This window comes from Humulus lupulus, chromosome 9 (assembly GCF_963169125.1).
Source record: "Humulus lupulus chromosome 9, drHumLupu1.1, whole genome shotgun sequence".
Taxonomy (NCBI): domain Eukaryota; kingdom Viridiplantae; phylum Streptophyta; class Magnoliopsida; order Rosales; family Cannabaceae; genus Humulus; species Humulus lupulus.
The window spans coordinates 54,403,251-54,475,339 of record NC_084801.1 but is presented as its reverse complement, the minus strand read 5'-3'; the positions used below and the strand labels follow the sequence as shown (position 1 = coordinate 54,475,339).

The 72,089-nt window shown below is 41.0% G+C and overlaps 2 protein-coding genes across 4 annotated transcripts in view; both read right to left on the bottom strand.

The window, feature by feature from the left end:
* Positions 1-12,879: 12,879 nt before the first annotated feature.
* On the bottom strand, positions 12,880-45,834 carry LOC133801710 (exocyst complex component EXO84C). Of its 3 annotated transcripts, XM_062239965.1 has the most exons (8): positions 45,576-45,834; positions 25,702-25,848; positions 17,846-17,940; positions 16,360-17,398; positions 15,169-15,690; positions 14,523-14,711; positions 13,532-13,668; positions 12,880-13,428 (listed from the first exon to the last, which is right to left on the bottom strand). In XM_062239965.1, exons 1-8 carry the CDS (start codon positions 45,669-45,671, stop codon positions 13,179-13,181), a joined length of 2,475 nt encoding a protein of 824 aa, XP_062095949.1. In that variant the 5' UTR covers positions 45,672-45,834; the 3' UTR covers positions 12,880-13,178. The 3 variants fall into 3 exon arrangements, with proteins under 3 accessions (XP_062095949.1, XP_062095951.1, XP_062095950.1); XM_062239967.1 differs by lacking the exon at positions 25,702-25,848 and having other exon boundaries at positions 45,576-45,833; XM_062239966.1 differs by lacking the exons at positions 25,702-25,848; positions 45,576-45,834 and adding an exon at positions 39,368-39,535.
* Positions 45,835-61,295: 15,461 nt separating this feature from the next.
* LOC133799728 (zinc finger BED domain-containing protein RICESLEEPER 2-like) overlaps positions 61,296-72,089 on the bottom strand; it is an 18,710-nt gene continuing 7,916 nt past the window's right edge. Inside the window, exon 4 of the mRNA XM_062237731.1 lies at positions 61,296-61,754. Within this exon, the coding sequence (XP_062093715.1) occupies positions 61,296-61,754 (459 nt within the window). The remainder of the gene's footprint in view (positions 61,755-72,089) is intronic.

Here is a 72,089-nt window from a genome sequence, read left to right as displayed (position 1 = left end):
CTCTCTCTCTCTCTCTCTCTCTCTCTCTCTCTCTCTCTCTCTCTCTCTCTCTCTCTCTCTCTTTCCTCTAAGCCATACCAAGGAGAAGTGTGAAGGTTAAGCAAGGATTTTGGCCCTAGACTTGGGGATTAGCTCAGCTTCACTTTGTGGATTCAAGCAGAGGTTAAGGTAAGATTTTAACTTGTTAAATTGTGTTGAATTGTTGCTGGTATTTCAAGGCTGTGCATGTGAGCTAAGTTGAGAATTTGCTCTTGGTTATTTGGGTGAGTTTTGGGGTTAGTTTATGTTGGGTTTTGCTGCTAGGATCACTCTAGTACTGTTGTGATGATTGAGTTGGATTGTTAGGTTGATTTTGGGGTAAATTGGCTGGGTTTTTGTGGTAAAAATGGAGGATTTTTCTGGGTTCTAAGGTTCGGTCCGCGACATTGTTCTTGCTGAGATGTGGCCCTCTAGAACAGTTTGGAGGCCAGGATGAAAGGCAGGCCGCGGCACACCCTAGCTTGGGTCACGGCGCGCATGCCCTGTTTTGGGCCTAGGGTTTCTGGTTGAGGCGGGCCACGGCATGGGTTCATGGGGTCACGCACTTAGTGTGATTTTTTGGCTTCAAGGATGTTTTAGGCTCGAGAATCCAAAAGTTAAGGCTCGGGATGGATTTTATCACCCGGATTGATAGAATTCAAGGTCTCGGAGACTAGAATTATGACCCAAAGTTATTTAATGGATTAGAACTTGATGGATGGATGTTGTTGATACGTTGTGACTAGGTTTTCAGCAGGCTCGGACTAGGGGACTATGCTCGGGACATCGGTGCTTGGAAAGCTCGGGACACAGGTAAGAAAATTTTTGTACCCATAGAGCAGGGCGAGGCCCTATAGCTTGTTTTGCAGGGCACGGCCCTATATGATTGTATTACAGGGCGTAGCCCCATTGATTATGTTTATATATGTTTAAGTATTTATTTAATTATGCTATGTGTGCATATATTTGAATGAACGGCAAGAGCCGGGAAGGGCAAAGGCCGAGAACAGCGAGGGTCAGGAACGGCGAAGGCCGAGTATGGCAAGGGGCCGGGAGCAGCATTGAGCACGCGGAGTGCGAGTTGCCAGGGCGAGACCCTATAGGATACCTGGGATATCCTCACGGTGTAGACCACGAACCAAGGGCCCGGTTAAGCACCTGGGACGGCATGGTCGTATGTGTTTAGCCTATTGGCAGATTTATTGAATGCTAATTGGTAGCAATGCATATGTTATTTGCTTGTGTGATGTTTTCTTGCTAGGCTTCGACTCACGGGTGCTCTATGGTGCAGGTAAGGGCAAGGGGAAAGTTGACCTACCATGAGTACGGAGAGCATGAAGTGACGCGTACATGTTTGGCCTGCCTGGTTGCCACAGCCAGAGGTATTTTTGGGAGACGCTTGTATTAACCTAATTTTGTCATTTAGTCGACTTTAATTATATTTTTGAGTTGTAAATATTTCTAAACAGTATTTTGGGATCCCAAATGTCAAATGCTTTATAATTTTCAATGAATGGGTATATTTTTAAATTATGTGACTTTTTTTATGGTTTAGCTACACTTTTGTCTTAAAACCTCGATTAGCGAGTTAATTGCATGTTTTAAACTCACTTGGTAACGACTCTAAGGAAGTAGGGCGTTACAGTCTTTTAGAGCTAGAGAGACACATAGAGAGGTTAGAGAGAGAGAGAGAGAGTTGAAAAGTGTGATCAAGACTTTTCAACTCTAATAACCCTTATTTTTAGTGTAGGTATCGTCATTAAGTCTAACCAATAAGATAAGAGTGTTTAAACACATAATTTGGAGCTAAGTAACGCATTTGTACGATCCAGTGCAGACCTCCCAGGCGATGCGTCACCTGCTATGTGGCAATTCATCGCCTGCCAGGCGATGTGTTGCCACCCAGCAGGCGATGCATCGCCTGTTGGGGTTTTTCCTCCTAGGCACTTTTAGGCGATGCGTCACCTCCCACAGGCGACGCAACACATATGTCTCTATTTGAATGCCCTGAGCATGACCCCAAAATGTCTCCAAATCCCTCAAAATGTTTTGAGAATGTTTAGATATCTCATCGTATCACTTTAGACTCATAAAAGTCACTTTTAGATGTCTACTACACAATCTAATGTTTTTACTTCAACTTAAGTGAAAATTGTTAAGTATTTTGCTCCTCATCGTGTAAACATCTTAATCATTATATTTCCCCAATCTCAACATATTGAAGCTTAGTATTATAGGTCTATGGCTCCTGAGTCGCCCATGTAGTACACTATAAAGGGTAAAGGTGTCATAGGCAAGATTAATAGAGAAAATGACTAAATTGCAAAGGAATTAATTTTCCAGGACTAAGTGATATGTGTTAATTATTTAAGTAATTAGTTTTTATTTTAAAAACTTTATATTAGTTGAAATTAATATTAATCAGTTTTTGGATTAATAGTAAAGATAGTTTAAAATTATCTTAGTATAAGATAATATAAGATAAAGTTAATTTTAACCTATATTTATTTTTATTATTTTAAATGAATAAATATATTATCTTAATTTTAATTAAACAAACAAATGAGAAAATTGGGGGCAGTGAAGTGTGTCACACGCCACTCACTATGTTTGGCACCACACATGTGCTACTCTTGGGCATGCAGGATTCTATAGGAGGTTCATACAAAACTTTTCGACAATTGCTCGCCCTTTGTCAAACCTCCTAGCAAAAGATGTTGTGTTCAGTTGGACACCTGAGTGTGAGGAATCTTTCCGAACACTCGTTGCAAAACTCACTTCCACCCCTATCATTCAGCCACCAGATTGGAACTTACCGTTCGAAATCATGTGTGATGCTAGCAATTATGCTATAGGGGCTGTCTTAGGTCAAAGAAGGGAAGGGAAGCCCTTCGTTGTCTATTACGCAAGTAGAACTCTTAACAGTGCTCAAATGAACTATTCTACCACTGAAAAAGAGTTACTTGCTGTAGTATTCGCACTTGACAAGTTTCGTTCCTACCTGATTGGTTCACCTATCACAGTCTTCACGGACCATTCCGCCTTAAAATACCTCCTTTCCAAAAAGGATGCTTCTGTTACAGGAATTTGATCTGACCATAAAAGACAAGAAAGGAGTTGAAAACGTGGTAGCGGACCACTTATCTCGTCTTGAATTTTCTGATTCCGCTGATGGCCCAGCCATTCGAGATGACTTCCGTGATGAACATCTCTTCGCAGTCACTAAGTTGCCATGGTACGCTCATATCGTCAATTACTTAGTGACTGGCGAACTTCCAACTGCATGGAGTACACAAGATAAACGTAAATTTTTGGTCGAGGTTCGTAACTTCTATTGGGATGACCCATATCTTTTCAAGTATTGCCCCGACCAAATTATGAGACGTTGCATTCCAGATGATGAAATTTTTAGTGTTTTGAACTTTTGTCATAATGAAGCTTGTGGTGGTCATTTTTCTATGAAAAAGGCTGCTGCAAAAATCTTACAGTGTGGTCTTTATTGGCCCACTTTGTTCAAAGACACTAACAATTTCTGTCGATCATGTGAAAGGTGTCAGAAATTAGGTGACCTGTCCCGACGACATATGATGCCATTGAACCCAATTCTTGTAATAGAAATATTCGATTGTTGGGGGATAGACTTTATGGGACCATTTCCACCTTCTTCTGGCTACCTTTACATTCTCCTCGCCATAGACTATGTCTCAAAATGGGTGGAAGCTGTGCCTTGTCGAAATAATGATAACACAACTGTTGTGAAATTCTTAAAAGAAAATGTGTTATCTAGGTTTGGCACACCACGCGCTATCATAAGTGATCAAGGCACCCATTTTTGCAACTATTCTTTCGAGACCTTAATGCAAAAATATGGTGTAATTCACAAGGTTGCATTGCCTTATCACCCACAGACAAATGGCCAAGCTGAGTTAGCCAACCGAGAAATTAAGCAAATTTTAGAAAAGACGGTTAATCCTGACCGCAAAGATTGGTCCTCAAGACTTCTCGATGCTCTCTGGGCGTACCGCACTGCTTACAAAACTCAGCTTGGTATGTCTCCTTATAGGCTAATCTATGGTAAAGCCTGCCACCTTCCTGTTGAGCTGGAACACAAAGCTTATTGGGCAGTGAAAAGCCTAAATTTTGATCTCAAGGCGGCAGGACTCAATCGTAAGCTTCAGTTGTCAGAAATTGAAGAATTAAGAAATGATGCTTACGACAACTCTAGGATCTACAAGGCTAAAATGAAAGCGACCCATGACAAGCAGATCCTAAGAAAAGAATTTGAGCCAAACCAACGAGTGCATCTTTATGACTCTCGTCTGCATATCCACCCTGGCAAGCTGAGATCAAGGTGGACTGGTCCATATGTTGTGAAAACCGTCTTTCCCAACGGTGCTGTTGAGGTCATAGACCCAACTGATGGGAGAGAATTCAAAGTAAATGGCCAGCGACTGAAACACTACATAGAGAGGGTGATCCAGCCTGAAGAAATCACTCTCGTGGAACCGGTTTACCAAGTCTGAGTAGTGTTCCAAATTGTTTGTACATAGGTTTGTTTTCTGTTTATTTCCCTTTTGTCATTTTATTTTATTTGTTATCATTTTGTGTTTTCAGTTTTTCATGTTTTAGAGAATCAATATTCGCTCTACCACTCGACGCTCGCTATCCAGGTGTTCTCTTTCCCTGCTCTTTTACATTTATTATCTTTTGAGACATTGAGGACACTGTCAGATTTTGGTTGGGGGTGGTGAGCATATTCATGCACGTTCATGTTGATTTTTGTCATACTAATATTTTCATGGTCAAATTTTTTGAAAATTACTTATTTATTTTTGCAAAATGTTACTTTTGAGTCAATTTTTGTTATCTATATTACTAAGAGTTTCTCTAGAGTTACCTAATGCACATGCCAATTGTTGTGGTAAGATGGTTGTTAGCACATATTTGCTTAGAAATTTGCCATGTTTAAGTAATTCATTCTTTTGTGTGAGAAGTGAGACTTGAGAAAACAACTTTTAAATTTTTATTGATTCTTAGAAATGGTTATAATTATTTGGACAAGGTATTGTGGTATGAATGGATGATGTTTTAGGGATAATATTTTCTATAGACAAATCTTATTAGAGAGCCTTTTATTATGTTGTTCATAAAAAAAATAAAAAATTAAATAAAATGAAAAAAAAAAAGAAGAAAATAGAAAGAAAAAAAAAAGAAGAAAAAAAGAAGAAAAAGAAGAAGAAGAAAAATATATATATATAGAAAAAAAAAAAAAAAAAAAGGAGAAAGACACAAGAACAATATTTCTATCATGTTCAATTATGTTGTCTCTTGTGTCCAAAAAAAAAATGTGTTTATTAATTTTTTATTGTTATTTTATGGCTCTTAAAATAAATGTAAAGATTGTCTATTTAACTTAAAATCCCGAAAAACTGGTTTTGTGGTACTCTTTATGGTGGTTGTCCAACTAGTTTATATCCTATCTTCGTTTCAATAATTATTTATGAGTTTGTCCTAAATATATACCAATTTGATGAGTGCTTACTTCTTTTCCAACTCCATGAGTGAAACCCTTGAACTTTAAATATTTTCAATTACATGAGAGGTTAATGGAGTTGAGACTTTTACTTGGCATAATTTCAAAGGTTTTATGTGCTATGGTTTGCGGTAAGAAGGTTTAAGTTTGGTGCACACACTCACAGCTCTAGATTTATTCGAAGTAATTTTGATAACTCTTGTTGACTTGTTACTAACATTTTGTGTTAATACTTAAGTTCTTTTTATAATTTTTGACCGGAAATATATCATGTTGACATTTCTTATTTCGCTTAAATTGCTAGAGACTAGCAATAAGCTGGTTGGGGGTTACCAAAAATTGATATCGCCCAATATTTCCTAAGCGGTCGCAGTAGTAATCGGGCTATGTCGTATCCACAGAGAGGTAAAGTACAAAATTAAAAGAAAGATTAGTAAATTAAAAATAATAAACTTTGGAAAAATGTGAATTTGAAAAAGAATATAAACATTAAATGAATAAAATCGAGGGATTAGAATCAGAAAGAAAGTATGGAAGGCATAAGTTTCATTCATGCAAACATATATATATTTTAATAAAATTGATTCATTATACTCAACTATAATTCTACACCATTAATTATAGTTGGAAAATATATATATTAAAGCTCACCTTAAAATATGTTCTTTAATTAAATTATACTAACTTCTAATTTTAAAACCTATCATATTATATACTTTAGAGCGACAAAATACCAATGGCAGAATGCAGTAAAAAGCATATAATATAACAAATATTCTAAATTAAATTAAAAACCTAAATTACATAAGAAGAGCATGACTAGACTTATGTAAAAGATAATAATAAATTTAGAACAAAAATTAGAAGAAAATAAATTTAATTGTAACAAATATATAGAAATGAAGAACAAAATAAAGAATCAATATATTAAAAATATAATATTAAACATGAACTCCACTCTAGCCTTTCCACAAGAAAATTTAGCCTAAAATAGGCATTGTTTTCACTCAAGAAAATGTAAAAGAAAAATAGGAAAAGTAAGTGTTTTTCTCTCCAATACTCTCTACTATTCCCCTTTGCACAATCTGATGTGATTTTACACCATTTGGTACTCTATTTATAGTGTAAATAGGACTCAAAATCGTGTAAAACCGTGTATAAAATAGTGGGAAAGTGGCTTAAAAAGCTGATGAAAATGGGAGACACGGACTGGTCGTGGTCGGGTGCTAGGGAGCATGGGCTGACGAGTGGGACGCGTGGCGGGCTACGGTTCGCTGCTGGGCTGGAGGCGTCAGTCACGGTCGGGTCGTGGGAGACAAAGCAGGCGCGTCAGGCTGGCGTGTCAGGTGCAGTCCGTCAGAACGTGGCAGGTGGGGGCAGTGGCGGCTTGGCGGCTGGGACAGGTGGCAGGTGCGGCTGTCAGAGGCTCAGCTGGAATGCGGCTCGGCGGTTTCGTCAGGCTGCTGGTGGGACACGTGTCACAATCTGGTGGAACGGCTCGGCTCGGCTCGGCTGGCGTCAGCTAGCGTGGACGAATGGCAGATTGACACGTGGCAGCGAGAGGGAGTAGCTGAAACTTGGGTTTGGGCTCCTTTTGGGGCCTATTTCTTCTTCAAAAATACCACTTTATCATCATTTTTTTTCAATTTTAATTCTTTCTTTCTCATTTCTTTTTCTTTGTGTCAAAAATATATTTTATTTCCTGAAAATTAAACACAAATTAAATTAAAATTAATATTTTCAAATATAAAATATATGACAATAAATCCATGAAAATATTAATTAAAACTTAATTAATTTTATACTTTAAGATTAATAAAATGATATTTTTGAGCACTAATCAGCTACCATGTGCTTAGGATTTGAATTTGAATTGTTTAAATTTAAATATGTCTAAATATGGTAACTTGTTTATATAATTATTGTTTCAATTTAATTAAAATAAATCATTAAATAAAATACCTTTAACTGGTCAGTTTTGAATTAGAGATATAAATTGTTTAATCATCTCTAGGTTAAAAGAAGCAAGTCAGACGTAGAATTTTCTAAGCTTGAAAATTGAAAAAACTCTCTAAGCCTTCTCTTCTCCATCTCTCTAGATCTCATGTGTTTAGAATATCTAGAGAGTCTAAAAATCAAACAATTGCATCTCACGTGCCCACACACGTCCTTGTGTGTTTGAGGATCGCCTTGGAAGACTTTGGTGTGAGTCTCAATCAGATCTACACGTAGATAGGAAGATCGTTTAATAATACAAAAAGATACTAGGATACTTGATAGGCTTCGAGATGTATTCTTCTATTATTTTATGTGTAACGACCCAAATTCACTAATAAGGCTTAAGAGCCTTGATTAGTGTGCCAGGAGGGCATGATGGGAATTATGTGTGATTATTATGACTTAAGCATGTTATATGATTACTTGAGTACTTGAGATGCATGACTATGTGTGTTAGTGTGCATATAGGCCCAGATTAAGTTAGAAGGGCATAATCGTAATTTTTGGCCATTATGGGCATAACTGCTTTGATATATGTGATAATTGTTGAGACCACATTATTATGTGGATATATCTGTAATCTGTGACTCGAGACGATCCTAGTGAGCAAAGTAGCGTAAAAGTCATAGCGGGGATTTATACCCGGCTCGGGGTGAGCTCAGGGGTGTAAATGGGAATTTAGTGGATAAGCTGGAGATTATTATGATATTGAGGAAGGCTATTGGTGATTAGTAAGGTATTGGGAACTAAGCGGGAAATAATAGGGACACTCGAGGAAGTAGCGGGAATTGGGCAAAATGACTAGAATACCCTTAAGAGGACTAAAGGATTAAAGTTAGCTGTGAGGGCATAAAGGTCATTTGACTTTTAAGGAAGGGTATTACTGAGGTTTTAAGATAGTGGGATTTATAGAATATCAAAAGGGTCTAAAAAGAAGGGAAAAGAAGGAGGGAAAACAGAGAGAGTTTCTTGAGTCGGTTTACACTTTCCTTCACCTATTTCTGGAGAATTTCTGGAGTAAAGCTTAGAGGAGAGCTGGGATAACTAAACCTCAAGGACTTTGATCTAAGGCTAAGGAATTGACAGAGGTTTAACAGGGTTTCACCAATACTTGAGGTAAGATTCTAGAGTTCATCCATTTCTGTTTCTGATTTTTAAGTTGTGGTACTTGTGTTGAATTGAATGGAATTGAATGGAACTTTAGGAAATTCAGGCTTAGGGCTGAGGAGCAGCAAGCCAAGGGAGCCTAGGGTTAGCTTGTGGACGAAATTCTATCAAAGGTATGAATTCTAAGCTTTAGTTTTGATGTTCAGCTGGTTTATGTTGGGTTCTGAAGTTTGGAGGTGGCTATGGTGAATTTTGAGTTTGTGATTGCATGTGCTTGGAGTTTAGATGTTTAGGGTGCTTGGGATGAGTGGAGTGTGGTCATGAGGTTGTTTTTAAGTTTGGGTAAGAGTTGGAAGAGGTTTGGTTAAGGTTGGCTCGAGAGAAATCGCACAAAGGAAATTTTGGTGTTGGGCTGCCTGTGACTAGCGCTACAGCGCTAGCCTTTGGGCGCTGTAGCGCTAGGCCCATATGCTGGAAGGGTTTTGGTTCTGTCTGTAGCGCTATAGCGCCCTCCCAAGAGCGTTGTAGCGCTACCCTGCCTTCTGAAGGGGATTTTGGGGTATTTTGCAAGGGTTTTTGACCTAAGGTTTGGGGTTTGGTTCCACCACCTTGTTTGGTGGAACTAGGACATCCCGGGGGGCTCGGGATTAGCCCCGGGGCTAGGTTTTGAACTTGAGGATTGATGTTGACTTTGACCATGATTGTGTTTAGGTAAGCGCTAGGGCTCGAGTGGGATCGTGCTCAAGGTGTCGTGACATCGAAAACTAGTGAATTGAAAGGTAAGAACACTGCACCCGAATGTATGATTGTGATGGGACTAAGTGCTCCCGAGAATTGTTTTGTGTCATCGTTGGTATTATGCCAAGGGACACGTATAAGCGGTCTAAGAGTACCGTTCATGAATTTAGCGCATGGGACGCGATTTGGCCACTGGGAGCCAGAAATGAAAGGATAACAGAGGGAGCAGCTTGTGAGCGCTAGCCCTGGTTATCATCTGTGCATTGTGTTATATGAGCTGATATGCTTTGTAAATGAAATACTTGATTATTGATTATATGAGATACTTGACTATTGATATGTTTGAGTTTATGAGATGCTATATGAGAAATGGATTTGACAGCGAAATGTGCGTGCTCTATTATTAATGTGTGTTCTTGCTGGGCCTTGGCTCACGGGTGCTTCGTGGTGCAGGTAAGGGCAAGGGCAAGCTGGACCAGGCCTGAGGTGGAGAGCTCCGAAGTGTAATGTACATAGCCAGCCGTTCGATCACCACGGTCGAGGAATGTGTCAGGACAGAGAATACCTAACAGCTCACTTTTGCCTTAGTATGGCCAGTCGATGTATCTAAACGTTGTAACTTTTGTAAATGGCTTTCAAACTGTCAATTTTGGGATCCCATGTTCGTAAACAATGTTTGGTAATGAAAACGTACTTTTGAGACCAAAACACTTTTAATCCTAGTTCCTTTACTATTTCAGTACACGCTTTTACTTTAATGACTTGATTAGCAAGTCTGGCACTTTATAAACACACAGTGTAGCGGTCCTGGCTATCCAGGGCATTACATTATGTGCATTGATTTAATGTATATATATATGTGTATTGATCCTCGGTATTAATAATTTTTAAAACCCCCCCTTCCGCTGCGACCTTGTTTTTCTTTTTTAATACCGACAGTTGTCGAGCATCAGTCTATGGAGCACCACTCGTCAATCCCTATGACTCAATATAACGCTTGACATCTTGTCATGTTCCGAGCTTTATTATACCTATCATGGTCAATCCATGTCTCGAGCGTCGACCTCACAAATTCACAAGAGGTCCCTTCCCATATCAAACACTTGACATATGGCTAACCACCAACATAATGTAACCTAGAACATTCAAATCAATGCAAGGGACAAAACCCTTAAGCCATTCCTTGCAACATGTGACTCTACCTAGCATTGAGTGTAGAGTTTATCACTCATCTACGAGTCGTGTCCTTAGGTAATGGAGGTACTAAGAAATTCAAGCATGCACCACACTCGACACATGGTTGAGTGCTGAATTAGGTCACACTAAGTGGCATCTTCCCATAAGCCCGGCCTATCATTCAACAATCAATCCATTGCCCAAGGATTTTCGAGTGACATCAACTTTCAAAAAATGGCACTCAACATAAAAATAAGGTACCTAATTACACTAAGGGCACGACAAACCTAATTTTCCAGCCTTAGGATTTGATTTTTGACGCCACATTTGACAAGACTAATCTACAAGCCAATATATTCTTGACTTAAAGAGCAAGGAAAAAATTGTAATGGTTAAAAATTGCACTAGGCCCAAAACACAACACCACTGTCCAAATAGTCATAATAACCGATGAAGGTACACATCCCACTAAGACAAGCAATAAGCAGCTAAGCACTATAACAAATTGGGCCATAACCCGATCACTAAAGACTAAATTAGGGCTTTGACTTGTTCTCCAGCCCAAAAGATAACCTTACTCAATTACGAAGTTGAAGGACTATTCAAACACATGGGCTAAAATGCCACGTGCTGGAACAAGTCTCCAGCTTGCTCAACAGAGTCAATCTTCCTTCTAAATAAGAATAAGACCACTTCCCATACTCTCCCACCAAGAGTTGAGTAACGGTGTAATCAAGACATTATAAATACCAAGGCTTAGGCCTCATTCATATTCTAAGATCTCAACTTACTAAGAAACTGATCACTTAGATCAGCCCTTTGCCACCACACTACAACGACGATATTTTCTTTCTTTACTTATTTATATTCTATTCTTTACTTGTTTTGGTTATTGACTTGATTGTTAGATTCCCTTCAATCGGCATCACTCCGCATCCCAAGGCTCGCATTTTGTTTTAATTTGTTCTATAGATTATTGGTGTTCGTAAATGATCATTCTCGACAATTGTAGATTTTGTCTTCTACAGTACTTAAGTACAACTATTAGCAAAGATTTCGTGTTATTATCGTCAAAAAAATAAAATTGATACTTAAGTGTAACTATTAGCAAATATTTAAGGCTTATTAGGATTTTTCCCCTCGAATGGTGATGTGCCAGTTTGGGCGCCAATGTGGTATTGTCATGTCAATCCCTCGTTTTTAATTCAATGAATAAATAGGATTCTTGCCCCCCGTACTATAACCATTACCAAATCGTGCCCCCTAAATTTTAAAATTAAACAATCTTCTGTATATTAAAAAAATGAAGAAAAAAAAAACCATTAAACTAAAAATCAATTGAAATTAAAAAAAATTTACGGTGACAAAAAATTAGCTTAGGTGTTGGGCATCCATCTGAGTGGGCTCGAAGTTGGCTAGGTAGCAACATAGTTGACAGGTTGGGCTCATGCGGGTTCCCCTGCGACATTCAGCTTTGGTGTCGCCTGTGTTGTTCTTCTGCATCTCTCCCTTTCCTTGCCCATCTCATATCTCTTCTCTCTCTCATTTGTTGAGTGTTCTAGGGTATTTGGATAGTGCAAAAGTGTGAGAAAAAGAATAGAAAATCTGGGTTGTGTTATGTTGTTAATGTCATATTAAAATGTGTATGAATTTGAGAGATTGAAATTTTGATTTGTATATGTTGTGATAATTTCTTTTGGTTGAGTTTTTGTTGTGATAAATTGATAATTGTTGTTGAGATTGTTTAGTTGTTGCAAAAGTGAGGGAAAATGAAAGAAAATAAGAGAAAATTTTAATATAGTTTTATTTTTATCTATTTGATTTTTTAAATTTTGTATGATTTAATTTAATTTAAATTAATTTTTAATTTAATGTTTTTTATGTTTTCATTTTAATATTCAAAATATTGTTTAAATTTTATAATTTTGAATTTGAGTAATTTGATAGTAGTAATAGTTTGAAGAGTTAAATTCTATTTATTATTTAACAGAATGGTGATATCGCCACACCACCATTCTATTAGTAAATTTGACCGAAGTTCCACATTTCAGTAACATAAATAGTTCGAGAGAAATTTTTAACAGACTAAAAAAATGAGCATAATTTGGTAGTATAGTGGTAATAGTTCGCTGGGAAAAAGCTTAATAAACCAATATATAATATTATTGACTTAAATACCTCTTATGATTATGACATGATCCAATTTGAAAAACTCTACCACTTTATAATTCCTCCCTCATCACCATTATGATGATGGTTGTTGACGACTTATTATTGTTAGTATCAATCACTATTGCTATTGCCGACACTAAAAGAACAAGGTTCTAAGACTGAACCGTAGATGCATTTCAGTGAACTTTGACTAAAGATTCCCTTAAGAAGTGAGTTGGAATGTACTGAAATCATAATATTATTAATGGTAATTATTATAAACTACGGTTAAACATACTTTCTCTAACAAATTGGCATTGCCTTTGAGAGAAAATCACCAAATGTGCATTTGACGTGATTTTCTTTTTTCTTCTTGAAGAATCTGAAATGATTTCACTCTCTCTTGAAAGGACAACATCTCAGTTATCTGTTATACTGCTTTTCAATTGCTTTAATACTAGCTCTCAGGGTCAGTGAGATCTGAGGGACTATCAAGCTCACCCATACTTGCAGAAACAAAGGACTCGAAAGACTCTTCTGATGACAGGGAAGAAACAGTGTCATCTGAATCAGAGATTACATCGTCATCATGGTGAATCATGTCGTCTTCATCAATTTCAGATGTCTCAGATCCTTCTGCTCCTAAGAGCAGTTTGTTTATAGCTAATTTCGCAGCTTCGACAAACCATTCATCCTCGGGGAGGGCACTAACAGCAAATACAGTGCTCGATATTAGTTTGGAAGGGAGACAGCAGAACAAAGAAACAGAAACTGGTAAACAAACTTGAGTTGCACACAAACATAACTTACTTGTTTGCAACCATGCCTTTAGAAGAAAATGCCCTGATGGCGCGAGCAATTATAGCTGATGCAATCTGGTGCACTTGCCGCGATGGGTAACCCGCAAACCGTGCAATTTCCACGGTGAAGTGCATATCAAGAATTAGCTGAGAGAGGAATCACTTATGAGCTTGATAAAGCAGGAGCATACAAATTAAATATCAGATTATTTAAGGAGTGCAGCATGAAAACAAGAATGTGAGTTACCAAAGGTCCTCATAGTAGTGCCTAATGTGCTAGTTATTTTTTAACTACTAGCAACATCATATGTAAGAACATGGACAAAATATTATTTTATAAATAATAATGATATGATCACATGTTTCCATTTCATGCCAAGGAGGAATGTGAGTTTATGAGATGAGAGCTTTTCTATCATTTTGGCTTAAAATTACAGCTCATACTTTCTCAAAAACACCAATGTTGACAAAGAAAGCACTGATCTCAAGCTAAAGTTCAACTTTGAGAGTCGCAGAACTCTGACTTAATTAGAGGGAGGCAGGAGGCTTTTTGAGATCCCGGGTGGGCGCCAGGATTCTTTCTTAGTTATTTCCTATTCTTATAAAGTGGCCAGATGGTTACTTTATAATTTCCAGACACTGCGTAAACACAGCTACACGAATTACAGATCATATAAATGCTTTCCCTCCAGTCTTATTGTCCTTGTCTTATGGAACCAATAAATTCAGGAATATACATTGTAGTGACACAACAAATACACCATGTTACAAACTAAGTTGCTCAGAAATAAAGAGAGTCAGATTAAGTGAATAACTTCTCTGTTTCTTTAGAGTATCCACCATGCAGGCATAAATCGGTTCTACTGATTTTCAGGCTTTAAGGTCAATGACCATTCAAGAAAGAATGAGCAGAACCAAAGCCACCTCTTGTAAAATAGCCAATTCCAATCAAGAGAAGATAGCTACAAGGGAAAATGAAGAGGACAATTTAAAGAACACACCTGCTGCAATCCAAGTGGTTCAAGAGGACCTGAATCATCTTCAAACACATCCCAAAACTCTTGTTCATTAGATAACCACATTACAACAGTCTCTGTTAATCTAGCAAGCAAATTTTTCTGTATTTTTTCTTTTCCAAGTAATACATCTCCAGCCACAGTTGCTAATTGCTGTAATTTTGCAAATAAAGCCTACAAAGATAGCAGCGTATCAGTTACCAGAGACAGAAGCTGGCAGTGTCAGCTTACGTGCATCATCTTAAAAAGAATATGGCCAGCTATCAGTAACATGGAATATATTCAAAGCTCTGAAGAAAACTATGATAATAGAGAGGAAAAACAATAGTTCTCCAGGTGGAAACAGTAGAATTTATATGAAATGCATGGCGACAAATCTGCCATTGAATGTCCTTAGTTTAACAAAACAATCTTTTGCATCAAGTAATAAACAAATAACTGAAAAACATACAAAACATTAGAGATATCGAATTCAGCGAATCCATATCTCTTCATTTAAAAAATAGAACTAGATTCCTAAAAATAAGACACAATAAAGAAAATAAATTGGAAGAAACGTGACACTGATTGCAGACATTAATTATTTAGTACACTATCAAAGAATGATCAAGTAATAAGAAATAAGAATGACCTGAAATGGAAGTGAAGGCAGAGGATCAGAGTCCCAATGTAAATCATCTCCATTTCCATTGAAGTATATTTGTGCATTTAATCGAGTTTTGCCTTCTCTGGAGTAAATGAAAGCCAAAACATATTGCCGACAAAAATGATCTCTAAGCTTATCATATGAATGCTGAATATGGCGCTTCCATTCCTTCAGTGTATTGGTGCTAGGAGAAGACTTCATATTTTCACCAGGCCCATCTTTTGATTCCTGACTTCCATTTTGTTGCTTCCAAACAGTTATAACAGCATTTGGTAACAGTTCATCCATAATTGTGAATGCTATTCCAAGAATTGAAAGCTGTTCTGAATCTGTCTCTGCTCGAAAGAGTACAACATCTTTGAGCTCTGTAATATTGTCATCATCTGACGGGCCTGGTAGGGCTTTGATTAGAGAGTCCATGTATTTATCAAATAGTTGTCCAATTCTACTCAAAATGTTGCCTCCAAAATGCAATACTGTCAACAGGGTAAGCTGTTCCAATATATCCTGCAAAGATATTTTGAACTTGAGTTAAATGAAAATGAACACATAAATCATCAACAAGAAAATAATTATGAAGTAATGTAAGAATAAAGGAAATAAATACTACGAAAAAAACATGCATACACATATGCACAAACACTAAAGTAACAAATAGAGATGATGGCAGAGAAGTCTGTAACCACTTGGAAATCTTTGCACCTAAGAGCCCAAAATGGTGTGGTATAGTTCACTGACAAAATGTGAACATATCAGATGTCTGGGAGTGTTTTTTCTAAACATATATAAGTCGCAACATGCACAAGGAACACAAAAGCACAGGTATGAGGACCACAAGTCCACAAAAGACCACTTCTGAAATGTTATTTTTATTTAATAGGTCCCAGGAAACCAAAAAAATGACTTTAACAAGGATCAGTACCTTGTTAGATCATCTTGAGGTAGCATAACTTCCCTCAAGAAATTTCCTGTTTCACCATAATTAATATTTAATAACTATTTCCTTTTCTACTAAAAAAGGGTTCCATAGTCATATTAAAGAAGTTGACTTCAAAGAATTAGCCGAGTTATTCTATGTGTGCATATATTAATTTGATGGTCATAATAGTTTGAGATCATGTATATAAAGCTTTATAAATTCTCTACTACCTGATCAACAAATAGACATCAACTTACTTCTACAATTGACATGAATCTAATTCCACTATTAACGAGCACACTATCAGGCGATGGTGTAATTGTAGACAATAGAGATGCGAAGCGAGGTGAAAAAGGAATGAATTCTTCTGGTTCCACTGAGCCAAGAACAACCTTCCTAGCCCTTCTAAAGTTCAGTTCTAAAACTTCTTCAATGAAAGGGCGTAAGAGAACCAAAACTAATTTTGACAGCTTCAAGCCTTGAGATTCAAGTGCCAAACAGTAGTTGAGACTAGCCTGAACACATACGCTGGCTGCTCGTAATGCAGAGACTGTCTCAGAAATGGGTGCATTCTCTTTTATCAGCCGCACAAAAGCCTCAATTTCCCACTCTGCCCATTGAACAATTCTGTTTGTATAAACAGGATCATCACCAAATATCAAACCCGATTCCTTTCTTGTATGTGAGATTATTGAAAATACAATCTTAGATAATGTTGCTGGATATGTCCGCGGGCAGAAAGAACAAGAAGGAATAAAAACTTCAATGTTTTTCTGAATACGAGAACCATAAAATTTCAACAGTAACTGATGTGCCAAAGGACCTTTCCCAAGTTTAATTAAAGCATATAACGTCTTCTTCAGCTCTACAACACTAATAGAAGGTTGTTCAGCAATCTCAACTAGCTGATCTTCAAGCATTGCCTTTCTTCTTAAAAAAGCAGCTTTATATGAGGACTCATCAGTAGACAGCACATCTGAGCTTTTTAGCTCCAAAGAGTTTTTCTCCTTGGCATCTAAAGCTTCCAATGCTTCTTCTACTTTATGTTCAGCCAAGAGCACATCAATATTCTCCAAAAAAATACTGTGAGCGTTGACTTCGTTAGGTGCAAGATCTTTAAGCTCATCAATCTCGGAATCTTCCTTAGCTTCATGGGGTTCACCACCAGATTTGTTCCACTCTTCCAATTCACGAGAGACTCCAGTCATCAAATCTTGAACAAGAATTCCTTGCGCTGAAATATGCTTTCGCAGTTCAATCGATTCATGCTGCATTTCTTTAGCCTCTTCAGATATCCTGCAATCATCAATAATCAAACCTCTATATCAGATGAAGCTGAAAAAGAATACAGGAAGCACAGAAAGAAAATGAAATCATGTTGCTGATATGTAATCAAAACACCAAGGAAAAAAATTCTGAGATTAATAAGAAAAACTTATTTTACACCAATCAAACAAAAAAAAAAAAGAAGGAAAATTCTAATTAAAGAAGCACTGCTAGCAACATTTTATTTTCTGTGACAAATTGTATTGGTAACCAAGCAAATGCAAAACTAAATTAAGATCAGATAAATGGAGCATTAGATCAATTGTTTGCAAAGGCAGCACTACTAAGTACTATTCTCAATTGAACTAATGATATTTATTTCATAAACATCAGAGTGACAAGGACAGAAACGGAGGTAGGAACAAGAAACACCAACCTAAGTCATTTTACATATTTCTTTTGATTTAGAGCTAATACCTTAAAAAAGCCAAGTACTTTGTTTCCATATTCCCACATAAGTTTTCCACAGCATCTTTCAAGTCCAGGAGTTCACAGCAAAGTTTTCTGATTCCCTGCACAAGTGATTAGTGTCAGTAAAACTTTATGCAAAAGTGCACATACCTTGATTAAACAACTTGAAGACCTCTCAAAAATGTAATATAAATCATTACTAATTGTAGAAATGTTAGATAGGTATATGTTTTATTCTTATTATAAATATCTAGAGTATATTGTCCAGCTAAGTTTAGGTTGTAATGAACAACTAAGTTTAGGTTGTAATTTTTTCCGTATTTTTCGTTGTCTAGTTCTTTGTATTCAGCCTATATATAGGTCATTCTATTCATCAATAAAACCAGATTAGAAGTATTATTCACACAAAAACTACATGGTATCAGAGCATTAGTAGTCCGAAAATTGGAAAATCTTTATAATTTTTTTTCTACCCTTTCTCAAAACAAAAAAAAAATTAGGGTTTTGCACTCTTGAGCTCAACCTTAGAAAACCAATTTAGGGTGATCTTCTACTCTCACCGGCCGACAAAACCCCGAAGTCTGACGCCCAGCAGAGCCGCGCGTGAACCCCACGCGCCGCCTCCATCTCCGGCCATTCTCCCACACGCGCGGCGTGTCACGGGCTGACATTTTGATAGCGGAAATGCCCGTGCGGCACCTTGACTCCTCTGAGCCAAGGTCAGCCTTCCAACCATTTGAATAACAATGGGCAGATTTTTCGCGCGACCGTGTGCCTCTGCACATTTCCGTCTCTCGAACAACTCTCGCTGAGTCATGCTCTCAAGCATCTATGAGTGCAACCATGCATCAAGACTATCTATCCAAGACACTCACATTGTCCATAGGTTCTCACTATGGCAAGGAAAAACCCAACACTGATGCTCACCCAGACATTTGCAAGCCAAGGTAGCATGTATGGCCAAGAGCCAACACCAAGCAGGCGTGCCAACACCTCTCATCATGCCCCATTCGATACTATCTGAATAGCTCACGTCACAGACCAAGAACTCCCATACGTCCATGGTCCAATCCTCAAGGCACCATGCCTTCACACATGTCGGCAGGCCCTCGAGACTAGCTGCCAGACTAGTAGCACACACTGGACCTCTGTCCTACTCAAGCATAATGCACCCTCCAACGCTTGCATGCTACCAAGTCCCACGAATGACTTCCCGTGCCATCTCGTGTCGAGACTCGTGGTCATGGCACACCATGACGTCTCTCGGAGGTTTGGGCCACGTTCCATGCAAGTGGCATCTCGGCAAGCCAAGGGAACCGTACCCATAAACCTCTGGCAGCACACTTCGACGCACTACCGGGGCGGCCCGGTAATGTCCATGAGTACTCCTACTCATGGAGACATATGAGTCCTCTCGTGGTCCTCATATGTCCGCCCTACTAGTCCTCCCAACTAGTAGTAGCTCACTTGACGCACCTGCACCAGGGGGTGGTGGAGAGCTGACACCAGGTGCTCCCCCTACAAAGAGCCTTCTGAGCTTTTAGCCTTCTACTAGGAACATATATGATTTTTGCTTAGGAGACACTTGGCTCTCAGCTCGTCAATTCTCCAAATCTCTCAAATCCGATTGCACCATAGCGTTCATTGACCCTTCAAGATGGAACCTACCAACTCTCGTCCATTTTCGAGCAATATTGAAGATATTTACGAAAATGCCACTGTCGTACAAACTAGGTATTAGCATGCTCACTAGCCTGCTCCCTCGCGCGCGCATCTGACCGAGCATCATCCTAGCTTGTAACATGCCCTCAAGGCTGGCATGTTACACTTCCCCACTTCAATTGTCGATGCCCTCATCAACAGACCGCTGGCCAATCTTCCTGCCTCGACTCCTAAGCTCACTCCATGCTCCTTTTGAATCTTAAGTCTGCACTAGTCCCTCTACCATTGTAGAACCACCCACTTGGTGATGATCTCCCACGTCAACCCTTGGACTCGATCAAAGATCCCATGCCACTATTGCTATTCAGAATTCTCATATGAAGTAGTGCATCTACACTCAAATACTCCTTGCACACATGAACTCCTCTGAGTCCATCACGATGTCCCTCCAGTCAACCAAGTAGCCGTTGCAACACTGACCCCAAAGCAAACACATCCTTTGTTTGAAGCTTCCCCGCCAACTGTCCAATGCATACTCCTATTGACAAGGATGAAATTAAGGTGCGCCCCTCAGGGTGAGGTTCGCAAACCAACCGTTCGCAATGACACCTACGAAACATCCTTCCATTGAAGGCATGTCTCTCCTCAACGCGGCACTCGTGCCAACTGTAGCATTTATGCAGTATCTAGGGCACTCTTGCACACAAACTTCGCGAAGTAGTCTCTCAGACTTTTGGCCCTCCGGCCTTACAGCATAACCATGACCACTCCTGACCATAAGCATAACTGATCCTCTAAGCTTCTACAATGTGGTCAATGATCTGACATCATTCGAAACCACTACACTGCCTTCTGGCTCATACTCATGCTGACTCTCAGCATCGTGCCTCAAGTTTTGCCCCCAAATCAACCTTACCTAACTCTAGACAGCCTGTTGAATCTTGACCAACTTGACTGCACTCTACCTCACCCTTGAGGTCTGAAGTTGTCCCAATCCGCTATCTCCCTTCGACATATGTTCCCTGAATCATCCGGCTTGTGTTCTCATAAACACGTGTCCCCATAAAACACTAAGCATGTCCCATAACATGCTGCAAAACCTGCCCAATCTTGGTCTCAGCCTACGTCCATGCATACTGTTTATCTGTAGCTTTACTTGGTCACCAGACCCACTCGCATCAGTTGTGCATGTCTTCACACTGTACAACACGTCTGTTGTGTTTCCCCGTAGATTCACACACCAAAACTGAACAAGTACCCTGACCCTTCGAACATATGAATTAGTGGGCTCCCCCACTTCAACTTGGGAATAACTTCTCTTCTCGAGGTGTACCTCTCAAGGTATAGCTCGCAAGCTAACCGCTTTCTCTCGTGCAGTCCCTCGTTCCATTTATCACTTTTGAAGATGGTGTTGAACTAATGCCTCGGTCATTCTGACTCTTTGCCCCTCGACATCTCTACGTTGCCTTAGTACTTGAGTCTTGCTGACTTTCACCTTAGGCAAACGTTGCACTGATGTTACCTTAGTACCTGAGTCCTGACAACTATCACCATAGGTAACTGGCTCTATCTTTGTCTTTGAGTCTCATTGACTTTACATTCTTAACAACTAACGATCTCCATGATAACTCATCTCGCTGCTTTTGAAATTGAACATTGGTTTGCTATTTGAATGTTTGAACCGTGAAGGTCTCTCCCCCACTTCAACTGTTGGCGTCCTCGACAACTTGCCCACACGCAAGAACGTTTGACCATCCCAACTCTTCCTGCACACAACAAATCTAGAAGTGCACTTTGCAGGATTTGACTCTCGAGTCAACTACTTCGTGTAGCACCACTGTCGATTCCCTTATGCGTGCATTATCCACAGCTATCCATCTACTCTATACTAGCATCTCATGCCTCCGGGCAGCTTCTCTAGGCTTCTCTAGTCACTAAGTCCCAATAGCAAGGCCCTCCGGCCCACATTTAAACTCAAGCACCATCTCGGTCTCCTTAAGTATTCTTGCAGTACTAAGTTTCCTTGACGCAGCCCTACAACACTCAAGAAACTCTAGTACTATTCTGACCATTGCACGCGATCTACTCGGTCCTGCTGGCCTTGGATGCATATATTCCACAACTCAGCATCTCCTACAACCTTTGTGTTGCTCACATAAGCTAACATCTCTGTGAGCAACACGTCTCACTCCATTGTCTCGGCGCCACCCCTCTGGGTCAAAACAAAATAACATACAAACACTTCCAAGTACGACTATCCTTTGACAATCGCGGCCACTGCCACCTTGGTCTCCATGTGATACCCTTTGGCACACAAGTAGCAACTGAAGCATTCCATACTCATCTTAATCTAATTCCTCAAAGTTGTCCACTTTCGATCACTGTCGTGACTAACAAGCGTCTGACGGCCACTATTATGCTTCAACACTCTTGCGTACAAGTTTCCTTTTCAACAACAGCGCTCCGTGCGACTTACACTGTCACTCAGGCAAACCTGAACTAGTGAACCAAGACACAACCTTGACCACTCGATCAAACCTTGTCTCATGTCAACAAGTTGCAACTAATCTGTAGCGCCCCTCCACAATTGCACGTGGTTGTTGTCTTTCTAGCATCACTGAACTTTTTGATTCGAAACAACCATAACTTGTCCCCTCTCTAGGATGTTCAGTATTCCCACGAAGAAGAGCAACTAAGTCTCATCCCGTCTCAGCCTACTGATCCTTTCTAAGTGACTAAATAGTTTAACGACATTTGTTCAAGTATCCAGACCTTCTGATCCTTTGTCACGCCTATATCCCCTCTAGGATTGGCCAACCAGGTTCACCCCAATTTGAGATGAACCTGGCTCTGATACCAACTGTCACGGGCTGACATTTTGATAGTGGAAATGCTCGTGCGACACCTTGACTCTTCTGAACCAAGGTCCTTCCAACCATTCGAATAACAATGGGCACATTTTTCGCGCAACCGTGTGCCTCTGCACACTTCCGTCTCTCAAACAACTCTCGCTAAGTCATGCTCTCAAGCATCTATGAGTGCAACCATGCATCAAGGCTATCTATCCAAGACACTCACATTGTACATAGGTTCTCACTGTGGCAAGGAAAAACCAAACACCGATGCTCACCCAGACATTTGCAAGCCAAGGTAGCATGTGTGGCCAAGAGCCAACACCAAGCAGACGTGCCAACACCTCTCATCATGCCCCATTCGATACCATCTGAATAGCTCACGTCACAGACCAAGAACTCCCATACGTCCATGGTCCAATCCTCAAGGCACCATGCATTCACACATGTTGGCAGGCCCTCGAGACTAGCTGCCAGACTAGTAGCACACACTGGACCTCTGTCCTACTCAAGCATAGTGCACCCTCCAACGCTTGCATGCTATCAAGTCCCACGAATGACTTCTCGTACCATCTCGTGTCGAGACTCATGGCCATGGCACACCATGACGTCTCTCGGAGGTTTGGGCCATGTTCCATGCAAGTGGCATCTCGTCAAGCCAAGAGAACCGTACTCATAAACCTCTAGCAGCACACTTCGACGCACTACCGGGGCGGCCCGGTAATGTCCATGAGTACTCCTACTCATGGAGACATATGAGTCCTCGTGGTCCTCATATGCCTGCCCTACTAGTCCTCCCAACTAGTAGTAGCTCACTTGACGCACCTACACCAGGGGGTGGTGGAGTTGACACCAGGTGCTTCTCCTACAAAGAGCCTTATGAGCTTTTAGTCTTCTACCAGGAACATATATAATTTTTGCTTGGGAGACATATTTGGCTCTCAGCTCGTCAATTCTCCAAATCTCCCGAATCCGATTGCACCATAGCGTTCATTGACCCTTCAATATGGAACCTACCAAGTCCCGTCCATTTTCGGGCAATATTGAAGATATTTACAAAAATGCAACTGCCGTGCAAACTAAGCATTAGCATGCTCACCAGCCTGCACCCTCGCGTGCGCATCTGACCGAACACCATCCTAGCTTGTAACATGCCCTCAAGGCTGGCATGTTACACCGCGCGTGTAGGCACGTGCAGCACCCCGACAACGAGCTTTTCCAGCAACATCTTCATCGACATCCCATTGAAAAGTATGTTGCTTATGGGAAACTAACACCTATCTACCAAGCTTTTGCCAGTTCTTTTGATCTTATTCAGATTCCCACAGACATTTATGAGACCTTGAAAGATCCTCAATGGAAGATTGCAATCGATACAAAAATGAATGCTCTTGAGAAAAATGGTACTTGGGTTCTCACTGAGTTACCTCAAGGAAAGCGAACAGTAGGTTGTAAGTGGATTTTCACCATCAAGTATAATTCAAATAAGAGTATCAACAGATTCAATGCTCGATTGGTTGCCTAGGGATTCACTCAATCATATGGTGTTGTAGAAAATGGTGAATAAATTGTATATTTTATTCATGTAAATCACATGTATTTATACAACACTAGAGAAACTAAATTAGGAAGGTAGGAAAAAAAATAGGAAATAAAATAATTACAATTGATCCTAATTTCTAGCTAATTTACAGCTAATATTCTAACACTCCCCCTCAAGTTGGAGCATAGATGTTAATCATACCCAGCTTGTTACAAAGATAATCAACCAACACCCCATTCAAAGCCTTTGTGAAAGTGTTCCCTAATTGTTCTCCAATCTTCAAATATTCTGTGGAGATAATGCCTTGTTGAATTTTCTCAAGAACAAAATGACAATCAATCTCAATGTGCTTAGTTCGCTCATGGAACACAGGATTTGAAGCAATATGAAGAACTGCTTGATTATCACACCACAATCTTGCTGGTACTAAAGTCGTAAATCTTACTTCAGTCAAAAGTTGATATATCCATATTATCTCACACACAGACTGTGCCATAGCTCTATATTCTGATTATGCACTAGATCTAGAAACAACATTTTGCTTCTTACTATTCCAAGAGACCAAATTGCCCCCAACAAAGACACAATAACCTGAAGTGGATCTTCTATCCACCTTGGAACCAGCCCAATCTGCATCTGAGAAACACTCAATCTGGGTGTGCCCGTGATCCGTGTAAACAATACCTCGTCCAGGTGTTCCTTTCCAGTAACACAAAATTTGCTCTAATACTACCCAATGATGAATTGTTGGAGATGACATAAACTGATTGACAACACTAATTGAGAATGCAATGTCTAGACGAGTCACAGTAAGATAATTCAACTTTCCAACTAATCTGCAATACTTCTTAGGGTCTTCAAATGGTTCTCCATCACTCGTTATGTGCACAGCAGGATTCGTTGGAGTACTACAAGGTTTTGCTCCCAATTTTCCTGTCTCAGTTAACAAATCAAGTACATACTTCCTTTGAGATAGAAAAATACCTTGTTTACTCCGAGTGACTTCAACTCCCAAGAAATACTTGAGCGCCCCAAAATCCTTCGTGTGAAATTAGGTATGAATGAACGATTTAAGAGATGAGATGCCTCTAGTATCATTTCCAGTAATAACAATGTCATCCACATACACAACCAACAAAATAATATCGGCATCTGATCGTTTATAGAACACAGAATGGTCGGACTTACTTTTCAACATACCAAATTTCTCAACAGCCTAACTAAATTTACCAAACCAAGCACGAGGACTTTGTTTCAAACCATATAAAGATTTGCGAAGACGACAAACTCGCCCTGACTCCCCCTGAGCAACAAACCAGGAGGTTGCTCCACATACACCTCTTCTTGAAGATCTCCATGAAGAAAAGCATTTTTGATATCGAGCTGATACAAAGGCCAATGATGAGTTGCTGCCATTGAAATGAACAGCCGAACAGATGTCAGTTTAGCAATAGGAGAGAAAGTATCACAATAGTCTACTCCATATGTTTGAGCATAACCCTTAGCAACAAGACGGGTCTTTAATCGAGCAATTGTGCCATCAGGATGAACTTTAACCGTGAATACCCATTTGCACCCGATAACCCGTTTTCCTGAAGGTAAATCAACCAAGTCTCAAGTACCATTCGCATCTAAAACATTCATCTCTTCTATCATTGCATCATGCCAACCAGGATGAGATATAGCTTCACGAACAGTTTTGGGAATCGGAATAGAATCAAGAGAAGCAATGAATGATCAAGAAGAAGAGGACAAATGATTATAAGAAACAAAAGAAGAAATAGGATAAGTGCATTGGCGTGTACCTTTACGTAGGGCAATGGGAAGATCATCGCTGGGGTCCAGATCTGATGACGAAGAAGCAGGTGCAAGACATGAAACGGGAGGTGGACGCCTGGAGTACACTTTAATAGGAGGCGGAGGAGGTGGAGGAGGTGTAGACGTGTTAGGAGCTATGCCGAGGCAGATGGAGGAACAAGAGACTCGTCAGAACATGTGTCAGGCACAGAAGATGTGATAGAATATACTAACAAATCATCATCCTCCCCCTGACGAGTAGGAGTAGGTGAAGATGAAAAATAAGGTGTATTTTCCACAAAAGTAACATCAATAGAAACAAGATATTTGTTAAGATCAGGACAATAACACTTATATCCTTTCTGAAGACGAGAATAACCAAAGACACACTTCAATGACTTAGGATCTAATTTGGTGACATGTGGACGAATATCTCGAACAAAACAAACACGGCCAAATATTCGAGGAGCCACTGGAAACAATGACTTACCAGGAAAAAGAATTTTATATGGGATCTCACCATTAAGGACAGAGGATGGCATGCGATTGATAAGAAAACATGTTGTGGAAACGGCATCGGCCCAAAAAAGTTTAAGAACTTGCATTTGGAACAAGAGGGCTCGTGCAGTTTCAAGAAGGTGTCTGTTTTTACGTTCTGCTACACCATTTTGGGATGCAGTATCAACACAAGAAGTTTCATGAAGCATGCCATGAGAGATCATATAAGATTGAAATTGAGCAGATGTATATTCTTTGGCATTATCACTTCGCAAAGTACGAACAGAAACATTAAATTGATTTTGAATCTTAGCACAAAAAGCACAAAATATAGAAAACTCAAAACGATTTTTCATTAAATATAACCAAGTTACACGAGAATAATCATCCACAAAAGTAACAAAATACCTAAATCAAGGTTTAGACAAAATAGGAGAAGGACCCCAAACATTAGAATGAACTAACTCAAAAGGAGCACTAGCACGTTTATTGACTCGATGACTCAAACTAACACGATGATGTTTGGCAAACTGACACGACTCACAATCTAATGAAGACACCTTACTATATTGGGGATAGACTCTTGAGCAAAGGAAGGGATGGATGGCCCAAACAACAATGAGCTTCAAAAGCGGAAGCGACACTCGGACAAGCAACAGAGGTTGGTGGCAGTGGATCAAGAACATACAGGCCGCCAGATTCATGTCCTTTACCAATAGTCTTCTTCATCATAAGATTCTGAAATAAACAATGATCGGGAAAGAATGAGATGCAACAATTTAGATTACGAGTGAGTTGACTAACAGAAAGCAAATTAAATGATAAATTAGGTAAATGTAAGACTGATGACAAAGTGAGCAAAGGTGTAGGAGCAACAGTGCCAGATCCAAGAACAGAAAATGGTGACCCATCAGCTAAAGTAACAGTAGAAGTGGGACTATGAGACTAAAAAGTGAAAAAGAGACTGGAATTACCTGTCATGTGATCTGTGGCACCAGAATCAATGACCCATTTTGAGGATGTGGAAAGAAGGCATGCATTAGATTTACCTGAATCAGCAATTGCAGTGACAGAAGGAGATGAAGACTTAAGTGATTCCTGATACCTCGAGAACTTGGCAAATTCATCAACAAAAATAAGGACTGATTTATCAGATGCATCAGTAGTGCTTGCAATATTAGCATAATGCTTTTGCTGATTTTTGAACTGTAACTTCCTACACTCAAACTTGGTGTGGCCTGGTTTCTTACAATAATTGCACATAATGCTCCCGGAATCCGGTGTTCGATTGTCAGGTCCTTGTGAATTACCTCATCTGTATCCACTTGGAGTAGAGTTTTTCCATGGTGTAGAATTGTTACGACTCACCAAGGCGTTGTTAAGAGGAACCGAAGAGGTTGTTTCGGTGCGAAGAACACAGGTAAACACATTTTGTAAAGAAGAGACATTAGAACCAAAAAGAACCTGTGACTTTGCAGAGTCAAAATCAAGTGAAAGTCCTGCTAGAAAGCTCATAATAGCGATCTGATCTCATTGGCGCTGTTGAACCTTCACATCAGGACTAAATAGCAGCAACACATTAAGCTCTTCGTAGGTTTTCTTAAATGACATAAAGTAATTCATAAGAGATTGATCTTGTTTCTCCACACAGTAAAAGGCTTTACAAACATCATACATCCAAGACAGATTGTCTTTTCCAGAATACAAAAACTCCAAGTAATCCATTAGTTCTTTAACCAATTCACAGTGATTAATCAAACTAATTACCTCATTGTCAATAGAATTCCGAATTTGGAGAAACAAGCGAGCATCCCCCGTAGCCACATCTTTCTTGAATCATCTTTTTCGTTTGGAGGATCATCACTCAAATGATCATCTTTGTCAATACTTCTAAGATAAAGCCGAACCGTCTTACTCCATTCCAAATAATTTGAACCAGTCAATTTATGGTCTGTGATTTTAGACATCACGGGAACCACTTCAGATGCAACCGCTGATTTTGAGTCTAATTTTGTCTCTGCCATAATCTCGAAAGCAAAAAATTGAAAAGGAAAAGGGAGAAAGCAAACAGAAAAGAAAGAACACCCAAACACGAAGAAGTCAAAAGTATCAAACCACAAACCGAGAAGAACCACTGGAGACAAATGCAAGAGGGACAGAGTAGGGTCAAAAAGGGAGTGGAAGCTGATCGTTGCCGGAAACACGGTCGGACGCGCCTACACGTGTCGGCGTGTGGGGAAGAACGCAGCAGCAAGTGGGGACCACGCGCGGCGATTCTAACGGCCGGACTCCAGGGTTTTGACGATCGGCGGCTGGGCAATCCATCTATGTGGGCGGTGAGAACTAAGACGCACTCCAAATAGGGTTTCCAAAAAAGGAACACTAAAACAAAGAAGAACCAAACCCAAAAAACACAAACCCTAATTTTGAATCTCAATATTCGAACCCTAATCAAATTTGCTCTGATACCATATAGAAAATGGTGAATAAATTGTATATTTTATTCATGTAAATCACATATATTTGTACAACACTAAAGAAACTAAATTAGGAAGGTAGGAGAGAAAATAAGAAATAAAATAATTCCAATTGATCCTAATTTCTAGCTAATTTACAGCTAATATTCTAACAGGTGTTGACTATCAGGAGACCTTTGCTCCCGTTGCCAAACTTAATACAGTAAGAATTCTGTTATCACTTGTTGTAAATTGTGATTGGCATTTATATCAGTTGGATGTAAAAAATGTTTTCTTGAATGGGGAACTCGAAGAAGTCTATATGGAAATTCCACCAGGGATGAATAAACACTCCTGTGGTCGATTAGTGTGCAAACTTCTAAAATCTCTTTATGGCTCGAAACAGTCACCTCAGGCATAGTTTGACAAATTTGCAAAGTTAGTTGTCAAACATGGATATACTCAAAACCAGGTTGATCATACTCTATTTTTCAAGTTCTCTTCAACAAGGAAGTTAGCAATTCTCATTGTCTATGTGGATGACATAATCTTAACTGGAGATGAATTAGGTGAAATTTCAGATCTCAAAAGACTTCTCGCCTCAGAATTTGAAATCAAAGATCTAGGAACCCTTAGATACTTTCTTGGGATGGAAGTAGCCCGATCGAAAAATGGAATTGTTATACCTCAGCGAAAGTATATACTAGATCTTCTAAAAGAAACTGAAATGATTGGGAGCAAGCCAGTTGACACTCCAATGGATCCAAACTTGAAAGTTAATTGAAGAGAGGATTCAACTCCTGTAGAGGGGGAGTTATCAAATATTAGTAGAAAAACTAATCTATCTCTCTCATCCTAGACCTGATATTGCCTTCCTTGTAAGCACTGTGAGTCAACATATGCACAGTCATTGTGAGGAGCACTTGGAAGCGGTGTATCGTATTCTAAGGTATCTGAAAAATGACACCAGGTCTCAGTTTGCACTTAAGAAAACACAATTGAGACTTGGAAGATTACACAAACTCTAGTTGGGCTGGAGAGTTGACCGACAGACAATCAACCAGTGGTTATTGCACCTATGTATGGGGTAATTTAGTCACGCAGCAAAAAGTAGTCTGTGATCTCTAGGAGTAGTGCAGAGTCAGAATATCGTAATTTGGCCTTACGTATTTGTGAAGGGATGTGGATCAAAAGGCTTATGAATGAATTGAAGTTTGACTCTCTCGAGTCTTTTAAAATGTACAGTAATAGTCAAGCTGCAATTAGCATTACTAAAAATCTAGTTCACCATGACAGAACTAAACATTTGAAATAGACAGACACTTTCATTTCTGAGAAGGTGAATTCAAAGATCATTGAGCTCAACTACATTCCTACAAAGAAACAAATTGGCGACATCCTACCAAAGGTCCTACCAAGAACAAGTTTTGAATAATTCAATTCCAAACTTGGTTTGTATAACATATACAACTCAGCTTGAGGGGGTGTAGAAATATTAGATAAGCATATGTTTTATCTTATTGTAAATACCTATAGTATATTGTACAGCTAAGTTTAGGTTGTAATTTTTCCCTTATTTTTAGTTGTCTAGTTCTTTGTATTCAGCCTATATATAGGTCATTCTATTCATCAATAAAATCATATTAGAAGAATTATTCACACAAAAACTACACTAATAAATAAAAAGTAGAAAGCCTAGGACTAGACGCTACATGACAACAACTACAAGAATAACACGAATTTAAAACTGTAGGAAAATCTTTTCTATATTTGGGAATAATTCTTGTGTAGCTGTATGATAGACCACCCCTGACCTACGTGTATGCCAGGAAGGATAGAAGCAAATGAATGCCAAGTCAACAGAGAAGGAATAGAGTTAGTTAGAAGGGAAATTGTTTGGTATGTTGGGGTATACGATAGAGTCGTAAGCCTTAGTATATAGTGTTTGGTTAGTGTGAGAGGGTGTGATTTTTGTCTGAGAGTTTATTGTATTTTGGAGAGAACCAAGCTCTCGAATTCTTGGTATTTCAATGAAAAGGCTGGCTGTGAATTGTTTGAGCTACTGAGTTGATTATTTTAGCTTTGTTATTCTGTGTTAACATATCATAGTGGTATCATAGCACAAATCTAACATGGGACCTAAGCAAATTGCTCAGTTGGAAATGGTGGAGGAAAAGCTAGAAGAGGTTCAATCGGAGCTTCGACGGGAGGTGTCTGAGATTCGAGCACAGGTGCAGTAGTTTCCACAAGAATTGGAAGCACTTAGGGCTGATACACAAAGAATCCCAGGATTAGAGAAGAAGGTTGAGTACCTTATTGGACACATCACGCAGCTCCTGCAAGCTTCAACTCGCATAGGAGTTGGGGGCACAAGTGAGGTGGACGATCGGCATCGTAAGGCAGTCGACGGCGATAGTTCATCATCTCGCATGCCGATGGGTGACCAGGCGACGAACTTTCCTCCTCCGATGACGTCGACAAGTTTCCCGATTCCTCTGATGGAGTCGCCAGGGGTACGGGATTTCAAACCGCCTAGGATGGAGCTACCGCTGTTCTCGGGAGAGAACCCCGACGGCTGGGTATTTCGAGTTGAACGGTACTTCCTGTTGAATCGACTCACAGAGGCTCACATGCTTGAGGCAGCCATCATCGGCCTAGAGGGCGATGCCCTGACTTGATTCCAGTGGGAACACCAACGACGTCCAATCACTTCCTGGGCCACGTTGAGGCACCTGCTGCTGTTGCGATTCCGAGCACTACCAGTGGGCTCCACGGCGGAGGAGCTACTATCAACTAAGCAAGAGACAACGGTGAGGGCATATCGGATTAAATGGGAGGCCCTGGCATCTAGAGTGGTTGGAGTTCCTGAGCATATTCTCGAAGGAAGCTTCATTAAGGGTCTGAAAGAGGAAATCAAAGGGCCACTGCATGTGTTGCAACCAACGGGCCTAGCCCACATATTGGAAACGGCCCAACGTATTGAGGAGGGTCATCACTTGATAGGGTTGGGCCTTCATCAGAAAGGAGGAAATGTTAGGACTACTCCCAGCCCATTGGCCATACCAAGATACACGCCCATGACCACTGCCTCACGGAGTTCGACCGTGACTTCTCCAGCCAACTTCGGGCAGCCGAGTGGGAATACAGTGATCACGACAGGGACCCAAACTAGCACTCCGGTGCAGCGACGATTGACGGAAGCGGAATACCAAGATAGGAAGAATCGTGGGGTATGCTTTTAATGTGACAAAAAGTTTCATCGAGGACATATATGTGAGCAAAAATCCTTGCAAGTGATGCTGATCACCGATGACATTGAAGGGTCAGAAACTCAAGAGTCCCCCCCACCCAGCCCTGATTCAAGTGTTGATACAGTGTCCGAGGAACAATTGGCTATGTTGTCACTGAATTCTCTAGTAGGAATCTCATCGGCTCACACAATGAAGATATCAAGCAAAATCGTCCAACACCACGTGACAGTGCTTATCAATAGTGGGGCAACCCATAATTTTATCTCTAAGGAGTTGGTGGAGGTCTCTCAGATTCCAATTACAGCAACCACTGCCTATGGTGTGCTATTGGGGACTGGCGGCAGGGTCCGAACTGAGGGCATTTGTGCTAACGTTGAGCTGGAATTGGGGCCCTTGCGCGTAGTAACCGATTTCCTGCCATTGGAATTGGGATGTGCAGATGCAATTCTGGGGATTCAATGGTTAGGGACGTTGGGGAATATGCAGGTCAACTGGAAAACGATGGTGATGAAATTCGAATTAGGGGGTTCCTGGATTACATTGCAAGGTGACCTCAGTTTATGTAAATCTCAAATCTCTCTAAAAGCTTTGATTCACTCAGTCCAGCAAGAAGGGCAGGGGTATTGGATTTAGCTGGGTTCCTTGATAGTCGACCAAGCCAAGGGTCAAACCGAGATGTCACCAGAGGTGGTCGAATTATTACAGCAACATGATTTCGTTTTTCACATGCCGGTGGGCTTACCTCCAAAACGATCCCATGAGCATCATATTTCCTTGAAGGAAGGGGCAGGTCCAACCTCTGTTCGCCCTTATCGATATGCATAGATCCAAAAGGATGAAATAGAGAGGTTACTTGCGGAAATGTTGCAAGCAAGAATAGTTCAGCCGGGCACAAGCCCTTTTTCGAGCCCGGTGCTCTTGGTGAAGAATAAGGATGGCAGTTGGAGGTTTTGTGTGGACTATAGGGCTCTCAACAGAGAGATGGTTGCCGATAAATTTCCCATTCCAGTTATAGACGAGCTCCTTGCTGAACTCTACGGGGCACAAGTGTTCTCTAAACTAGATCTCAAGTCGGGATACCACCAAATAAGAGTGGCAGCAAAGGACGTAGAAAAGACGGCTTTCTGAACACACGAAGGGCACTACGAATTTCTCGTGATGCCATTTGGTCTAACCAACGCACCTGCAACCTTTCAAGCTTTGATGAACGAAGTATTACGCGAATTTTTGCGAAAATTCGTACTCGTTTTTTTTTATGACATTCTCATCTATAGCGCCTCGATGGAGCAACATTTACAACACCTAGAAATGGTCCTCACTCGCCTCAGCCAGCACCAGCTCTATGCAAATAAAAAGAAATGTTTATTTGCTCAATCTAAGCTTGAGTACTTGGGACACATCGTTTCAGCGGACGGGGTTTTAGCTGACCCGCTCAAACTCATTGCAATGTCCCAATGGCCGGTTCCAAAAACTCTTAAGGAGCTAAGGGGATTTCTCGGTCTTACCGGCTATTATAGGAAATTTGTTAGAGGGTATGGGCAGTTGGCAAGACCTTTAACGGATCAATTAAAGAAGGATGCATTCAGCAGGAGCAAGGAGGCACAAGAAGCATTCTTACAACTGAAGCAGTCCATGTGCGAAGTCCCAGTTCTAGCCTTGCCCAATTTTTCAGCTCCATTTGTAGTGGAGACGGACGCCTCGGGTACTGGTCTTGGGGCTGTTTTGATGCAACAGCAGCGTCCAATAGCTTATTTCAGCAAGGCTTTATCACCCCGAGCTCGTTGTAAATCAGTATATGAGAGGGAACTCATGGCAATGGTGCTAGCCATACAAAAATGGCGCCCTTATTTGTTGGGACGCCAATTCATTGTTCGGACTGATCAAAGGAGCCTAAGGTATTTGCTTGAGCAGCGAGTGGTAGCATCTGAACATCAAAAATGGCTAACGAAATTGCTGGGATATGATTTTCAAATACAGTACAGACCAGGCCTTGAGAACAAAGCTGCCGATGCCTTATCAAGAATTCCTCTAGTGATGGAGTGCCAAGCCATTTCGGTGCCCAACTTGGTTTCTATTCCTGTGTTGAGGGACCATGTCGCTACTGACCCTATTTTGTCCAAGATCATTCAGCAACTTCAAGCGGGGAAGGTGTGCCCCGGTTACTCATTCAATCAAGGTTGTTTAAAATTTAAGGGCAGGTTGGTTATTCCCTCTTCTTCACCTTTTATACCACTGCTACTGCAAGAATATCATGGCAGTAACGTGGGGGGTCATGCGGGGGCTTTTCGAACATTCCAACGGGTGGTTGCCGACCTCTATTGGCATGGAATGAGGAGAGATATACAGAAGTTTGTAGCTGAATGTCACACATGTCAGCAAAGTAAATATTTGGCTTAGTCTCCGGCTGGGTTGCTATAGCCCCTCCCTATACCGGAGCAAGTATGGGATGATATTTCAATGGATTTTATAGAGGGTCTTCCGCACTCTCATGGATTTGACTCCATCCTTGTTGTAGTTGATCGCCTTTCAAAGTATGGCCATTTTGTCCCTCTTCGACATCCATATACAGCAGCCACAGTCGCTTTAGTTTTTATTAAGGACGTGGTCAAACTCCATGGCATTCCAAGATCTATTGTGACAGATAGGGATAAAATCTTTCTCAGACTTTTTTGGAAAGAGTTATTCAAGTTGCAAGGCACGATGCTTAAGCATAGCTCAGCCTACCATCCACAAACGGATGGCCAAACCGAGGTGCTAAATCGGTGTTTGGAAACTTATCTTCGCTGTTTCGTGAGTTCTAAACCATCTCAATGGGTAAAATGGTTAGCATGGGCTGAGTATTGGTACAATACTTCTTATCACTCGGCAGCGGGAATGACGCCTTTCAAAGCCTTGTACCACCGGGATCCACCACCACTACTCAGATTTGAAGGCAATCAAACAATTGTTTCTGCTGTGGAGCACAACCTGCGGGCCCGTGATGAGACTTTGGACTTGCTAAAACTGAATTTACACCATGCCCAACAAAAGATGAAGCACCAGACGGACAAGAAGAGAAGGGACATCGAGTATATGGTTGGGGATCGAGTTTATGTGAAACTCAAGCCATATAGGCAACGAACATTAGCCAAGAGGCGGAATCAAAAGCTAGGACCTCTGTTTTTTGGGCCATTTCAGATTCTGTCCAAGGTAGGGGGACTGCGTACAAGCTACAGCTACCTGCAGATGCCAAAATCCATCCCGTCTTTCATGTATCTATGGTCAGGCCAGCCTTGGGTCCTCACCAAGCAGAAACCACTCTCCCCAAGGAATTGACAGCAGAGCTTGAATGGCTTTTAGAACCTGAAGCTGTTTTGGATATGCGTCCAGGAACACATAAGGAACAACCTCAAGTGCTAATTAAATGGCTGCACCTGCCTGAGTTTGAGTCTACTTGGGAGAATTTCACCACAATTCAGCAGCAATTCCCAAGTTTCCACCTTGAGGACAAGGTGCGTGTTTGGGCCGAGGGTAATGATAGACCACCCCTGACCTACGTGTATGCCAGGAAGGATAGAAGCAAATGAATGCCAAGTCAACAGAGAAGGAATAGAGTTAGTTAGAAGGGAAATTGTTTGGTATATTGGGGTATACGATAGAGCCGTAAGCCTTAGTATATAGTGTGTTTGGTTAGTGTGAGAGGGTGTGATTTTTGTCTGAGAGTTTATTGTATTTTGGAGAGAACCAAGCTCTCAAATTCTTGGTATTTCAATGAAAAGGTTGGCTGTGAATTGTTTCAGCTACTGAGTTGATTATTTTAGCTTTGTTATTCTTTGTTAACATATCACTGTATAGTTGATATTTTAATTATTATCTGGTATATTATTCTGTAATATTAGGAGAATAGTTAATAGGTTTATTCTCTTATTTATTGTAATTATTCTTTCCCTCTTCTATAGGGATATTTGTACTCAATATATACATGTTTTTTGTATTAGAAATAATATACAGAAATTACCCAATAATATCTTCTTAGTATCAGAGCCAAAATCGCACTCTTCCCTAACCCTAATCACACGACTTCATTTTCCTCATCTCTTCACAATCGCATAAACCCTAGCTGCTAATTGCATCCCAAGCCAATCCCACCATGTCTGAAAACTCCAGTGAATCTGCCAACATCCAAGCCAACTCCACCAATGCCAATCCCACTAATTCCACCTCTGTTCCAGCCAAAACTACCACTGTCGAATCCCACTCTGTCCAAATAACCACCACTCGCTTAAATGGAGACAACTTTCTGAGATGGTATCAATCCGTTCAGATGTATATGAGAGGTCGAGGAAAAATGGGATATCTATCTAGTGAAAATAAGGCTCCGTTAGAGACTGATCCCACCTATGACAATTGGGATGCAGAAAATTCTATGGTAATGGCGTGGCTTGTTAATTCTATGGAGGAAGATATCAACTCAAATTATGTGTTATCCCACAGCAAAGGAACTATAGGACAATGTTATTAAGATGTACTCTGATTTGGAAAATCAATCTCAAATATTTGAGTTGAATCTCAAACTTGGAGAGATAAGGCAAGGGGAGGACAGCATTACAAAATACTTCAATTCATTGAAGCAAATATGGCAAGATTTGGATCTCTTTGACACCAATGAATGGAAATCGGTTGAAGATGGCAACATCACAAGAAAACTATTGAGAAGACGCAAATTTAAAAATTCTTGGTTGGTCTCAATGTGGAGTTTGATGAGGTGAAGGGGAAAATTATTGGAAGCCAGCCCTTGCCTCCAATCGGTGAAGTATTCTCAGAGGTCAGGAGGGAGGAGAGTCGAAGGAGTGTTATGCTTGGAAAGAAGGTACTTGGGACCACTATTGAAGGCTTGGCACAGGCTGTTGGAGGAAGTTACAGCTGGAACAATTCATATCCTCCTAAATCTGCTGAAAAACCACGAGTCTGGGGTGATTTCTGTAACAAGCCTCGCCATTTTCGTGAAACTTGTTGGAGGATTCATGGAAAGCCTGCAAATTGGAAGAGCAAAGCTGAGAGATCAGGTCGTACACCTGCTGCCAATGAAGCCGAGACCAATCCTTTCACTAAGGAGCAACTCAATCATCTACATGCATTGCTGAAATCCAATTCGAACTCATCTGGTATTATTCCTACTGCTTCTGTTGCACAATCAAGTAATGAAATACATGCCTTAAACTGCTCTTTCCATCTTATGCTCCGTGGATAATTGATTCCGGGGCTTCTGATTATATGACAAATTCTTCTAAATTCTTTTATTCCTATATACCTTGTTTAGGAGATAAAAAAGTTAGGATTGCAGATAGTAATTTCTCACCTATTGTAGGAAAAGGTCTAGTAAAATTATCTAAGGGGATAAATTTTAAATCTGTTCATCATGTTCCTAATCTGACCTGCAATCTTTTATTTGTGAGTAAATTATCAAAAGATTCTAATTGTTCTGTGATATTCCATGAATCTTGTAGAAATAATGTTTCTGTATTTTATTGAATTAGAGTTATGCCTTCAAATAGGCATTGTACAGAGAATGAGAAGATATTTGGTAGTTAATACCGAATATCCTAGCATAATTACAGCAAAGAATAGGGTAACAAAATAAGCCTACAATAATCTTATTATGGAAACTATACAAAATATACAGCTAGGTTTCCCATTCTAAAAGGGATACCGAATAATATTTCCTACACCCTCCCTCAAGCTGGTGCATAGAGACTCCACATGCCTAGCTTGCACACTAACTCATTGAAACTTTCTTTAGACAAACCCTTAGTTAGTATATCTACCGCTTGCTGGGAATGTAGACAATACATAATTCATTTTCATTAATTTTTTCTTTGATAAAGTGTATCCACTACAACATGTTTAGTTCTGTCGTGATGAACTGGATTATGTGCGATGCTAATGGCTGATTTACTGTCACTATACAACTTCAACGGAGCAGTCCTTTGAAGATTTAGTTCTTCGAGTATGCGTTTAATCCAGATTAATTCACATACTCCTTGAGCAAGAGCTCTAAGTTGTGCTTCAGCACTACTTCGAGCTACTACTGGTTGCTTCTTACTCCTCTCCAAGTAACCAAGTTCCCCCAAACTTTAGTGCAATAACCTGTTGTTGATCTTCTATCCTCAACTGATCCTGCCCAATCCGCATCTGTGAAGGCTTCAACACCTCGCTCTTCATTTTTCTTAAACAATAACCCAGTCCCTGGTATTTTCTTTAGATAGCGCAAGACTCTATATATTTTCTGAGATACTGAAATACCTTGTTTTGTTCTTGCAACCTCCATTCCAAGAAAGTACTTCATTAGCCCAAGATCTTTAACTTCAAATTCCTGGGCTTGCACTCGCTTGAGTCTTCCTTGCTCTTCATAATCATCACCTGTTATTATCATGTCATCAACATAGACAATGAAGATAGTTACCTTCCCCTCTTGTGTGTGTTTGAAAAACAGGATATGATCTGACTGAGCCTATTTATATCCATGCTTTCTTATCACCTGATTAAATCTTTCAAACCATGCCCTTGGAAATTGCTTTAGGCCATAGAGTGACTTTTTCAAGTGACAGACATTCTCTGTTCCATATCTTCCTTCGAACCCTGGAGGAATCTTCATGAAAACCTCTTCTTCCAAATGTCCATTGAGAAAAGCATTTTTAATGTCAAGTTGTAAGGGCCAATCAAGATTGGCAACAATAGATAATAAAACCCTTACTGTATTTAACTTGGCAACCAGAGCAAATGTCTCATTATAGTCCACCCCATATGTCTGAGTGAACCATTTTGCAACAAGTCTTAATTTGTACCGGTCTATAGTTCCATCTGCCTTGTGTTTGACTGTAAAGACCCACTTACACCCCACCACATGTTTGTCTCGAGGCCATTTGATTATTTTCCATGTGGTGTTGGCTTCTAGTGCCTCAATTTCCTCATACACTGCTTTCTTCCAGTCTTCTTGTGTGAGAGCCTCGGTAATAGTCTTGGGAATCACTACTTGCTCGACTTTTGCTAAAAAACTTTATAGTGAGGATTCAGTCTACTATAGCAGACATATCTTGACAATGGATGTTGAGTACAACTTCTAACTCCTTTCCTTTTGGCAATTGATAACTCAGACTCAAGTTCTACCATACAGAAAGACAAAATATTAGAAATATCACTAGGTACAATAGGGTTAAGAGGAGAATTACTTGCATCAAGATTGGTCTGTGAGTCAGAGTCATGAGATGTTGGAACAGTAGTTGACTATATCACTTGATTTCTTCTTGGTCGCCGAGAGTAAACTAGGAGTTCACGCACCTCATCAAGGTCTCGGTTAAGGCCATGGAAAAAGTCTCTCGATCAAGCATTTTTTTATAGAAAGAAGCGTCAGCAGAACATTTCCATTCAGGAACATAAAAAAGATCTATTTCTTGCCAAAGATTATAAAGGATACCATAGTATTGTGTTACCGTAAGGGAATTTGGTCGCTGATCCCGAAGTCGAGATTTGAGTTCAAAAACCTGAGCAGAATTTTCCAAGTCCGAGAAAGCCTCCTGAACAATGTCCCACACTTCTTTAGCAGTAGAAAGGAATAAATAAGTCTTACCAATGTCCACTTCCATTGAGTTGTTAAGTCAGGCCATGATGAGAGAGTTTTCGGACTCCCACCTAGCATAAGAGGGATCATCAACCTGAGGAGTAGGAACAGAACCAGTGAGATATCCCAAGTGTCCACGTCCTCGAAGGTACATCTTCACAGATTGAGACCATTGCAGAAAGTTCTGACCATTCAGCTTGTGTATGGTAATTTGGAGAGATTTTTGGTGATCAAAGGATGTGGAAGAGACATTAGAGGGGGTTTTGTTGATGATGGAATCGACAGAGGTGTCATCAGTGACAGAGGCATTGGGATTTTGAGTGTTTGGATGGGTTACAGTGGCCATGAGGGAAGAAAGAAGCAGAAAAAACAAGACAAAGACAGTGCAGCAACAGCTTTAGGGTTAGGCTTTTAGGCTCTGATACCATGTGGAAATAATGCTTCTGTATTTTATTGAATTAGAGTTATGCCTTTAAATAGGCACTGTACAGAAAATGAGAAGATATTTGGTAGTTAACACCGAATATCCTAGCATAATTACAGCAAAGAATAGGATAACAAAATATGCCTACAATAATCTAAATATGGAAACTATACAAAATATACAGCTACGTTTCCCATTCTAAAAGGAATACCGAAAAATATTTCCTACAAATCTTATTGTCTTTTTCAGGACCGAAGTTCAGGGAAGACGATTGACAGTGCTACGATGATTAATGGTTTCTATTATTTTGAAGATAATATTTCTAAGAATAAAATTGCTCAATGGTTTAGTAGCATTAGTTCTTATTCTGTTCATGATCAAATAATGGTTTGGCATTATAGATTGGGTCATCTTAGTTTCTCTTATATAAAACATTTATTTCCAATTTTGTTTAAAGGGTTAAATCCTTTATTTTTTTCATTGTGAAAGTTGTTTATTGGCCAAAAGCCCACGTAAGTCTTATGTTAAAACATCCTATAAATCTTCAAAACCTTTTTATCTTTTTCATAGTGATGTTTGGGGACAATCTAAGGTCACCACTAATTCTAGAAAAAATTGTTTTGTTACTTTTATAGATGACCATACTCATCTTTGTTGGGTATATTTAATGAGTGAAAAATTTGAGGTTGAGCAGCTTTTTTAAGATTTTTATGAAATGATTGAAACTCAATTTCACACAAAAATCAGTATTAAGATCTAATAATGGAACAGAATATTTTAATAAAAACCTTATAAATTTTTTAAAAGAAAAAGGTATTTTGCATCAATCGACTTGTCTAGATACACCTGAACAAAATGGTGTGGCTGAAAGAAAAAATAGACATTTATTAGAAATCGCTCGTGCTATGATGTTTTATATGCAAATTCCAAAATATTCATGGGGTGATGCTATTCTTACTGCATCTTATTTAATAAATAGGATGCCCACAAAAATCTTACAGTATCTTACCCCATTAGAATGTCTAAAAAAATTCTTTCCTGATTCTAAAATTAATTCTGATTTACCTTTAAAAAAATTTGGTTGTACTGCCTATGTTCACATTTCTAAACGGCCTTGGTCTAAGCTAGATCCTACAGCTGAAAAATGTGTTTTTTTGGGTTATCCTCCTAATAAGAAGGGATATAAATGTTTTAATCTTATTACTAAGCATATTTATAAGACTATGGATGTTTCCTTTTAAGAAAATGTCCCTTATTTCTCCAAAAATTTAACTCAAGGGGAGAATTTAGTAGAACCAAAGTTTTGGGAAACAGTACATTTACCTAAAACTATTCTTGATATTTCTATTCAAGAAACTAATCCCACATACGAATCTAGAATTGGTTTATTAGGCAAAGAAATGCTACGATTAATAAAAAACCGTAATAATCTTGAGCTTGTGGTTTATTCAAGGAAAAATGTCACTGAAAGTAGGGATCCTTTAATCATCCCTGCGCATGGTCAATTGGAAGCCTTGGATGATGGTTCTTCAAGTATTCCAGGTAATTCTTCTTTTATTCCTATTTTTGATTCATCCCACATATTATTCAGCCATCTCAACATGATTTAAACCCAAATTCTGCTCCTAAACCTACCCTAGAATCAACCCCAGGAAATCTTGAATTAGACAACCTTCCCATTGCTCTTAGGAAAGGAACTTGTACCTGTACCAAACACCCCATGGCTAAATCTATATCCTACAATCAATCCTATAAAGCCTTTACCATTAAACTTTCAAAACTGGTTGTGCCTAGGAATGTTCAGGAAGCTCTAGATGAACCGAATTGGAGGCTAGCAGTGTTTGAGGAAATGAATGCTCTAAAAAAGAATGGTACCTGGGAAATTGTGAAGTTACCGAAGGAGAAAAAAATTGTAGGGTGTAAATGGGTGTTCACAATAAAAAGCAAAGCAGATGGAAGTATTGAGAGGTACAAAGCTCGACTTGTGGCTAAGGGATTCACTCAAACCTATGGAATAGATTACCAAGAAACTTTTGCTCATGTTGCTAAAATTAACTTTATTCATGTGTTGTTGTCTCTAGCAGTTAATTCTAATTGGCCCTTACACCAATTAGACGTAAAAAAATGATTTTCTTAATGGAGAACTAGAAGAAGAAGTGTTTATGAATCTCCCTCCAGGTTTCAAAGGCCATTTTGGAGCAGGAAAAGTGTACAAATTAAAAAATTCTTTATACGAACTCAAATAGTCCCCTAAAGCCTGGTTTGAGCAATTTGGTACTGTGTTAAAGCATTATGGTTACACTCAGTCAAGCAGATCACACAATGTTCTACAAACATTCAGAAGAGGGTAAAGTGGCGATTCTAATTGTGTATGTGGATGATATTGTACTGACTGGAAATGATTTTGTTGAACTGAAAAATTTGAAAGGAAGACTTAGTGAAGAATTTGAAAACAAGGATTTGGGTGCTTTGAAATACTTTCTTGGAATGGAATTTGCAAGATCCAAAGAATGGTATATTTGTAAGTCAACATAAGTATGTGCTTGTGCTTGATCTACTCAATGAGGAATGATAGGTTGTAAGCCTACTGAAACACCAAGTGAACCTAATGTTAAATTACAACATGTAGACTTGAAGAATATGAAGGATCGTGAGCTTTATCAAAGACTAGTTGGTAGGCTGATTTATCTATCACATACACGGCCAGACATACCTTTTTCTATAAGTATGGTAAGTCAATTCATGCATTCACCTGGTTCTAAGCACTTTGATGCAGTTTACAGAATTCTAAGGTATCTAAAGGGAACACCTGGAAAAGGCCTCTTGTTCAAATCTCGAGGGCATTTGGAAATTGAAGTCTATACAGATGCTGATTGGGCTGGCAGTATAGTAGACAAGAGATCTACCTCAGGCTATTGTTCATTCGTTGGTGGTAATTTAGTTACTTGGCGTAGTAAGAAACAGAATGTGGTGGCTAGAAGTAGCGCGGAAGCTGAATACAAGGTTGTTGCTCACGGCATGTGTGAAGTTATATGGATAAAAAGATTGCTTGAAGAGTTGAAGTCATCACAGTCATCTCCTATGAAGTTGTACTGTGACAACAAGTCAGCAATTGCCATTGCTCATAATCCAGTGCTTCACGATTGTACTAAGCATGTCGAAGTTGACAAGCACTTTATCAAGGAAAAGATTGAGAATGGCCAAGTGAGCATGTCCTATATCCCTACTGAAGAGCAAGTGGCAGATATCTTTACAAAAGGATTGTGTAAAAGACAGTTTGATTTTCTAACTAGCAAGCTGGCCATGGAGAATATTTTTCAACTCGCTTGAGAGGGAGTGTAGGAAAATCTTTTCTATATTTGGGAATAATTCTTGTGTAGCTGTATAGTTGATATTTTATTTATTATACGGTATATTATTCTGTAATATTAGGAAAGTAGTTAATAGGTTTATTCTCTTATTTATTGTAATTATTCTTTCCCTCTTTTATAGGGATATTTGTACTCAATATATACATGTTTTTTGTATTAGAAATAATTTAAAGAAATTACCCAATAATATCTTCTTGGTAATACTTATTGTTTATGTTTTATCTTATTGTAAATACCTAGACTATATTGTATAGCTAAGTTTAGGTTGTAATTTTTTCCTTTAATTTTAGTTGTCTAGTTCTTTGTATTCAACCTATACATAGGTCATTCTATTCATCAATAAAATCATATTAGAAGTATTATTCACACAAAAACTACACTAATAAATAAAAAGTAGAAAGCCTAGGACTAGACGCTAAATGACAACGCATAGGACGGGCCTTAGGGGTGCATACTTGTGTAAATTTGACTCCCATGTGTGCTTCAACTTAAGAAACAACAAATACAAGAATAACACGAATTTAAAACACATTCCTTCCAACTTGGAAAGGCACTTTTCCCCTAATTAAAAAAAGGGCTAATTACAAACTCATAATATGGCTACCCTATTATTGCTTAAAATATAGCTACCGTGACCAAGCTCTCAGATGTGTAGCAACTCTTAACCATGAAGAAAAAAAAATGAATACAAAAATAAATGCCAAAATGCAAAATCAAAGAAAATTCTTTATAGTGCTGAATTCATACTTTTGTGAATATATTACCAAAGATTAATACACCAATCTCAGGTCTGACAATACAATATTCATTCCTAGGATATATTAGATTGTTATATAGTTAACAAAAAACTGCAAAACTGAACTTAACAATTGTAATTTAATTTTTCCAATCAACTAACCGCACATAATCACTATTAAATACACAGCACTCCTTTATATTTTACATTGTTCGAAGACACAAACACACACACACACATGTGTGTATACATTTGCCTATGTCTTGATTAACACTTTTTTTAAAAAGAAAACATCACTTACTTGTATTGCATTACTATAATACGAGTAAGAAAGGAGTACAGGAACCGTACCACCCAAAATACAAGCAAAAGTGCAGAAAAGCATAGTAAAAGTTCAGAGTAAAAACAGAACCATGAGCTATACAGAAACATTACCAAAAAAAAAAACTGCCAGTCTCAACATAAATCAGAGAAAGGCACATTTTTAACCTCTTTCATATTAATAACCCAAATGGCTACCTATCATAGGTTCTTTTAAAGATGTAATCTAAGTCTTCTACTGCTTGTTCTTCGAGGAATTTATATCTATAATCAAGTGAAGAATAGGCATACCATACTAGTCACCATGAAGGCGTAAGAGCCTCGATCAAGTTAAAATTCAAGAGTATAACTAACTAGTGAACGGATAATGTCTTGAAATAGATTGAATGCTAATTTATGCGGGAAAAACGCTAGGCAAGTCTACACTCGAGTTTCTGCAAATAGCTTCATATGATTTTTCTAGAGATGGTTGTGGCTACCTTCAGCATTGAATCATTACAATCTAACACTCACTATATAGGACAGTAACCTAGAGACCCCAGACTCTCTATATAGAAGGTTAGCTCCCTAGCTAGTCTTGGATTTTTTCCTTATGTCTTTGCTAAACCTAAATCAGGCTTGGATAGATCACATAATGCTCTTTCTCAATCAAATTTTCCACTTCAACAATCTGAACCCTCAACTTAAGCAATCAAGCCAGTTATCTTTACAACAAAGTCTTAAGACAGTTAACATCATATTAATGTAGCTTTACATAAGGCTCTAAGCTTATCAAAACGAGATGTACATATACAAGAAGCCTTACATTTGTATGCAGTATGATTATAATTGTAGATTGTAGGTATGTATACTACAAAACGAGAAAACCCACATAAAACACAAGAAAGGTGTATTGGACTAAAAGTAGTAAAAAGAAAGCTTAACATCAAAGACAGTTCTTTTTTATCCAGCAAAATACACAATTTATACACTTGCTAATGTGCTATTTGGACACCAACCAGTAATATCCCAGGTGGAAATTGACAAAACTTTAAATTCCACTATAAATAGTGAGATGCAGAATCTTACGGTACATATAAATAAATCAAGAGCGATAATCAGCGTCTAAATCGAAATGGGTCATCACATTTCAACAAAAAAAGAAGAGAATACGAATCAAGAAGTAAAAGTTTGTCATAAACCAAAAATAGGGATGGAAATGAGGGAAAAGGGTGAGAGAAGATTCTACCTTTTCAGTGTGGGATTGGTGTAGAGAATCGACCTTCGACTGTGGAGTGATGCTCTCAATGGATGGGAAATCGTCGTCTTCTTCACTGCTCTCCATTTTTCAACTTATTTAGTTTTGAGATTTTCAGTGACGAGAAATGGAAATTAAGCAAAATGGGTTTGCGTTAGGAATTGAGTTTTCTTGGTTGGTCAGCTTCACAGTTGCTGCTTAAGTTCAGAGTCAGTTTCTATTGCTTCTCGCCAATGTCTTTTTAATTTTTCTTCTTACAAAATTTTTAAAATAAATAAAGGTAATTCTGCGGCATTACTCCTGCAACGACAGTGTCAGTGCGTCACCATCTCAACTCAAAATAATAATAATAAGTGTAGTTTTATAAATTTGTATTTCTTTCTTTTTATTGTATATTTTTTTATGGTATGGGTGATTGATTAACTCAGTCGAGTTAGTTGGTAAACCATAATTTGATTAAAAGGGAATATTTTAAAAAAAAAATACAATACAATATGGCAAAAAAAAAGTAACAATTCATTGTATAATTGCAAAATGTAAATATTAAATATTAAATATTAAGCAATTCAAACCATCTTCTAAAAAAGAACAAAAAAAACCAATTTAAATCGTTATTTAAAAAGTAAAATATAATCAATATCTTAAAATTTTAGCAAAATAAATCAATTTTTTAATAGCATTGAATATATTATTTTGAAGAAATATATCATTTTGAAAATATAAGACTAACATTCAACCATTGATTTCACTAAGGAAATTTCATGTTTTATGCATGATAGCACACGTTAATTAAAAAATATGACAAAATTATGTGGCATCCTGAAAATAGGTTTTTTTTTAATTTTTTAACTATAATGTCTCTCTCATTAACTCTTTTTTTTTCTCTCTCAACCTATCTCTGACACTCTCTATTCCTCTCTCTACAGTGGCAACACCACCACTACCTCACCATTGAAGCTCTTTCAAGATGGAGAGTGTGAGAGATAGGTTGAGAGAGAAAAAGAAGAGTTAATGACAGGGGTATTATAGTAAAAAAATTCAAAAAAATCATATTTTAAGGATGCCACATAATTTTGTCATACTTTTGAATTAGTGTGTGTTATCATGCATAAAGCATGAAATTTCCCTTTCACTATTAGAATATAATATATGTGTGCCTATATATGTGACGAAATGTATAATTGTTATTCTAAAGTTTAAACCAAATTAAAGTGATCTAACCAAGATTAAGCAATGGGTTAAAAGCATAAAATAATAAAGTATAGTATATTTTGTGTAGAAATAAGAAAGTGAATTTTTAATTTTTGTAATGAGCAAAATTGGAAATCACTAATTATCTATTAGCGTTTGTAGAAAATAAAAGATAAATACTACATGTTTACCCAAAAACGGACTACCTGATGACGTGGCAGGATTGGTCTACACGTAGGATGCACGTAGCAGTTTTAAGTGAGTATAATATGTCTGACCCTCGACCAGAAGATCATTGGCTTATCATGCATCATAATTATGGGCGACCAGCCTGGTCGCATATATTCATATATTCCTTCAGATATGCAATATTGTAATTACGTATTAATTGTAATTTCAGTTATTATTAGATAGGCCCATATTAAATGTAAGTAAGGCCCATTGGCCCATGTAAAACTCCTTGAGCCTATAAAGAAGAATCAAATGGCTCAAGAGAGAGGACTTTTTGGGCTGGAGAACGCTTGATCTTAGAGATTCTAAGAGAGAAAAAGAGTGTTGTTATCCATCATAATTGTATTCATCTGAGAACTAGTGAAACTCGTGAACCCTAGTTCATTGATCACTATTCTTGGAATTCTATATCAATAAGAACACTAAGTGGGCGTAGGTTATTACCATTTTATTGGGGCCGAACCACTATAAATCTTTTGTGTTATTTATCTTTTCGTCTTTGTTTACCCAAAAAATGTCACTGATGACGTGGCAAAGATTACTTGCACGTAGATTGACACGTGGCAGAATTAAAGGGCAGAGGTGTTGTTCGGCTATCGACCAGAAGCGCACCTCCTTGTCGGAGTTAATGTTTGTCATAACCAGACTGGTCGTGAAGCCCGATTTATTTCCTTTTTAAGTTGTAATCTAATATTAACTGCATTTGAATATTTCTTCATAATTATCCTTGATACACGATTATTGAGGATAAAATAAAACACGTTATCGTATGTAACCCTCCTTGAGCCTATAAATATGCATGAAATAGCTCAAGGAAGGGACTTTTGGATTCATTTTAGCTTTTTTGCCTAAGATTGAGAGAAAAAGAGCTAAGGTGAGTTGTGACCATCTGATTGTATTACGCCTAAGGTATGTGAAACTCAAGAACCCTAGTTCTCTTATCACAATTTTAGGATTCTATAATAACAATATCACAAAGTGGATGTAGGTCATTACCAATCACGGGGGCCGAACCACTATAATTCTTGGTGTTTTTTCATTTCCATTATATTATCTTTTCAAGTGTCGTTCTATTTCCTGTCGTATATTTGACTCCGTGTCATTGGCTAATTTGAGGGTCAACATTCTGGTGCTTTCATTGAGAGCTTCTGAAAGAATCTAATGGAAAAAACATCCAAGAAGACCGGACAGGCCGATGGCGCTGCGTCATCCCAACCTCCTCCCCCAAATGTGGCTGAGGACGAACCGCATTTGGAGTTTGATGAGGAGGAGTTAGATTCTGAAACCTTGAAGGCAACACTCGGGGTGTTGCAGGATGAGTTGGCCAATCTGAGGGCCAATCAAGAGAACGTTGCAGAGATAATGGCGTCACAGCAAAGAGAAATAGAACGCCAGTGTCAGGAGCTGAGCGAGCGGCAGGCTGAGATGGATCGTCGACAGAGGGATTCCATGGCCGCCCTTGAAGCAGCCATCCAGCTGGCTAGGAATCAGGCTACACCAGCCTCCCAGCCAGGCCAACCACCAAATGGGCCACCTCAAAGGGGTCCCAATCCTAGTCCTCCGCTCCAGCAGTAAGCCCTCAAAGGCCGGAGCATCCGCCTGTGGCTCAGGATGATGTCCCACCTAGGGATCCTGAGCCGCATCCTCCATCTCAGGCTGGTCGAGGCAATCCCCCGCGCCCGAGGCAGAATAGGGTCGGGCAATCGCCCTGCAGCCCTAGACACCCAGGGGATGAAGAGCCAAGTCCGCCGAGCAGGGGGCAGCGTCCTTCTGCCAACAGGAGGAACTCCAAGACAGGCTCTGCAGTCAGGGGGCCCCCATGGCATAACAATGCACGGGGACCCACCGACCAGCACAGGCCCACCCCTAACGCTCGGGAAATGCCAGCCCAAGGAGGCAACAAAGTGAATAGCCAGTCGCACCATAGTCAGCCACGATTCAGAGATGGACACGACTACAATGAAGTCGACTCTGGCAGAAGAAATGCTGGTCGGAGTAACGAAGGAAGAGGTGGAGGCAGGAGCCCCCCACCTAGAGAAGACCGACTAGCAAGCCATAACGCTGGGGGGCAGCCCAGGCAAAATAACGTCTTTAGTCGGCTGGGAGCCAGCAAACAGCGGCGAAGAGAGGATGATCTGAGGGACGTACTTAACGACCGTCGAGAAAGGCACGATGAGTACATTCCCCCGGCACCAGAGGCCCCAGCAATCCCAGAAGTTGTTCAGGCTCAGATCGATGCCCTGAACTAGGCAGTGCAGCAGCTGGTCGGGGGGCGAACATCCCACATTGAGTACGATCGGAGGAGAGGCACCCCCTTCGTACAGACGATTGTTGTGGCTGAGACCCCCAGTAAGTTCAAGATGCCAACACTGCCAAATTTCGACGGGTATGGAGACCCAGTATCTCACGTTAATAAGTTTGAGATACAAATGGATATACAAAAGGTGTCAGAAGATGCCCGCTGCCGCATCTTCCCGGCAACACTGTTTGACACTGCCCAGGAGTGGTTCTTTAAGTTCCCTCCTGCTAGTATAGTATCATGGGAAATGTTCGTAAATGAGTTTTATGGACAGTTCTATGTGGGTCGTGTGCACCCCACTGAGGCAAACCAACTGGTCGAGATACGCAAAAAGAGGGAGAGCCTTTGAAAGAATATGTTCAGCACTTCATGCGAGCTGCAACTGGAGCCAAAACTGTGGGTGATGAAGGTAAGATGATGGCCCTAACTGCTGGGGTTAGACGCCATTCACCCCTCTGGACCAACCTCAGAAAGAATGGGGTAAGAAGCACCCAAGAGTTCTTAGATAGAGCTGATCGGTACATCAAGCTCGAAGACGTGATTGCCAGTGAAGGGAAATCGCCAACAAAAGACAAGGGGCCCAAGGAAGAGCCCACCAAAGCCGCCAATGGGTCGGAAAAACCCAATGGCAACGGCAAAGGCAACGGGAACGGCAATGGTAGAAATGGTGGGAAGCGGGCGAACAACGAACCCTCAATGTCCCAAAGGTAATCGGTATGAACCAAGATTCACCAACTACACTACCCTTGTTGAAAGCCGAGCTGAGGTCTACCAGGCGACCAGCTCAAGTGTGCCTTACAAACGACCCACAGCTATAAGGAAAGATATCTCCAAGAGAGATACGACAAAGTTCTGTCATTTTCACAATGACTACGGGCACGACACCAATGAATGTAACCAGTTGAAAGACGAGATTGAGTTCCTGATCAGGCAGGGACATTTAAGAAGATATCTGCGAGCCGCAGGAGGGTCTCAGCGAGAGGCTCAAGGTGGCAACGAGCAGGCGCCTGCACGCCAACGCTCGCCACCTCTACAGCCAGCTCCTGTGGCAGGCACTTTACTCACCATCTGCGGAGGCCCACATCTTGCAGGAGACAGTGGGAAGGCAAGGGAACGATATGCTTGAACCATGCGCCACGACCAAGACATCGAGATGATGAATGTTGAGGATCGAGCACTAAACAAGGCTCGAACAGAGGAGGAATTGATCACCTTCTCTGCGACGACGCCTAGCACGTGCGATTCCCACACTCCGATCCGCTGGTCGTGGACATACAAATTGCAAACATGATGGTGAAAAGGGTGTTTGTTGATACAGGAAGTTCGGTCAACATCCTATACAAGTCTTCACTGGAAAGGATGAAGTTGTCCGTAAAAGACCTAGAGCCATGCAACCAAACCATTTATGGTTTTTCCGGAGAAGGGCTCGCCCCAACAGGGTCGATTAGACTCCCAATCACAGCAGGCACTGCACCTGCTAATAGGACATTACTCACTACTTTTATAGTAGTTGATTGTCCTCTGGCATACAACGCTGTAATCGGGAGACCAATTTTGGTCGACCTATAAGCCATCACCTCCATATGGCACCTCGCTATGAAATTCCCAACGGACGCAGGGATAGGATGCGTATTGGGAAACCAGAGGGAAGCGAGGGAGTGCTACAACGCCTCGATCACCAAGGCGAAGAAGGGTGTATCAAGAGATGCCACAGGAAAGGAGTTGCAAATGGCGACTAATGTTCAGGCCCACTCGGGTGATAATCACACCAAATAGGGCGTTGCCCAAAGTGAGGATAGGGACTTAGATCCTCGCTTTGGGGATTTTGAAGAAGAAGTGGGACCCATCGAGGACCTTGAAGAGGTCCAACACGATGAAGAAAATCCGACCAGAGTTGTGAAAGTCAGTAAAAAATTAGAGACAACAACAAAACAAGCACTGGTGGAGTTTTTAAGGAGGAACCAGGAGGTCTTTGCCTAGTCGCACAAAGACATGGTCGGGATAGATCCTGCAGTCATCAGCTTTGTCCTAAACATGGACAAGAGTTTTCCACCAGTGCAACAAAAAAGAAGGCTGCTTGACAAAGATAGATCAAGGGCCTTGAAAGAAGAAGTCGAAAAACTGAAGGAGAATGGGTTCATCAGGGTGGCGTTTTATCCATCGCGGGTCTCTAATCCCGTACTAGTGCCCAAGCTGAACGGCAAGTGGCGTATGTGCGTGGATTTTACAGACCTAAATAAAGCCTGCCCCAAAGACTGTTTCCCACTCCCAAGGATCGACCAGCTAGTTGATGCAACTGCAGGACATGATATCCTCTCATTCATTGACGCATACTCCGGGTATAACCAAATTAGTATGCATCCCCCTGATGAAGATCACACTAGCTTTTGGACTGATACATGGCTCTACTGTTACAAGGTGATGCCCTTCGGTTTGAAAAACGCTGGTGTGACTTACCAGAGACTCGTCAACCACATGTTCAAGGAGCTGATCGGCATAAACATGGAGGTCTATGTCGACGACATGCTGGTCAAGTCAAAGAAAGCAGAAGGGCATGTAAGGGATTTGCAGGAATGCTTCAGCGTCTTGAATAAATATCGGATGAAGTTAAATCCCCTTAAATGCTTCTTCGGAGTAGGATCAGGGAAGTTCTTGGGATTTATAGTTAACTCGAGAGGAATTGAAGCCAATCCCGAGAAAATTAAAGCCCTGATCGATATGAAGTCGCCAGCAAAGGTCAAGGATGTTCAAAGCTTAACAGGAAGAATTGCCGCTCTTAGTAGATTTATTTCAAAGTCAACAGATAAGTGCGTCCCATTCTTCAATCTACTTAGAGGCAATAAAAAGTTCGAATGGACAGATGAGTGCGAACAGGCCTTTCAAGCGCTAAAAACACATATGGCACAACCACCTAACCTGTCAAAACCGGTCGATAAAGAAACTTTGTTCATCTACCTGGCAATCACGGAATACGCTGCTAGTGTTGTTTTAGTAAGAGAAGAAGAAGGCGTGTAGAAGGCTGTATACTACGTAAGCAAAAGGCTGGTTGGAGCAGAACAACGGTACCCGCCCATCGAGAAACTAGCCTATTGCCTAGTTTTGGCCTCTAGGAAGTTGCGGCCTTACTTCCAAGCTCATCCAATTACGGTCTTGACCGACCAGCCTCTTCGACAAGTCCTGCAAAAACCAGAGGCTGCATGTAGATTGCTAAAGTGGGCAGTCGAGCTCGGGCAGTTCGACATATCTTACTTTCCGTGAGCAGTGATAAAAGGACAAGCCTTGGCTGACTTCATCGCGGAATTCACCAAACTTACGAGTGGCGAGCAGACTGAAGAGCCCAATGAGCCTGAATGTCAAATTCAAGCACCCACGTGGAAATTATTTACGGACGGTTCTTCTAACGAGTCCCACGCTGGGGCAGGTGTGATACTGATAACGTCGGAAGGGCATCGATTTCACTGTGCAATCATATTTGACTTCACTGCTTCTAAGAATGAGGCCGAGTATGAAGCACTGCTCGTTGGATTGCAGTTAGCAAGGGACATGAATATAAAAGTGCTCGACATCTACAGTGATTCTCAGCTGGTGGTGAATCAAGTCCTGGGGGAATACCAGGCACGAGGTTTAATGATGGTTGCCTATCTGAACAAAATAAAGGATCTATTGGCTTAGTTTGACAAGTACAGTCTCTAGCAAGTACCTCGCGATCAGAATTCCAACGCAGATGCTTTGGCAAAACTGGCAAGTGCGAAGGATGCTGATACTCTGAACATAGTGCCAGTCGAATGACTATCTGTACCAAGCATCCAATCAGAGGAGACCACTCTGGTAATCCAAATGGCGGATACGTGGATGACACCATATGTAGAGTATCTGACGCAAGGCGTGTTGCCAACAGACAGAAACAAAGCTAGGACCCTTCAGCGGCAAGCTGCTAGGTATATCCTGGTCGATGGAATTTTGTACCGAAGGGGGTACTCAATGCCACTCCTCAGATGTATTACAAAGGAGAAAGCCAAAGAGTTGATGAAAGAGGTGCACGAAGGTTTTTGTGAAGACCACAATGGGGGGCAGAGTTTGTCAAAAAAGATCCTAAGGCAAGGATATTTTTGGCCCACAATGAATGAAGACTCGATGGTATTCATGCAGAAATGTGACAAACGCCAAAGATTTTCCAAAATCCCGCGAGCAGCCCCTAATGAGATTAAACAAATGCAAAGCCCGTGGCCGTTTGCAGTTTGGGGTATCGACCTTATCGGATCTTTGCCCACAGGAAAAGGCGGTGTCAAATATGTTGTGGTTGCCGTCGACTACTTCACCAAATGGGTCGAAGCTGAACCGCTCGCAACCATAATGACCAAGAAGGTGCTAGATTTTGTGATCAAAAACATCATTTGTCGCTATGGATTGCCAAGGAAGATCGTCTCGGATAATGGCACCCAGTTTGACAGTGATTTATTCACGGATTTCTGCGAGCGACATGGTATTATCAAGAGCTTCTCTTCAGTCGCTCATTCCCAAGCAAATGGACAAGTTGAAGCAGTCAACAAAACGCTGAAGGATACACTGAAGAAAAGGCTAGAAGAAGCTAAGGGGGCGTGGCCAGAACAATTGCCTGAAGTACTCTGGTTGTACAGAACTTCCCACCGAACGGCAACGGGTCATACTCCACTCTCTTTAGCTTATGGATATGAAGCTATGTTTCCTATCGAGTTAGATCCGCCTTCGCATCGCAAAATAACGTATGATCAAGATTCGAACAGCCAGCTATTGATGGAATCACTAGACTCAATCGATGAGAAACGTGAACAAGCCCAACTTCGAGTACTGCGTACCAGCAGAAGGTCACCTGGTATTTCAACTCTAAAGTGCGAGAAAGAAAGTTCAATGTTGGAGATCTTGTACTCCGAAGAGTTTTTCTAAACACCCGCGACCAAGCTGCTGGAGTACTCGGACCTAATTGGGAAGGGCCATACCAGATTGACGAAGTCCTTCACCCATGCACCTATAAACTTGCACGCTTAAATGGAGATCTCGTTCCTCGCTATTGGAATGGAGAACACCTGCGCAAGTATTACTAATAAACAATTCTTCTTAAAGAATTGGCTTGTATTAATTTTACTTTTTACAAGTTTTGAAAAAGGGTTGGTCATTTTATGTGACTGATCGCTTATAAGTGTAAGATCTTATTGATCACTCGTATAGACATGTTTCGTCCATTTATTACGAGAAATATAAGGGATTGTGCGCAGCCAGTCATTTCTTGCCAATTATTGTATTTATTACAAGTATTTGCTCATTACGTGTGTTGTTTTGTTGTATTATAATTCTAATTATATTGCTACGAGCAGTAATGTTCGAACAGGTTCTGGTCAAGGCGAGTGACCAAGGACCTAGCACTCCTCAATCACTTGGGGGGGGCATATAAGGTACAAGTAAGCAAAGCATATCGTTAAAAGGTATGTAAACACATGAGCAAAATAAGTGAAAGCATGCTGGGTACTTAGAGTATTTTTCAAAATTTTGGATTTTGTTAAATCAAACCAAAGTGTTATGCTATGTTCGGTCATGCGAACAGATATTATAATAAAATAAAAAGTTGTTATAATATAAAAAAATGAATTACTACACACCGCGAGCAGTACTGCTCGGATGTAATTGTCTGATTAAAAGGAAAATAGCTACCCATGCAGCAATAAAAAATTAATGTCTTTACATTACGACCCGTAGGTTGGGTACTTGAAATATTAAAAGAAAAAGTCTAAGGGGCCAGAGGATTTTGAGGGGTACCCTGGTCGACGACATCTGCAGTTTCATTGTCCACCCCGTCCATGCCAGTCGCCAAGGAGATTTCGGGCGAGGCAGGTACCCTTGCCCTCTCCTCGTCTGCCAGTCGAGCGGCGCAGCGGGCTATCTTGGCTTGACTTGCATGCTCGGGAAGGTAGCTAAAATCTACCCCTTGGTTGTGTTTCCAGAAGTCATAAAAACACTTGCTCCTGGCGTTCTTGTACCTTTCCAAGTTGCTGGCATTGGCCTTTTCAAGCTCCTCGAGCCAGCCCTCCAAGGTTGTAGTCTCTTGTCTACTCGCAATCAACTCCTGCTCGAGCTTTTTAGCCTCGCGGTAGTTAATGCGGTTAGAATCCTTGAACTAGTCCCTTTGCTCAACGGCCTTATCCAGAGAATTTTGCTTCTCCTTCAACTCCTCAGCCAGTTTATTCTTCTCCTCGAGCACTGCCTCAAGCTGCTCGATGACAATGCCTGAGCGTAGCCGACCGGCGGTAAGGGTCAGAAATGCCTACGATCAGAGTAAAGATTAGATAGATTGTAGAGTATACAAGAAGCTGTCTCCACAAGAAAAGATAACTTACACTAGAAAATTCATTCAAAGCGCGGGTTAGGATCTGGTCAACATCCATTGTCTCAGTCATGGCCATCGCCTCTCGACAGCGATCGTTCTTCACAATTTAGTGACCTTGTCCTTGATCGATTTGAAGGCACGACTTGTTATGTCGCCCTCGGTGGAAGCAGGACCAGCCTGCTAAGTCTGGTCAGTTGGGGCCGCTGGAGATGGTGTCGACCCGGCAGGAGCAGGGGGAGTCTGTTGCTCGTGGGGAGAAGGTGGTGGAGTGGCATTGGCTGAGGGTCCATCCTCTGGGAGGCTTGCAGTGTGAGATTTCTTAGCCTGGGGCATATTACTGCTTTCTCCAAGATGCCTCTTGCTCGTTTTCTTTTTGCTCGAGGGAGTTTCGGGTACCTCGAGGGCACTGTATAAGTCGAACACGCACTCAGAGTCCATATCTGAAAACAAAGCAAATATTCGAGCAGTGAGATAGCATAAACAATTAATTATGTTGTCAGGAAAAGAAACAGAAAAAAATTGTAAGTGAAATACCCGAGCTATCATTATTGGTCGCTACATTATAAACTCTACTAGTCTTATACTCACTCTCTGGCATGAAGAAGGATGAATCTAAATTTGGAGCGTACTTAAAATTGTCGTCCCCGTCAAATAAGTGACAGGGAATTGGCAAGCTATCTAAGAGCGAGAGATCAGTACCGTTCTCGTCCGAAGATTTGTTGAGGGGCTCGAGGGGTTCGGTGGCTTTCTTTTTCCTTTTTCCCTTTGAGGCAGGGGGAGCAGTAGCCCACGAGGTGTTGGAAGGTTCCCTGATTGTCACTCCGGTGGCTCTCCTCGGAGGAGTTTGTTCCACGTCCGGGTGCTGCTTGGGAACTTCTCCGCCAGTAGCACTCCCCGCTGTTGACTCCCTCATGTCTTGATGAGGGGCCAAAAGGCCGAACAACCTAAGGTTAGTCTCTGTGACCAGATGTTTGACACTTTTTTCTACGTCGGTCATACTGCCCAAGAGGGATGATCTTAACTCCATGTCTGGAGTGGGTTCTGGTCGCAGCCATGGACCTGAAAGGCATTAAAAGTCTAAGAAAGTGTAAAGGAAGCACTAAATAAAGATTAACGACCAGTGGTACAAAGGTTTTACCTCCTTGAGTAAAGGCCAGATTGTTCGCGATCATGTCGGTCGTAAGGAAATATTCCTGATAGTACCTTCCCACGTTCGATATGTGAGTGGTGTCGGTCAGGAAGGTGCGCCCAGTTTCCTGGTGACAAAGGTGAAAGAACCCCGTACCTTCTTGGTTGGGGTTGGACTTGAGGTCGAACAAATAATTAACCTCATGGGGAGTTGGTACAGGCCATTTTTTGTGGCTATAAAGGATATAGAGTGCTGTGAGCATTCTATACCCATTGGGAGTTATTTGGAAAGGGGCGACCCCGAAGTAGTTGGCCACCCGTTGAAAAAATTGATGAAGAGGCAAGGTAGCCCCTGCCTCGATATGGTATCTCGACCAGGCGCTGAAGGCGCCTCTGGGCAAGTTCGCCCGTTGGTCTTGGTTGGGTCAAACTAATGTCACCCCCGTGAGTCCATATTTCCTAATGTAGTTGGCAATCATCATGATCGTCACTTGGCTTTCAGAAACAACATACCATTCAACATCTGGTTGAATGGCATTTCAGGGCTAAGCATGAGTTTGGATATTGGGGGCAGGGGTATTTTCTGCCCGACCACTGGTCGAGGGAATTTCAGCTCGAGGAGCGGACTGATGTGAAGAATGGGGAGTTCTCTTTTTCTGGGCTGTAGTTTTTGCACGAGCCATATTTTGGATAAGGATGGATGGAGTGTTTGACGTGGCATGAGAAAAGGGAATGTCAGGTATTAGCGATGACGGTTGCTCCTCGTCCTCAAGCAGCTGAACCAATAAGTCGTCATCGATGGGTCTTTCTCCTCCCCACGGATCTTGCATGAAAGCTGCGAACAGAGAAAGGAGGAGATAAGACGCACAACTTGAAAGCTTATGTTGAAAGTTGGAATAATGTTGCTCACGTATATGACCAGCAACATTCTAACAGAAACACTAAGTTCTATACGAGCAATTTGAAAAACAGATTGAAAAGCGGAAGTAAAAAGTTTTTGGGAAAAATATTTTTCGACTCCGAAGGGGCGGGAAAAACCCAATTTTTCACCTAGCTTAAAAATCAAATTTTTACTTCGATTTTATGCCCTAAATCTACAATCTTGACTACCAAACTAGCTCCTAACCCATACGAAACAATATTTCACTACCCTATTAATCATCTGTCAACATGCAAACAATCCCCATATATTTTCGGCCAAGAACATGAAGGGGTTTAGAAATAAAAACACGCATAAGGCAGTTTCGAATAGCAACTAAAAGGACAAGAAAGTTCGTAAAACTTACTCAGGTAAAGATTGAAGTCCGGAGATGAAAGCTATCGGGCGTCCTAGTATAGATGTTTGAAGGTTTCTGAGCTCTGGGGCGCGAGTTCTTCAACGTTTTTCAAGAAGGCAAAGGCAAGTAAAAGGTAAAAATGGTAACTTGAGGATTATTTATGAAGACCAAGGCACGTTAAAAGAAGCAATCATGAGTTACTTTTTTCTAAGTATGGGGAAGTGGAATAGCCGTCAGACACACTTTTGGGAAACTGAAAGGACCTAATTAGACAAGATTGGTCATATTTTTCGAGAAGACATGGGTGGTTCTGACAGATTTCGTGGGGCATACGAAAGGTTAGTTTCCTAAGTTTACTTATTGCTGGTCGCAATAAATAAACTTGGGGGGCAAATGTTTACCCAGAAAAGGTCCTTGATGACGTGGCAAAGATTACTTGCACGTAGATTGACACGTGGCAGAATTAAAGGGCAGAGGTGTTGTTCGGCTATTGACCAGAAGCGCACCTTTGTCGGAGTTAATGTTTGTCACGACCAGACTGGTCGTGAAGCCTGATTTATTTCCCACATCGAGTATGATTGGAGAAGAGGCACGACGAGTATGCCCCTCTAGCAGATTTTGTCGCAGAGTTTACTGGGCTCCAGGATACTGAGCCGATAGAAGAACCTAAACTCCATAGCCAAATTCCTTCCTGGAAGTTGTTCGTAGATGGTTCTTCCAACGAGCACAATGCTGGAGCAGGTTTAATCTTAGTCATGCCTGAAGGACATCGACTCCACTGTGCAATCAGATTCGACTTCACGGCGTCCAATAACGAAGTCGAATATGAAGCTCTGCTCGCAGGATTAAGATTAGCCAAGGATATGGACATAAATCTATAGTGACTCCCAATTAGTGGTTAATCAAATTACTGGAGAATATCAAGCATTTGAAGATGGTTGCTTATTTGAACAAAGCAAAGGACTTATTGGCACAATTCAAAAAATATACTCTCCAGCAAGTACCTCGCAACCAGAACTCAAACGATGATGCTTTGGCCAAGTTAGCAAGTGCGAAGGATGCTGACACCTTAAATATAGTGCCTGTTGAACATTTGTCCGCACCGAGCATCCAAGTAGAAGAGTCCTCCCTGGTAATTCAAGCAACAGATGCATGGATGACACCTTTCATTGAATACTTAGAGCATGGAGTACTGCCAACGGACAGAAACAAAGCAAGAGCCCTCCAGAGGCAATCGACTCGGTTCATCTTGGTCGACGGAGTTTTATACAAAAGAGGGTACTCAATGCCACTCCTAAGGTGTGTTTCAAGGGAAAAGGCCAAAGAATTAATGCAATAAGTCCATGAAGGTTTCTGCAGAGATCATGCTGGGGGGTAGAGTTTATCGAAAAAGATCCTAAGGCAAGGATACTTCTGGCCAACAATGAATGAAGACTCTGTGGATTTTGTTCGAAAGTGCGACAAGTGCCAAAGATTCTCCAAGATACCGCGAGTAGCCCCTAATGAGCTAAAACAGATGCAAAGCCCGTGGCCATTCGCAGTATGGGGGATAGATTTGATCGGGTCTTTGCCCACAGTAAAAGGCAACGTCAAGTACGATGTAGTTGTTGTTGACTACTTCACGAAGTGGGCTGAAGCTGAATCGCTTGCAACAATAACGACCAAGAAGGTACTGGATTTTGTGGTCAAGAACATTGTGTGTCGTTATGGGTTACCAAGAAAGATTGTCTCAGATAATGACACATAGTTTGACAACGATCTATTAACATATTTTTGTGAAAGGCACGGGATTATTAAGAGTTTTTCTTCAGTAGCTCATCCACAAGCAAACAGATAGGTTGAAACTGTCAACAAGACACTGAAAGATACCTTGAAGAAAAGGCTTGAAGAAGTGAAAGGGGCATGGCCAGAACAGTTACCTGAAGTACTTTGGTCGTATAGAACATCCTATCGAACAGCAACAGGCCATACTCCATTTTCTTTGGCTTATGGATATGAAGCCATGTTTCCTGTTGAATTGGATCCACCATCGCATCGAAGGTTGGCATACGATCAAAGTGTTAATAGTCAGTTATTGATGGAATCTCTGGATTTGGTCGATGAAAGGTGCGAGCATGCTCAACTCCGAGTAGCAGCTTATCAGCAAAAAGTCGCTCGGTATTTCAACTCTAAAGTACGTGAAAGAAAATTTAATGTGGGAGATTTGGTACTTAGAAGAGTTTTTCTTAACACTCACGATCAAGCTGCTGGAGTGCTTAGACCTAACTGGGAAGGTCCATACCAAATTGAAGAAGTCCTTCAACCAGGCACTTATAAACTTTCTCGCTTAAATAGAGATCTCGTTCCTCGCTATTGGAATGGAGAAAACCTGCCCAAGTATTATCAATAAACAGTTCTTTTTAAAGAATTGACTTGTATTAATTTTACTTTTTACAAGTTTATGAATAAGGGTTAGTCAGTCATATGACTAATCACTTATAAGTATAAGATCAAATTTTTGATCACTCGCACAGACACGATTGTCCATTTATTACGAGAAATAAAAGGAACTGTGCGCAGCCAGTTATTCTGGCCAATTATTGTATTTATTACAAGTATTTGCTCATTACGTGTGTTGTTTTGCTATATAATCATTTTTTATAAGTATTTTTACAAGCAGTAATGTTCGAACAGGTCTTGGTCTTGGCAAGTGACCGAGGACCTTAAGCTCCTCAATCACTTGGGGGGCATATAAGGTCCTAAGCAAGCAAAGCATATCAATAGGCATATGTAAACACACGAGCAAACTAAAAGAAAGCATACTACGGTACTTATAGTATTTTTCAAAATTTTGTTTAAATTTTGTTAAATCAAAACAAAGTGATACGCTAAGTTCGGTCATGCGAACTTATGTTATAATAAATTACAAATATTATAATATCAAAAGTAAATTGTTTTACACCGCAAGCAGTTGTTGCTCGGATGTAATTGTTAATTAAAAGGAAAAGTTGCCCGCGCAGCAAAAAATTGTCTTGACATCACGAACCGTGGTTTGTGTGTCCTAAGTTACAAAATAAATTAGTTAAATTAAGGAGCAGCCGGAGGATCTTGTTGGATCTGCTGGTCGATGGAGGCCTCAACTTCCTCGTTGACGCTGTCAATGCCCGTCGTCAAAGAGATTTCAGGGGATGCCTGAGCTTTCTCCTCCTCTTTGAGGCGAGCAACGCACCTAGTCAGCTCAAACTGCTTCATACTCTCTGGCAAATAGTCAAAGTTCGCCTCACGGTTGTTTTTCCGGAGCATATAAAAGAAGTTAAATGTAGCTCCCTTGAACCTCTCCAAGTCACTGGTGTTAGTCCCTTCGAGCGATTAACTCGCTCCTCCAACTCAGCAATTTCTTTCCTGCTGATAACCAGTTCGTCTTGGAGTTTGGAGGCCTCTTTGTAGTTCAACAATGAAGACTCCTTGTACCTCCCTTTAGACTCCGTGACTTTGACTAGGGTCTCCTTAGGTTGTTTCAGCTCCTCGCCCAGTTTGGCAATCTTCTCCTCGACAGCTCTTAGTTTTTCGGCATTTTTCTCCTCGGCCGCCTTGAGCTGCTCGGCGTGTTTGGCCTGGGCTGCTTTGAGTTGCTCGCCAAGTCTCTCCTCATACTCATTAGCCATTTCCTTTGAGCGATGCCAACTAGTGCTCATGGTTAGAACTCCCTGCAATCAGAAAAAAGATAAAGCTGTTAGTGGAAATAAAAGGACAAGGTAAACAAATAAAGCACATAAAAAATGTCAACTTACGCTGAGTCCTTTGTTCAGCGCGCGGCTGAAGATCTGGTCGACTTTCAGGGAGCCAGTGTTGCTGATGGCTTCTCGGCTACGCCGGTGCCTTGATAGCTTCTTCAGCTTATCGTTGGCCGAGTTGAAAGCTATGTTCACGAGGGCCTCTCCTTGAGTATTTCCTGTCTGATCAGGAAGAGTCTGGTCGGCAGAAGCCGGGGGAGGAGTCTGGTCGATGGGTGCGGGTGGAGAAGTCTAGTCGATGGGAGCTGGAAGAGGTGTCGTTTCCTTGGAGGGAATATGTAACGACCCAAAATTACTAATAAGGCTTAAGGGCCTTGATTAGTGTGTCGGGAGGGCATAATTGGAAGTTATGTGAATTAATGGTGAAAATGCATGATTATGTGATATGCATGATTGTAACGCCCTGGTTACCCCAGAACAGTTACGGTGAACCGGAAATTTGACCCATTGCCTGAGTCCTTTGGTTAAAAATGTGTTCTAAGTGTTATTAACAGGTTGAGGTGAAAACCAGTAAAAAGGAAAGGATATGTTTTATTGATACGTAAAACTGTTCATGGGCCCACAAGAACATTTACAAGTTATTTACAACTCAAAAAGGTCATTACTGTTCCAAAATTTCAAACCCCGCCGACCTAAGTGGCAAAAATAGGGTAAACCCCCTAGTTCCTCTGAGAACTCCTTGGCCGTGGTGGTTAAGCGGCCGCATATGTACACATCACCATCAAAGCTCTCCACTCAAGGCTAGGTGAGCTTTTCTTTTCCTTTAACTACACCACATAGCACCCGTGAGCCAAAGCCCAGCAAGAAAATATAACATTATATGTAAATATCATCAAATGATTATCATTATAATCACACAGAGCTCATAGCTTTCAAACAGATGAGTGCATATCACTTGAGGTTCTGATAAACCATACTGAGTGACTAACAAGCGAGTCACTAATTCAAGTGGAAGAATGGCTGATGGGTAAGCCACTAGCCTTCAACAGCTTATAATGTTCATTGACCTTGAGGTCGGTCCGGCATTAATGCTCTTTGAGTCATTCAATGCAGATAATTGATTAGATCTAATCTTTGTTGGCTTGCGTTAACATGCTAAGGCCGTTCTGACTAATGAGTCAGTGCAATGTGACCAGTGCCCAGTACCACTGCCGAACCTGACTAATAAGTCACAGCTTCACAGTTGATACTAGCACCTTTGCCAAATCTGACTAATGAGTTAGTACCATGCACAAGTGAGCATCATATGCTAAGTATTCCATAGTCAATTCATGTCCACATTTATACAACCAGCATGCCTCATGAATAACCACGCATGTCACATTTGGGGTGCAGTTTTCTTACCTCTGATTCGAGCTAGAATGAACAAAAGAACGACCCTTGAGAACGGTTTAGCTTTTAGTCCTTTAGTGGTTACCTAACCATAACAAATTATAGGATACCATCAATAACATGATAATCAAGGGTTTCCAAACCAATATCTAGCCTCCAAGAGATCAATCCAAACTAATCCAAGTAGTAAGGACACTCCCAAGGCCTAAAACTAGGTTCCCGGGGTCAAAACGAGCAAACGGGGCGAAAACAGGGCAAGGGTTGCGGCCCTAGCACCTTGGGCCGCGGCTCCTAGGGTTCTCTGAGGCAAGGGCCGCGGCGCCCAGCAAGCACAAATTCTCCACCTGCTTCTTCAAGGCAGGGCCGCGGTGCCCCAAGAACAGGGTCGCGGCCCTTCACCCTGGGCCATTCCCAACTGCGTTTTTAACACTCCAAAGCCTCCAAAATCATACCTAAACATTCCCCAATCATCAAAACAAAGTTCCCAAGCTTCCCCATGCATCAAAACCCTCAAAACCCTCAAAACCCAAGGTTCAAACGGATCGAAAACTCAAAACTTAAACTTCGATTAGGTTGTTTCTTGTCAAATCCTTCAGTTAAGAAGCTTCTAATCTTTCCTAGGATCGCTATGCCTCGATCCTCGCTCGATTCCGACTCCTAGAACTCGAGATTTCTTCGAATATGCTCCGGGTGACAAAAATGAACTAACGAAGGAGATCGAGAGGTTCTCTTATCGTACGTTCTATCTGACAGCTACTTCAAGCTTAAGTAACCTCAAATAAAACCTAATGCTTGGGGTCCCGAAAACACCCCCAGGGACATTATAGTCAAAACCTCCAGAATTTCACCCTGTTCTCAAATATTCCCAATTTATCATCAAATAAACATTCCTATTACCCCCAAAATTGACCCCGTTATGACAAAACCGCTAATCCACTAAAAATGACCGTCTTATGCCAAATAGCTCGAATATATCTCCATAATAATGGAATCTCATTCACAAATCACATCATGCACCCAAATACACAAATTACCCTCAATGGGCCAAATTATCACAACAACATAATATATTAAATGTGGACCCACATGCATGCATATATCATTATATCATAATATAATTCACATAAACATGCATATATTCATTTAATGGCGTAATTAAACAATTACGGCCCTCCCGACCAACTAAACTGCCACTAAACCTCATCAGAGAATTCGGGGCATTACAACTATCCCCTCCTTACTGAAATTTCGTCCCCGAAATTTACCTGAACAGCTCCGGATACTGACTCTGCATGTCTGACTCCAGCTCCCAGGTCGCTTCCTCGACCTTGCTGTTCCTCCATAATACCTTAACCAAAGGTATCGTCTTGTTCCTGAGGACCTTGTCCTTTCTATCAAGTATCTGAACTGGCTGCTCCTCAAAGGAGAGATCTGGTTCAAGCTCCAGATCCTCATAACTCAAAATATGGCCCACATCAGATACATACTTCCGAAGAGCTGATACATGGAACACATTATGCATGGCAGACAATGCCGGAGGCAAGGCCAATCTGTAAGCCACCTGACCAACCCTCTCAAGGATCTTAAATGGACCTACAAATCTAGGACTTAGCTTGCCTTTCTTCCCAAACCTTCTCACCCCTTTCCATGGCGAGACTCTGAGGAAAACATAGTCTCCTACCTGGAACTCCACGTTCCTGCGCTTGGGATCTGCATAGCTCTTCTATCTACTCTGAGAAGCAAGCATCCGAGCTCTAATCTTCTCAATAGCCTCACTGGTCCTCTGAACTGCATCAGGACCTAAGTATCTCCTTTCACTTGTTTCATCCCAATGAATGGGAGATCTGCACTTCCTACCATACAGCATCTCATAAGGTGCTACTCCAATGGTAGATTGATAACTGTTGTTGTAGGAGAACTCTATCAAAGGCAGATACTTACTCCAAGATCCACTGAAGTCCAGCACACATGCTCTCAGCATGTCTTCAAGAATCTGAATTATTCTCTCAGATTGCCCATCTGTCTGAGGGTGATAAGCTGTACTGAACTTCAACTGTGTCCCCATGGCTTTCTGCAAACTCCCCCAGAACTTGGAAGTAAAAGTGGGGTCCCGATCTGACACGATCGACCTAGGTGCACCATGGAGCCGCACAATCTCTCTCACATAGAGATCTGCATACTGATCAACTGTATATGTAGTCCTCACTGGAAAAAAGTGAGCTAACTTGGTGTAGCGATCCACTATCACCCAAATAGAATCATGCTGACCAGTAGTCCTGGGTAAGCCCACCACAAAATCCATTGTGATGTCTTCCCACTTCCACTCTGGAATATCCAGAGGCTGCAATGACCCCGCCGGCCTCTGATGCTCAGCCTTGACCTCTTGACATGTCAAGAACTTAGCCACATACTCTACTACATCTCTCTTCATCCCTGGCCACCAGTACAACGATCTCACATCCTGATACATCTTCGTGGTGCCTGGATGCAAAGAGTAAGGTGTAGTATGAGATTTATCCAGAATCTCCCGCCTCAATGCAGTGTCTAACGGAACACATATCCGCCCCTTGTATCTCAACAAGCCTATCTCAGACACTGAATAATCTCTGGATGCTCCAGCCAGAACATCCTCCCTGATCTTGATCAGATGTGGATCACTCAACTAACCTTCTTTGATTCTCTCCAACAATGTAGACTGTAGCGTAATGTTAGCCAACTGACCCACCAGCAACTCTATACCAGCTCTGGTCATATCATCTGCCAACTCTCTGGCTATCAGCCTCATACCATGAATCTGCCCAGGACCCTTCCGGCTTAAAGCATCAACTACCATGTTGGCTTTTCCTAGATGATACAGAATCTCACAGTCATAATCTTTTACCAACTCCAGCCAACGCCTTTGCCTCATGTTCAGGTCTTTCTGGGTGAAGAAGTACTTCAGGCTCTTGTGGTCCGTATAAATCTCACACTTCTCTCCATAGAGATAATGCCTCCATATCTTCAAAGCAAAAACCACAGCTGCCAACTCTAAATCATGAGTGGGATACCTTTTCTCATACTCCTTCAGCTGACGAGAAGCATAAGCTATTACCTTCTCTGATTGCATCAAAACACAACCCAAACCCTGATGAGAAGCATCACAGTAAATCACAAACTTCTCCTGATCCGTTGGAAGACTCAGAATTGGAGCTGTAATCAATCTCTGCTTCAGTTCTTGGAAGCTGTTCTCGCACTTATCTGACCACACAAACTTCTGACTCTTGCGTGTCAGCTCAGTCAAAGCACTAGCTATCTTTGAGAACCTTTCCACGAAACACCTGTAATAACCTGCCAACCCAAGGAAACTTCTAACTTCAGAAGCATTCTTTGGCCTTGGCCAATCTTTGACCGCTTTGATCTTTGTTGGATCTACCTTAATCCCTTCCTTACTGACAATGTGCCCAAGAAAGGATACCTAAGACAACCAGAACTCACACTTCTTGAATTTAGCAAACAACCTGTGTTCTCTCAATCTCTGTAGAACCAACCTCAGATGCTGCTCATGCTCTAACTCAATGTGAGAATATACTAGAATATCATCGATGAAGACAATCACAAACTGGTCTAAATAGTCCTTGAACACTCTGTTCATCAGATCCATAAAAGCAGCAGGGGCATTAGTCAATCCAAATGACATAACTAGAAACTCATAATGCTCATACCTGGTACGAAAGGCAGTCTTTGGTATGTCTCCCTCCTTGACCCTCAACTGATGATAACTAGAACGAAGGTCAATCTTTGAGAATACCTTCTTACCTTGCAACTGATCGAACAGATCATCTATCCTTGGCAAAGGATACTTATTCTTAATTGTCAACTTGTTCAGTTCTCTGTAGTCAATACACATTCTCAGAAAACCATCTTTCTTTTTCACAAACAGAACTGGCGCACCCCAAGGTGAGAAACTAGGTCTAATAAAACCCAAGTCCAACAGTTCTTGTAACTGTACCTTTAATTCTTTCAATTCAGCTGGGGCCATTCTGTATGGTGCTCTAGACACTGGCTCCGTCCCTGGTGCCAGTTCTATAACGAACTCGATTTCCCTGTGTGGTGGCAATCCTGGCAAATCTTCTGGAAATACATCCAGGAATTCACATACAAGTCTAGTATCCTCTGGTCTCACTGGCATGACCTGGGTGGTATCAACCACACTGGCTAAGAATCCAATGCAACCTCTTTGCAACAGATCCCTGGCCCTCAACACAGAAATCATAGGAATGCGAGGTCCATGCACAGCACCAACAACACACAAAAGGATCCTCACCTTCAGGCTCAAAGGTGACCATCTTCCTTCTGCAATCAATAGTTGCCCCATACTTTGCCAACCAATCCATACCCAGTATCATATCAAAGTCTGTCATAACCAACTCTATCAAGTCCACTGATAACTCTCTGCCCTCCACTGTCACTGGCAAAGATCTGACCCACCTCCTGGATACCACTAACTATCCAGTGGGTAACAAAGTACCAAATCCCACAGCATAGAAATCACAAGGTCTACACAATCTATCAATAATGCTACTAGCAACAAAACAATGTGTAGCACCAGAATCAATCAACACATGATAAGGGATTCCAGCACTAAGAAGCTGACCTGTAACAACTGAGGGAGAAGCCTCAGCTTCTGCTTGAGTCAACGTGAACACTCGAGCTGGGGCCGAGCTGTCCACCTTCCTGGGTTCTTCTTTCCCTACCTGAGGGCAATCTTTCTTTAGATGATCCACTACTCCACACAAGTAGCAGGCCTTCACCCTACACTCTCCCAAATGGCGCCTCTTGCACCTAGGGCATTTAGGACGAGTCTTCCAGGCTTCACTACCCCTAGAACGACCCATTGTAATACCATTGGGCCTCCTGTCAGGACCTGGAACTGGGAAGGTATCAGGAACCTTCCTCTTCTGATCACTGGGGCCAACACCCCTACCAGAACCCACAAATGGAGGAACTGTCCTCCTGAAATCCTTTCTGGCTACACTGTCACGCCAGATCTTGGTCTCTGCACTCTCAGCTGTGAGTGCCTTCTCAACCACCTGTGCATAGGTAGTAACCCCTGCCTAAGTGGTGATACGTACGTCATGGGCTAGTCTGGGCTGTAGCTCTTGAAGGAATCTCTCTCTCCTGGTCCCATCAGTGGGCACCAGCTCTTTGGAAAACTTTGCCAAACGGTCAAACTTTAAGACATATTTAGTAACTGACAAGCTTCCCTGAACTAGCCTAATGAATTCCTCAGCTTTAGCTGCCCTGATGGCATCATTGTAATACTTTTCATTAAACAAAGTCTAAAACTCTTCCCAGCTGAGGGCATTCACATTCTTGGTCTGGGCAATCACTTCCCACCAAATCCGGGCATCATCCCAAAACATATAGGTAGTACAAGCCACCCTCTCACTACCAGTTACCCTCATGAAGTCAAGGATAGTGGTAATCATGCTCATCCATTGTTCAGCCTTGGCAGGATCAACACTGCCTTCAAAAACTGGTGATTGTTGCTTTCTGAACCTTTCATATAAAGGCTCCCATTTGTTTCCAACCTCAGGCAGCTGCCCTACTGCTGGCACTGACACAGGAGGTGCCTCTGATACACCAACCACTGCAGGCACTTGTTGCTGTCTCAGGAGACGAAGCTCCTCTCCTTGTTTCAACACTGTAGCCTGCAACTCATTGAACAACTGCTGCCAGTTTGCAGGAGTTGGCTGTGGAATCTGAGACTGGTCATTTTCCTGACCCTGGCTGTTATTGTTATTCTGGCCCTGATCACTCTGGCCAGCTGTAGTATCTGTCTATTCTGGATTCATTCTTATCTGATACCTTGCTGAAACATTGATCAATACGGCTAGTCAGGTAATAATAACTAAACCTCTTGCCGCCTCACGGTCCAAGAACAAGCAGACAATTATCATATTCCACAGTCATTCAATATTCATAAGCAGACACATGTTTATGGCACTCAGCACTCAGCATGTATCACATAACAGTTCATAATATTTCAGGGGTACATACTCAACACAGTGTCTCATGCATACAGGTAAAGCTTATGCACCACATTTAGGCAGTTATGCACATAACTACATAAATAGTTACCAAACCATGAGTCGAGCTTGACTTCAATGATGTGTGTACATGCCCAGCCAGTCTACAGGAACCTTAACCTTGGCATTGCTCTGATACCAAGTTGTAATGCCCTGGTTACCCCAGAACAGTTACGGTGAACGGTGAACCGGAAATTTGACCCATTGCCTGAGTCCTTTGGTTAAAAATGTGTTCTAAGTGTTATTAACAAGTTAAGGTGAAAACCAGTACAAAGGAAAGGGTATGTTTTATTGATACATAAAACTGTTCATGGACCCACAAGAACATTTACAAGTTATTTACAACTCAAAAAGGTCATTACTGTTCCAAAATTTCAAACCCCGCCGACCTAAGCGGTAAAAATAGGGTAAACCCCCTAGTTCCTCTGAGAACTCCTTGGCCGTGGTGGTCAAGCGGCTGCATATGTAAACATCACCATCAAAGCTCTCCACTCAAGGCTAGGTGAGCTTTTCTTTTCCTTTACCTGCACCACATAGCACCCGTGAGCCAAAGCCCAGCAAGAAAATATAACATTATATGTAAACATCATCAAATGATTATCATTATAATCACACAGAGCTCATAGCTTTCAAACAGATGAGTGAATATCACTTGAGGTTCTGATAAACCATACTGAGTGACCGACAAGCGAGTCATTAATTCAAGTGGAAGAGTGGCTGATGGGTAAGCCACTAGCCTTCAACAACTTATAATGTTCATCGACCTTGAGGTCGGTCCGGCATTAATGCTCTTTGAGTCATTCAATGCAGATAATCGATTAGATCTAATCTTTGTTGGCTTGCGTTAACACGCTAAGGTCGTTCTGACTAATGAGTCAGTGCAACGTGACCAGTGCCCAGTACCACTGCCGAACCTGACTAATAAGTCACAGCTTCACAGTTGATACTAGCACCTTTGCCAAATCTGACTAATGAGTTAGTACCATGCACAAGTGAGCAACATATGCTAAGTATTCCATAGTCAATTCATGTCCACATTTATACAACCAACATGCCTCATGAATAACCATGCATGTCACATTTGGGGTGCAGTTTTCTTACCTCTGATTCGAGCTAGAATGAACAAAAGAACGACCCTTGAGAACGGTTTAGCTTTTAGTCCTTTAGCGGTTACCTAACCATAACACATTATAGGATACCATCAATAACATGATAATCAAGGGTTTCCAAACCAATATCCAGCCATCAAGTGATCAATCCAAACTAATCCAAGTAGTAAGGACACTCCCAAGGCCTAAAACTAGGTTCCCGGGGTCAAAACGAGAAAACGAGGCGAAAACAGGGCAAGGGCTGCGGCCCTAGCACCTTGGGCCGTGGCCCCCAGGGTTCTCTGAGGCAAGGGCCGTGGCGCCCAACAAGCACAAATTCTCCACCTGCTTCTTCAAGGCAGGACCGCGGTGCCCCAAGAACAGGGCCGCGGCCCTTCACCCTGGGCCATTCCCAACCGCGTTTTTAACACTCCAAAGCCTCCAAAATCATACCTAAACATTCCCCAATCATCAAAACAAAGTTCCCAAGCTTCCCCATGCATCAAAACCCTCAAAACCCAAGGTTCAAACGGATCGAAAACTCAACAATTCACAAAGTCCAATTCAAAGCTTAGAAACTTTAAAAACTCAAAACTTAAACTTTGATTACCTTCGATTAGGTTGTTTCCTATCAAATCCTTCGGTTAAGAAGCTTCTAATCTTTCCTAGGATCGCTATGCCTCGATCCTCGCTCGATTCCGACTCCTAGAACTCGAGATTTCTTCGAATATGCTCCGGGTGACAAAAATGAACTAACGAAGGAGATCGAGAGGTTTTCTTATCGTACGTTCTATCTGACAGCTACTTCAAGCTTAAGTAACCTCAAATAAAACCTAATGCTCAAGGTCCCGAAAACACCCCCGGGGACATTATAGTCAAAACCTCCAGAATTTCACCCTGTTCTCAAATATTCCCAATTTATCATCAAATAAACATTCCTATTACCCCAAAATTGACCCCGTTATGACAAAACCACTAATCTACTAAAAATGAACGTCTCATGCCAAATAGCTCGAATATATCTCCATAATAATGGAATCTCATTCACAAATCACATCATGCACCCAAATACACAAATTGCCCTCAATGGGCCAAATTATCAGAACAACATAATATATTAAATGTGGACCCACATGCATGCATATATCATTATATCATAATATAATTCACATAAACATGCATATATTCATTTAATGGCGTAATTAAACAATTACGGCCCTCCCGGCCAACTAAACTGCCACTAAACCTCATCGGGGAATTCGGGGCATTACAATGATCCCATGATTATATTAATATGTGGAATGCATGTTTATGAGTATTAAATAAGCATGCAGGCCCTGTTTAGCTTGTAAGGGCATAAATGTGATAAACTGTTGAGACCACATTATTATGTGGATATATATTTGCAGTGTTCGGCACGAGGCGATCCTAGGGAGTCAGAAGCGGGAAGGTCACAACGAGACCCGGTACTTGACTCGGGGTGAGTCAAGGGGTATTTCAGGTAGTGGACATTTAATTGGGTTATGGGGTTATGGAAATAAATAATTTGAGATATATTTGAAGTTAGGAAGCCTAGGTAGAAATACTGGGGTGTTTTACCATTTTGCCCTCGGGGACGTTTTCGGTACCCCAAGTCTTGGGATTGACTTAAGTAACTAAGGATAGATAAAACAAAGGAAGGAAAACAGTAGAATATATCCTAAACCGACCGTTCTCCCTCTCTCTCTCTCCTTTTGTCTCAAGGTACTTAGTGAAACCAA

What these genes read in the sequence shown, in the direction of transcription:
- LOC133801710 (XM_062239965.1), bottom strand. Translation starts at nt 45,671, where the DNA reads ATGGAGAGCAGTGAAGAAGACGACGATTTCCCATCCATTGAGAGCATC. An exon ending in ACCAATCCCACACTGAAAAG is followed by an intron (nt 25,849 to 45,575) that starts GTAGAATCTTCT and finishes GCCTCGGCATAG; the next exon opens with CTCCTAACACGTCTACACCT. An exon ending in TGCCTTCACTTCCATTTCAG is followed by an intron (nt 14,712 to 15,168) that starts GTCATTCTTATT and finishes CTATCTTTGTAG; the next exon opens with GCTTTATTTGCAAAATTACA.